This window comes from Zalophus californianus, chromosome 1 (assembly GCF_009762305.2).
Source record: "Zalophus californianus isolate mZalCal1 chromosome 1, mZalCal1.pri.v2, whole genome shotgun sequence".
Classification (NCBI taxonomy): domain Eukaryota; kingdom Metazoa; phylum Chordata; class Mammalia; order Carnivora; family Otariidae; genus Zalophus; species Zalophus californianus.
The window spans coordinates 50,487,348-50,558,922 of record NC_045595.1 but is presented as its reverse complement, the minus strand read 5'-3'; the positions used below and the strand labels follow the sequence as shown (position 1 = coordinate 50,558,922).

Sequence of the window (71,575 nt, the reverse complement as noted above, 5' to 3'; positions counted from 1 at the left end):
TCATGCACAAAGGGAATGTGGTGATTTCCAAGGGAGATCAGATTATTCCTGAAACTTCCCAGACATTCCACTCAGAATGCTGCAAAAAGTTGTTCTCATCCTTCTTTAATTATGCATAAAACTGTTCTTTGTCAGGTAGCAATATTCATAAGAAGTTAAAAAACTAAGTCATTTTCAATATGATTGTGTTTCTTATGGATTTAGTTTCTACTTTGCAACCATGTTCTAACGCAATTATACGGCATTTTGACTACCCTTCAGTTTTTGTGGGCCAGCCTGGGCATCTAACAGCCATTTAGGGCATTATGTCCTGGGGAAAATGGGTTCTGCATTCAACCAGCCAATTTACAAATGATTCTTAAGAATATGGCTTATTTGCTGTTGTACTTTGAAACATAAAATTATCTCAGTTTCTTCTTTGATGTGGAAATTAAGGAATCAAATCTGGAATGTTTTAGCTTTTGCTCCAGTGCAGTGACAGACACTTTTTCCCCTTCTCTCTACGGACGCCAGCAGGGAGGCACCATCTGGGCCAGTTCTTGTGATCACCTCAGAGGACGCACTGAGAATCAGCTGGGGTTAGAAGGCGAGAATCAGCCCCCCTCGCTGTTCGACAGTTGAGACATGACTTACATTCAGGAAAGTGCATAAATACGAAGCATACAGCACTATGAGATGTTCCAGATTCATACACCTGTGTAACAGCATCTGTACTGAGATGCAGCATGATCCAGCACCTCAGCAAACTCCCCTGTCCGTCTGTGGCCAGTCAGCGCCCTCCCTCCAGAGGTCACCACTATTCTGATCTCTTTTAACCTAGTTTTCCACCCACTCACTTAGAAAGTCTTATGTCACAGTATATTTAACAAACAATAAATCATACAGATTTCAAGTGTTAATTTCAATGTGTTGTAACAATGTGCACCTGTGTAATTCTCACACAAAATAAAATACAGAAATCTCCATTGGCACGGGAAGCTCCTTGTACCCCTTCTGATAAACCGGCTCCCCAGTCCCAACAAACACTGTCTGATCTCTAACATTGCACCATAGTGTTGCTTGTTCTTGGAGTTCCTTTGCATGGAATCCTACAGTTCTTACTCTTCAGTGCCTGGCTTCTTTCACTTGACATAATGATTTTGAAATTCATCTAGATTGCTGTGTCTATCAGTAGTTAATTTTTTTTCCCATTACAAAAAGTTTTAATAGCTCCATTTCTTAAATACAGAAGCTAACACTGAAACCATAAAGATTTCGAATATGTGTAGTGCGATCCCAATTGTTTGAAGCCCTGACACACACATCACAGGTTTTCTGCTCATTGATTTTGTCTCATTTTTAAATTGTAAAGTACTCATAACAAAGAAATTTCCATTTAAACAATTTTTAAGTGCACAATTCAGTGTCATTAAGTACATTCACAGTGTTGTGCTACCATCAACACTATCCATCTCCAAACCTTTTTCATCATCCCAAAAGGAAACTCTGTCCCCATTAAACACTAATTCCCCATTGCCTACCTGTCCCCCTCTCCAGTCTCTGGTAACCTCTATTTGACTTTGTGTCTCAGTGAATTTGCCTATTCTAAGTACTTCATATAAGTGGAATCATGTATTTGTCCTTCTGTATCTAGCTTACTTCACTCAGCAATTGTTTTCAAGGTACATTCATGTAGCATGTGTCAGAATTTCATTCCTTTTTTAAAGCTGAGCTAATATGCCCCCATATGTGTAGACCCATTCATCTGTTGATGGTCACTTGGGTTGTTTCTTCCTTTTGGTTACAGTGAATAAGTAAATTCGCCTTAATTGGTTAATATTTCATTGTCTGAATGTACCACAATTTTGTCCATTCTCCTCTTGATGGACATAGGGGATGCTTCCAGTTTTTGACTTTTGTTAATAAGGTTGCTTTGAACATTCTTCTGTGAGTCTTTTGTGAACATTTGTTTTTACTTGTCTCGGGTAGATACATAGCAGAATTGCTGGATATAGGGTAGATGTATGTTTAACTTAATCAGAAGCTTCCAAACAATTCTTGAAAGTGGTTGTGCCATTTAGTTCCCCACCAGCACTGTGTAAGAATTCCACTGTTTCACATCTTTGCTAACATTTAATATTATCTTTTTGACTTTAGCATTCCACTAAACGTGGAGTGGTATCTCACTGTGGCTTTATTTCTTATTTCCTTGGTAATTCATGATGTTGAGGATCATTTTATATGCTTATTGTCTATTTCTTCATTGATGAAGTGATGGCACAGATGGCTTGCTCATTTTAAAAATTGGTTTGTTCATCTCTTCACTGTTGATTTCTTTCTCTATATGTTGTAGATACAAGCCTTTTGTCATCTATATGTGATGTGAATGCTTTTTTTCCCCTAATCTGTGACTTGTCAATTCATTTTCTTAATGGTATCTTTTAAAAATCAGGAAATTTTAAGTTTGATGGAGCCCAGTGTAACATTTTTTTCATGTTTATGGCCAGTGTTTTTTGTGTCAAATAAATCTTGGCTACCTCAAGGTTGTAAAGATACTCTATATTTCTTCTAGATATATGATGGTTATAGGTTTTCAAACTACTCTTTTTAATCTTAATTAAAAAAAATTTTTTTTAAAGATTTTGTTTGAGAGAGAGAGAAGGCGTGTTGTGTGCACGAGTTCGGGGAGGGGCAGAGGGAGAAGGAGAAGCAGACTCCCCGCTGAGCAGGGAGTCCCAGTCGGGGCTCGATCCCGGGACTGCAGGATCATGACCTGAGCCAAAGGCAGATGCTTAACTGACTGAGCCACCCAAGCACCCCTTTAATCTTAAATTTGATCTTATTTTTCAGAAAGTTTATTTAAAAATTTTTCAAACAAACTTGAAAGAATTTTCAATGAAGACTCCTATATTCCCCACCTAGGTTTTATCATTAACACTTTGCTACATTTATTTATTTATTTGAAGATTTTGTTTTAGAGAGTGCGAGAGAGTGTGCGAGTCGGGGGAGGGGCAGAAGGAGAGGAAGAGAGAGAATCTCAAGCAGACACCCTGCTGAACACAGAGCCCAATGTGAGGCTCAGTCCCAGGACCCTGAGATCATGACCTGAGCACCGATACCAAGAGTGGGACCCTTAACCGACTAAGCCATGCAGGCACCCCAACATTTTGCTACATTTAATTTAATTTTTATGTAAGACTAAGAGGTTAAGATTTTTTTTTTCCCATATGAATATCTAACTCTTTGTTTAAAAGACTGTTATTGGGGTGCCTGGGTGGCTCAGTCATTAAGCATCTGCCTTTGGCTCAGGTCATGATCCCAGGGTCCTGGGATCGAGCCCCACATTGGGCTCCCTGCTCAGCGGGAAGCCTGCTTCTCCCTCTCCCACTCCCCCTGCTTGTGTTCCCTCTCTCTCTGTCTCTCTGTCAAAATAAATAAATAAAATCTTAAAAAAAAAGACTACTATTTTTCCCCTTTAGATTTACTTGGCATCTTGTTAAAAAAAAATCAATTAATTGTGTATGTGTAGGGTCTATTTCTGGTATTGCTATTCTGTTCTATTGATTTGTATCTTCTTATACCAACATCCCACTATCTTGGTTACTGAAGTTTTATAGTTGAGTCTTGAAACCAAGTAGTCAAAAGTCTTCCAACTTTGTTTTTCATTTCCAGAATTGCTTTGGCTGTCTTACATCATTTATGTGTCCTTATATAAGTTTTCAAATCAACCTGTTTCTTCAAAAGAGGCTACTTATATTTGATATAGATTATGTTAAATCTATAGATTAATTTAGGGAGGGTAGATATCTTAAACAGTATGGAGTCTTCCAATTCATGAACATGGTATTCATGAACATCACTCCATTTACTTAGGACTACTTTATTATTTTCTTAAGATTTTATTTATTTATTTGAGAGAGAGAGCATGAGCAGGTGGAGGGGCAGAGGGAGAGGGATAAGTAGACTCCCCACTGAGCAGGGAGCCCCACTCAGGGCTCTATCCCAGGACCTCAAGATCATGACCTGAGCTGAAGGCAGATGTTTAACCGACTGAGCTACCCAGGCGCCCCTGCTTAGGACTACTTTAATTTTGCAAAGCAGTATTTTGTAATTTTCTGTTTATAGCTCTTAAATACTTTTCATTAGATTTATTCTTGGGTATATGATTTTGGCTAGTATTTTTATGCTATTATAAAATTTTTTTGGAAATAAAGATTTAATTAATTTATTTGAGGGAGCTCTCTCCACCTCTACATGAGGTAGGGGCAGAGGGAAAGGGAGAGAATCTCAAGTAGATTCCGGGCTGAGCGCCGAGCCCTACGTGGGGTTCAATCTCATGAACCCGAGATCATGACCTGAGCCAAAATCAAGAGTCAGATGCTTAACCAACTGAGCCATCCAGGTTTTGTCTCTATGAATTTGCCTATTCTGAACATCTTATGTAAATGGAATGATACAATATGTGGTCTTTTGTGACTGGCAGGTGTCTTTCACATAGTATATATATTTTTAAGGTTCATACATGTTGTGGCATGTTTCAGTCATTTTTATGGCTGAATAATATTCCATTGTATGGATACAACACACTATCCGTTCATCGGTTGATGGATTTGGGTTGTTTCCACTTTTTCCCTATTATGAATAATGCTGCTATGAACATTCGTGTTCAAGTTTTTATGTGGACATGTTTTCATATCCCTTGGATATATGCTTAAGATTAGAGCTGCTAATTCATATAGTAATGTTTTATCTTTTGAACAACTATCAGACTATTTTCCAAAGTGGCTGCACCGTTTTAAATTCTAGTTAACAAGGTATGAGGGTTCAGATTCGTCCACATTCTTGTTACTACCTGTCTTTTTGATTATAGCATGCTGGTGGGTATGAGGTGTATCTAATTTTGGTTTTAATTTGATGACTAATGATGTTGAGCATCTTTTCATGTGATTTTTGGTCATTTGGGTATCTTCTTTGTAGAAATGTCCATTCATGTATTTTGCCCATTTAAGAATTGTGATATTTGCCTTTTTATTATTGAGTTGTAAGATTATTTTTAAATATTCTGGATATAAGTCCTTTATCAGATATATGATTTGAAAACATACTCTGTGTTGTTTTTCCACTTTCTTGATGGTGCTCTTTGAAGCACAAAACTTTTTGATGAAGTCTGATTTGTCTATTTTTTGGTTTTGTTGTTTGTGCTTTTGGTATATCTAAGAACCATAGGGTTTTATAAGTATAGAATCTTGTTGTCTGCTTTTTCCCCCCAATATTTATGTCTTTTTTTTCTTTTTCTTGATCTTTTGCACTGGCTGGGACCTCTTGTACAATGCTGAATAAAATTGGTGAGAACATAAATCCTTGCTTTTTTACCCAACTTAGGGGAAAGAGGTTTGATATGTTATTATGTGTGATGTTAGATATAGGTCTTCTAGCACAACAAGGAAGTTTTCTTCTACTCTGGCTTGCTGAGAATTTTTTTAAAAATCAAGAATGGATGTTCAATTGTGTCAAAGGTTATTTTTGCATCTACTGAGATGCTTATTAATGTTTTGGGCTGGAGTACTCTTTAAAGTAAGAGAACTATCTGCATTTTTCACAGAACTAGAACAAGTAATCCTAAAATTTGTATGGAATCACAAAAGACCCTGAGTAGCTAAAGAAATACTGAAAAAGAAAAACAAATCTGGAGATATAAGAATTCCAGATTTCAGGTTATATTACAAAGCTATGGTAATCAAAACAGTATGGGACTGGTACAAAAAAAAAACCTATATAGATCAGTGGAACAGAATAGAAAGCCCAGAAATAAACCCATGATTATATGGTCAATTAATCTTTGACAAAGGAAGCAAGAATATGCAATGGGAAAAAGTTTCTTCAACAAATGGTGCTGGGAAAACTGGACAACTCCATGCAAAAGGATGAAACTGGACCACTTTCTTACACCATACACAAATATAAACTCAAAATAGATTAAGAATCTAAATGTGAGACCTGAAACCATAAAAATCCTAGAGGAGAGCACAAGCAGTGATTTTTTTCTGACATAGATCATAACGTTTTTTTAGATATATGTCTCCTGAGGCAAGGGAAATAAAAGCAAAAATAAACTATTGGGACTACATCAAAATGCAAAGCTTCTGCACAGTGAAGAAAACAACCAACAAAACTAAAAGGCAGCTTACCAAATGGGAGGAGATATTTGCAAATGACATATCCAATAAAGGGTTAGTAGCCAAAATATATAAAGAACTTACACAACTCAACACCAAGAAGCACAAATAATCCAATTTAAAAATGAGCAGAAGACATGAGCAGACATTTCTCCAAAGAAGATATCCGCACGACCAACAGACACATGAAAAAGATGCTCAGCATCACTCATCGTCAGGGAAATGCAAAACAAAACCACCGTAAGATATCACCTCACACCTGTCGGAATGGCTAAAGTCAACAATACAAGAAACAAGTGTTGATGAGGATGTGGAGAAAAAGAAACCCTTTGTGCACTGTTGGTGGGAATGCAAACTGATGCAGCCACTGAGGAATACAGTATGGAGGTTCCTCAAAAAATTAAAAACAGTAATTGCACTACTTGGTATTTACCCAAAGAATACAAAAATACTAATTTGAAGGGATATATGCACCCCCATGTTTATAGCAGCATTATTTACAGTAGCCAAATTATGGAAGGAGCCCAAGTGTCCATTGATAGATGAGTGGACAAAGAAGATATGAGATATACACACACACACACACACACACACACACACACACACACACACACACACACACACACCATACTCACACAATGGAATAGTATTCAGCCATAAAAAAGAATGAAATCCTTCTGCTTGCAAAAACATGGGTAGATCTAGAGAGTGTAATGCTAAGTGAAATAAGGCAGTCGGAGAAAAACAAATACCATATGATTTCACTTATATGTGGAACTTAAGAAACAAAACAAACAAAGGGATGGGGTGGAGAAAGAGATGAACCAAAAATTTAGACTCTTAAGTATAGAGAAAAAACAGATGGTTACCAGAAGAGAGGTGGGTGAGGGGATGGTCTTAATGAGCACCAAGTATTTTGTGGAATTGCTGAATCACTGTATTGTATACCTGAAACTAATATAACACTGTATGTTAACTACACTAGAATTAAAGTAAAATTAATAAATAAGGCAGCTAGATATTTACCCAAAGAATACAGAAACACTAATTCAAAAGGATGTATGTGCTCCTGTGTTTATTGTAGTATTATTTAAAATGGCCAAGATATGGAAGCAACCTAAGTGTTCATGGATAGATGAGTGGGTAAAGAAGATGTGGCGCATATATATATATATATATAATGGAATATATATATAATGGAATTGTATATATATATATACACAATTGAAGACTATATAATATATATATATATATATATATATATAATGGAATATTACTCAGCCATAAAAAAGAATGAGATTTTTGCCATTTGTGACAACATGGATGGACGAAGAGGGTATTATGCTAAGTGAAATACAAATTTCATATGAAAGAAAAATACCATATGATTTCACTTATATGTGGAATCTAAAAAAACAAAACAAATGAACAAACAAAAAGCAGAAGCACCCATAAATACAGAGAACAAACTGGTGGTTGCCAGAAAGAGGGAGGGTGGGCGGATGGGCAAAATAGGTGAAGGGGAATGGAAGGTACATTTGATTCTTTTTTGTTTCCTTGTCTCTACTTAAACTCCCCATTTATTCACACATATTGGCCCATCTTTTGGATTATAACTTTTAGCACCTTTATCATAGCTATTTCATTGCTCTTGTTTGATCTTTCCAACATCTGGGCCATCTTTAGGTCTGCTTCTAGTGGCCATTTTCTATGTGGACCATGGATCACATTTCTTGCCTTTTCATATGACTTGTTATCTTTGGTTGTACGCTAAACATTTTATATTAAAGAACGTAGAAATAAAAATAAATACCATTTCTGTCAAGCTGCTAGAGTGGGGCTGGCTTACTTGGACTGGACACTGAGCAGTATTTGACTTTGTTGTAGCCTTCCTTTGATTCACTTCACCACTGGCTTCAGATTATTTGAAGGCAGGATCAGTATTTTCCCTTCGTTGGGACTGAATCACTGGCTATGTGATTGAGCTCAATCCCCTCCCCAGAAGAAAGGCTGGTTCAAACCATCTCATCCTGTGGTTGGTCTTTTTGGCCACCAGCTCCCATCCTGAAACTCTCTAGGGGATCCATCATGCGTTACCTCATTAGCATAACAAGGAGTCCTATGGCTCTGTAAAGTCTGATTGGTTTTGAAGCTTTCTGCCAGGAACCAGGGACAAAGACCAGATATATTCTGCACTATACCATGGGGTTTCTCTCAGCTCTACTGCTCAGCCCTGACCTTCGGAGGGGATCTTGCAATAGGGGACAGGTCCCAGCACAATGTACCTCAGCATGGGTTTCTCTCTGCTCTCCTTCTCTGCGCCTAACCACTGCTTTGGGTGTATCCCATACTTGTTAAAGACTCATAGGGTAAGAGATGGTGAGACTCTCTCTGTGGGCAGGACTCTTCAGGATCCTAATTTGTCGTGGTAGCCTAAATAGCATTAAAAGTCTGCGGTAAGTTTAGCTCAGCTGGTTTCTCTTTACCCATCTCTGGGGAGGATTACTCTTTCTTTTGCAGTCCCACCAAGGCTGGAGCAGGTGTGGTTCCTTCTGTCCTGTGAAGAGCACACTACTCTCTGGAGTTTAGTTCATTTCTATTTCTTTGTGTTCAAGGTCTCTGGTGAGTTTTTAAAAACTATGATATTTTAGCTTATCTGTTTTTTTTTTTTAAGTCTCTGAATCTCCCATAAACACCATTCATTTTTATCTCAGCAATAGCAAAACATGCATTCTGGTATTCTGCTCTCTGCTCCCGTCTCCCAACACACCCACACAGAAATTGCTAATCAGTCTTCTAGCTTTCTTTCCTGTAGGGACGGTGATGATTTCTTCTAACCCTTCTCAACACAGTGTACCAGACAATCAATTAGATTTGGTGCACGGGATTGAATATATTTGCCCTCCTGGGTTTAACCTCAATGATGTTTTTTTTTCCCAACTGAGCATTTCGGACTTGTCCAAGAAAAGGTCTGTCACATGGGCATCCATCGGTTATAGGTTGTTGTGACAACCAGACAACATTCCAGAGAGGATCAGTGGACACAGAGTTCAAAACAAAATGAGAATGAATTGGAAGACACGGGGGTGAAATGATCTGAGAAGAGTTTGTGCCAGTATCATGAAATGCACACTGAGAGATGGAGGGTAAAAACCCAACCCCGACCTGCCCGGGTTTCAGTATATTCAGCGTCTAAGTTGGTTGGTGGGAATATGGGAGCAGCAAGATAGACTATGCTCTATAATGTCCGGGAAACTAGGATAGAATGATTTTATTCCATTCTTTTAATGCCTGTTTTTTCTACCACCATTCAAGCATCAGCAAGGGCTTCCATCTACACTTCCTGTGGAACAGAGAAAGTACAAATTCTTAGAAATCTTTAGTGGAGAAGATAGTCTTGAAAGCTATGATTTTCAGTGGTAAGAACCAAATTTTTGAGAGAGAAAGGGGAAGGGATTAATTTTTTTTTTTTTTTTTTTTGCATTCCAAGAGCTTGATTTTTAAGTATCAAGAACCAGAAGGGCTCAGAGGACAGTATTATGCTATAAATCTTCAAAATCTCCTAAGGGAAATGAGTTTGGCCTGTTGGCTAGAAGGAAAATGCCAGAGGGGAGGTGATCAGGATTTAGATACTTTTAAGTTCCCAGGACCCCTCTCATAAGCTAAGCCCCAGGATGGGGGCTGGGACAGAAAGCCTGGTAACTCACCCCCACCCAGATAGATGTGGGGCTATATCAGAGCAGAAAGACCCACTGCCTGGTTTCCCCAGGTACAACCAGAAGCCTACATGGCTTGTAGAGAGGCTTCATTGTCCGACACGTACCTGAATGATGGAGTGGTGGCATGACTGAGAGAGGAGACTCAGCTCATGGACCAGAGGCCATTTCATAGACTCCTCCTCTGCTGGAGGATTATTAGAGAAGGAATAAGCAGGAACGGAGGAGAACCCGGGGCTCAATCCCCTTCCTCTAGGGCTCCATCTTGGGAACTTGGCATAGCCCCCAAGGAGAAGGGGAAGGGGAAGGGGGATGATCCCAAATCAACTGAGCATTTTATCTGGAAGGGACAGAGTTTGAGATCAGAAATGATTTGGATACTCTGAGTTGGAAAGCTTCAGTTTTTCTGCATCCCTGGAAATGGGAGACTGAGACCTTTTGGTTTTTGAGAAATGTGTTTACATTTTTGCACACCTGAGTTCCTTGCGCTCTGGGGACTGAAACATGCATACTGGCAGAAGTGATGATGAGGTAGTTCACACTTGTGTATGGGCAGTGGTGGGCTCCTGCTGCTGAATCCCAAACAGCACTTTGACAATCAAGGCAAAAAGACAGACAGGTAGGGGCAGAAAGAATGAAATGGAGGCAAACGAAGCACTGACTCTCTTAACTAGCACTTCCATGCCTGTGAGATCCTGCATGATCTGCTGCTGCCCCCTCTGCATGCCTTATTCTGCGGCCCGCCCCACCCCTCTGTGTGCTGTCCACTTCTCTTACACTGGCCTTCTTGGCTCCACCACCCTGAGGCCCTTCCCCTCGCTGTATTATCTATCACTGCATCCCAGACCACGCAACACTGAGGGACTGAGCACAGCACCACCCATTTACTATCTCTCACGAGGCTCGGGGTTGGCCAGGCTCAGCTGGGTGGCTCATCCACTCCACATGGTGTTGGCTGCAGTCACCTGGAGGTGCCCCTGGGCTGGGACAGCTGCAGTGGCTCACTCATGTGGCTGGCAGTTGGGAGCGAGGCGGAAGCTGTCAGTTGTAGTGTGTATTAGAGTTTGCCAGAGAAACAACCATTAGAATGTGTGTGTGTGTGTGTACAGAAAGAGATTTATTACCAGGGTGTGGCTCCCAAGTTTATAGAAGGAGGCAAGTCCCAGGATCTGTAGGCTAAGTCAGCAAGCTGGAGACCCAGGAGAGCTGCTGGTATAGTTTCAGGATAAAGGCCAGCAGGCTTAAGACCCAGGAAGAACCAGTATTTTAGTTTGAGTCTAAAGGCAGGAGAAAAGGTTAAGTCCCATTTCAAAGGCAGTCAGACAGGAAAGAATCATTCTTACTCCAAGGAGCTCAATGTTTTAGTTCTGTTTAGGCCTTCAACTGATTAGATAAGGCCCACCCACACTGGGGAGGACAGTGTGCCATACTGAGTCTCTCAATTCAAATATTAATCTCAGCCAAAACCACCTTTACAGAAACATCCAGAATAATGTTTGAGCAACAATCTGGGTACCCCGTGACCCAATCAAGTTGATGCATACAATTAACCATTGCAGAGGGCCTCATTTCACCTGTGGATATCCCCACGGCTTGGGCTTCTCCAAACATGGTGGCTGGGCCCCAAGAGAGAGTGTTCCATGCTTCCTGCAGACCTCTGAAGAACCTGCCTTGGAATTCCCACGGCGTCACTTCTGTTATGTTTGTTGATCAAAGCAAGTGACAGAATCAGCCTACTTTCAAGGGGAGGAGAAACAGGCTCCACCTCTCTGGAGGGGTGGCAGAGGATCTTAATTGCCCTCAAATCTCAAGACCTTCCTGCATGCTGTCTTCCAAGAGGACTTTCCTCCCTTCTTACCTGGCCCTCAACACTGTGTTCTTTAGGTCTCATTGAGTGTCCTTCCCCCAGGAAGCCTTCCTTGCATGCCCCTCCCATCCCCACAGACCAGGTTAGACCTGCTTCTGTGCTCTCACAGACACGGTGCTGCCCTGCACCTGCCCACCACGGCTGTGATAATCATGTGGGTAGAGATGAGCTTGCCGGCTGGCTTTGGTCTCACCAGGAAGGGGGTGGTGTTGGCTGGCGTCAGGGGCACAGCAAGAGCATCGGATTTAAGGGCAGAATGCTTCGATGTCAGTTCTGGCTCTGCCACTTATTGGCTGTGTGACTTTGAGTAAGTCCCACACGTTCTCAGGCTTTCCCTGTCTTCATCTGTAGAACCGGAGTATTGATAAAGACCCTCTTCTTACACAGTTGCTGTGTTGGTTATAAGAGAGACCAGATGGAAAGCCTTGCAGATGCTGACGTTCTCTGTAGAAGGTAGGCCTTTCTTCCTTTCCACTCCTGCTCTTCTTCATCACTATGAGGAAGCCAACCATGTGCGCCTTTGAATTCCAGCACCCCAATGGGTGCCATTAGTCCCCAGGTGTGACTCCTTGGGGTGGAGAGCTAGCAGGGAGCAGGGAAGAAAGGGCCGCATATGGCTGCCGTGTAACCGGAACAGTTGCAGGCAAGTGGGTTCAGCTCAGGGGGTGCTTTGTGTGGGCAGCCCCCTCCCAAGCTCTGCGGGGGGGTTCCTGCTGGAAGAGAAGGAGCTGGCTGACAGGAATGTGGGAACCTGTGAAGAAAAACAGGTTTGCTTTGAATTTGCTTACCCATCATTGACCTATGGAATTTAAAATAAAGTGTGTGCCCTACAAAGCCAACCTTGATGAGTTACCCCGGGGAGGCAGCCAGTTAAACAGGAATGTCGTCACCCCAAGCTCCAGGGTCTAGTGCTAATCTAAAGTCCTAAAGACTTAAAAACAAAACTGCAAACCCACCCCAAACTAAATATGATCAAGTTTCTCTGAGCAAATGAATGCTGCTCATTCTAGAAAGCAAGGAAGCCAGCAAAGACCACTAGTAGGTTAACATCCAAAGGACTTGGGCCAGTTTGAAGAGGCTCCTGTTGGCCGAAGGTGACCATCAGTAAGAGCAATACCGCAGTGGACGAAAAGTTATCAAATACATTGAAATACAGAAATTCATAATGAAGCCAAAATGGTAATAATAATTGGTCACCATGACAGGATGCTAGGGAACCAACTTGTTATTTCCAAAACTAGTAAATAAAAGAGAAGAAACAAGCATTTTATTCTGGTTTTTTCCTAAGAACTTCAGCTAGCCAAAGAGCAGGGGAGGAAAGGTTGCTCTTGACAGAAGCATTCCAGCTAATAAGTGAGGAAACATGCTAAAATGAGACTATCACCCTTTGGCAGCCCCTAAGGATGTGATGGATGTGCGCTCTGAGCTGTGAGAGCCGCTGACGTGGCCCCAAAGGACGGCCGGTCATTATGTGCTCCCTGATGGAAGTCCACAAACACCACCACTCAGCCGCCAGCCCTGCGCCGCTATTCCAGTCTCTGCGGTCTGAATGGCTTTTGTAGTTTCAGAGACCAAGCCATGCCTGGTAATACGTGCACAGTGCTTTGTATTCGTTTCCTTGCGCGGTGCTTGCAGTTTTGCCCACTGGGGATCCCCAACTGCTGCAAGTCTCGCAGCTCATCAGTACTACGGCAAGGACTTGAACCCAGGATTCTGGTAACAAGTCACCGTCTCTTTTTCCATGTTGTGCACCATCCAGGGTATCCACAGGGGACACTTTCCAAAATCTCTGGGCAGTGGCAGCTGCCTTGGAGTAAGTGTGTAGCCTCTCAAAGTGGTTTAAAGGAGCGAGAAAAAAGAGACCACAAGGGAGAAGACCACTATTTAAACAAAAATAAAAAGGTCTGGCTGCTGTGGTTGTGTACTTCCCACACCCCCTCCTATACACACTGCGCATGTTCCCTGCCTACTACTTCCTTCCTTCAGAGATGCAAACCCACCGGAAATGGAAGCCGGAAACCGGAAACCACAGTCTTGACCCAGCTCCCGCTCGCTCACTTCCCTTCTTGCTTCCTCTGTCTTTGCTCTCGTCCTTTTTTCCACTCCTCTTCCTTCTCTTTTTCCCTTTCTTCACCTTTTTTGCCCTCCTCAATGATCCCTTTCTCTCTGAAGCGCTTCCAGATTCCTCTGCTTATATAATTTCTCCCTCCATTAATCCTATTAGTTAATAATTACTAATTGATCTGTTAATATTCTTTTGTTAGTGCTTCACTCATGGCCTTTTTCATATTCAGTCTTGACATCATCATTACTTGGGGACTTGTCTTAGGGCCTCCATGACACTGTTTCACGAGGACAGTTGCCAGGTTGGGCACCTCCCCACCCCCCAGCCTGGGCCCCTCACATGGTGCAAGACACAGGGCCAGAGGAAGAGATGGACCTAGGGCAGTGGGCTGGTCCAGACTGGTTACCTTACCAGCAGACATCGAGAGGAGACACCTGCCATGGAGGAGCCCAAAAAGGGATGACGAGCAGAGGCACATATTTTTGTCCAAAGAGGCTTTCTAGCCTGCTCCAGAGAGAAAGGAAGGGACTGGCTGGCCTGGAATCCCAGGAGGAGGCTGAGGCCACAAAGCTAAGCACATCCTACCAGGATAAATTGAACACGGGGTTATTGGTGGAAATTTGCTTGTAACAGTGTTACGAATCCAACCAAACTTGCTGAAAGTAGAATAAGAAGAGACACGGGCTTCTTACCTTTAGAATTCTTTGTTGTGCAAACATAGGGGCAACACTAAAATAAATTGAAAGGGGAAAAATATGTCCGGAATGCCACTCCCCCACAAATCAACTTGTCCAGTGTCCTTTGTGGTTGTTGTCCCCAGACACTAATGTACTGTGTAGTTGTGTTCAGTGCAGATCTCATTTTGAAGTTTAATTGCTTTCTCTTGACATAGCATAAACCTTTTTTTTTTTCCTATGGTGTTATTATATATGCTTCACAATAATTTTTATGGCTGCATAATATCACATCAACGTAGTGTACTCTGATTTATATAACTCTCTCTTTTTTAGATTTTCAGGGTTTTTTTTTTTTTAAAGATTTTATTTATTTATTTGACAGAGAGAGACAGAGAGAGGGGACACAAGCAGGGGGAGTGGGAGAGGGGGAAGCAGGCTTCCCGCGGAGCTGGGAGCCGGATGTGGGGCTCGATCCCAGGACCCTGGGATCATGACCTGAGCCGAAGGCAGACAGGTTGTTTCTAATTTTAAATATTATTGCAATAATTTCATCTTTTTCTCCTTTAAATTACTGCCTTACCATAAATACACAAAGACAGGATTGCTGAAGCAAAAGGCGCTTACGTCTCTTAGGCTATTTAAACCACGTGAAATTGCTTTTCAAGTGAATGACTCACATTACACCAGCCCCATTACAGACTCTCTGACTCGATATTTCTTCTTTTGCCTATATTCTCATAGTTTTAATTTTGCGTTTCTTTCCTTATTAGAGGTTGAATCATTTTCCCTACCTGGGTTTGCTTTTTAATTGCATCTTTTCTTTGTGAATTAAATGTCAGGGAATCTGCATTCGTTTTATTTAGACATTTTGCTCTCTTTTATAGTATATGATATGGTTTCTTAATTGGGGCTTTATGAATGCATTATCATCTTTATTTTGTGGCTGAAATGGCCTCCATACTCCAGCTGAGTATCAGAATGCCTATGAACCCTCATAGACATATGTCTGTGTGTGCATGTGTGCATGTACCTGTGTGCATGTACCTGTGTGCACACGTGTGTGTGTTTTCTCTGGGTGCCCACACCCTCACCTCAGAGCGTCTGATCCCTCAGGTCTGTGGTGGGGCTGGAGTATCTTTTATGCTTAACCAGCCCTCCAGGTGATTCTGAATCACTGACTAGCCACACATATCTTGATTTATTAATTGAGTGCCAATAGTGAATGTGGTCCTCCTTATATATTTATATGAAAATGTGGATACATTTCATCTTATTCTTCTGTGGGTTCTTAGAGCTCAGATATTAAGTCTCAAGTGCAAACCTCAATGCAGATTGGTTTTCTCTACAATCTGATGTCAATCCCAGGTACTGTTCAATGAATCTTTCCGGTGGGTCAGGCGCTCTGGGAAGGACTTTATATGCATTGCTTTATTTCATCCTCCCACAAATCTTATGAGTGACTCTTCTGACTACAGTTATCACTATTACTGTTTTAAAGATGAAGAGAGTGGAGATCAAAGAGGATAAATGACTTTCTCAGGATCACAAGCAAATGCAGACCTTGAATTGTAGTTTTTGCCTCTAAAACCAGCTGCCTTTAACCATGGTCCTAAAGTGCCAGCTCACTTGGTAGCCAGGGAGCCAAGGGAAGGACGGGTCAGAGGAGAAAGGCCCCAGCTGCCACATTAAGCCGCCTTGACAGGAAGGGATGTGTACAGGGGTGAAGATGGGGAGCTTGGCGGGGATGAGGCCCTGGGAACACAGACCTGGTGCTGAGCCCAGGAGATGAGGAAGGCTTTAGACTCAGCAGTGGCCTCCCGGCTCAGAGGAGGCAAGCACTGGCCGGCGGTTCCAGCCAGCTTCAGCTGACCCAGGTCCAGTGCTGCGTGTTTGTCTCCTGCAGCCTTTGTGGCCTGCAGCACATTGTCTGCCTCTTTGGGCTTGTAGGTTATCCCTGCTTTACCTTCCCTAGCATTGTTCAGAGGACTAAATGAAGGGTTGATATGACACAACTCAGTAATCCTACTTGTTGGAATGTATTATACTAAGGTAGAAGAAGGGGACAGCTATACGCCAGGAAATTTGCTGTTCCACTCACACAGAGCTACTTCACGTCGCTTCCTCTCTGTGGCTCTCGCCTCAGACCTCCAGAGCACATCCTCTCCACTTGGCTGCTGGCCATCAGGTGACCTCATGCGGGACTTTGCTGAGAAACAGAGCCAACCAGACAGCACCCTGTTTTCCCTGCAGACCCGCTTGCCCCCCTTCCCGTGTTCTCTGCCCCTCTGGAAGGCCATCCCTGCTGCTGTCAGAGGCCAGTCCTCACCCGAGGTCTGGTCCTGTCCCCTCCTCATGGCCTGCACACCTGCCATCACCCCTAGAGGCTGGAGCATCCCAGGAATAGTCCAGGGTGCTCTAGCACCTTCCATCTTGGGAGGGAGCCCAAACAAGATTCATCTCTCCCTCTGTCCTCTCAGAGAATGCTCCCCTCCCATACCATCCTGCTGTCACACTCTCCTCACTGGCTGTGTCTGTGCCTGCTAGCTCCCCATGCTCTAGATGTCATGTCTCTGTCTGGTTCCAGACCATCCCCCGTTGCCACACCACACTCCAGACTGGCCGCCAGAAATCATCACTTGGGGTTACGAGCCCTCTTACAATGGACGTGCCAAAACAGAACTGTGTCTTCCCACCCTCATGCCTGGAGTCACACCTGCCCTTCCTCGTCTCAGTAAGTGGCATGGGGCACCCCCACCCATGTCGTTGCTGAAGCCAGAAACTCGGAGGTAATCTCTGATTCTCCCCTCACCCTCCCGACACATTCAGTCCATCAGCAAGTTGTACTGGTCCAACTTCGAAGCTGTCTCCGGGGTCTGCTCCTGCCATGCGCTCCACCCGTCCGGTCCAGTTGCCACCGCACAGGGCACACTGCCGGCCTGCAGCTTCCTCGCTGGGTTCCCTGCTCCCAGCCTTGCCCTCTCTGCTGTCCTGTCTCCACTCAGCAACTCAAAGAGATCTGGTCAAAAGTAACTGGCTCTTGGAAGTTTGCTGCCACAGACAGCAGCTTGGGTGAGAGCCTGGATGATGGGAGGTGGTGTGGAGGGGCACTGAGGCCTCCTTACAGCTGCCACAGAAGCTCCAGAGGTGCGCGTGAGTCTCTCTTGGATCCTTAGCCCCGTCCAGCCTTCCTAGCAGATGTCCCATGGAGCAGAGATGAGCTGTCCCGCTGTGACCTGTTTGGATCCCCAACCCACAGAATCAGGAGCAACAAATGGTTGCTGTCTTAAGCTACTGGCACTCCCCTAATTATCCCTCACGAGTGATCTCTTGTTGTACTTAGAATAAAATCCAAATTCCTTGCCATGGTTTATAGGCCTTTCACATTCATTCCCTGCCTACCACTTTCCACTTGAGCACCATGCTGTGGCCGTACATCTCCTCTTTGTTCCTCAGACATGCCACAGGCATGCCTGCCTCAGGGCCTTTGCACTTGCTGTTCCTTCAGACTTTCTTGTGGCCATTGGCATGGCTGAATTCTTTCTATTCCTCGTAACCCACCTCAGATGCCGTCTCTTCAGAGAGGCTTTCTCTGACCACCCTCATCACTCTGAAACATTACCCTGTTTTCTTCTTTGCACTTACTACGGTCTAGATCTATCTTATTCATGGCATAGGTTTATTATCTGTCTCTCCTCAGAAGCACATAAGTTCTGTGAGAGCAGGATTTTGTCCCTCCCATTCACAGCTGCATCCTTGGGGCTTGACCCGCTGCCGTATCATAGACCTTTAGTAAATGTCTGATAGACAAATGTTCATTGGAAACAACTTCAATATTTGATCATAGGCAAATGATTACGTGTCTGGACCAGGGCTTCTTAAACCTCAGTGTGTGTACAGATCACCTGAAGGTCTTGTTAAATACAAAAAGTGGTTCCATAATTCCAGGGATTCTGGAGCGGGCCTTGCTAACAAGCTCCCAGATGATGCTGATGCTGCCGTTCCACAGGACGCCCTTCACATGGCACGGCCTGTAGACATTTTCACCTGCTGGAGCATGTTGTGCTCCTACAAACATGTTTGTTTGGCAGGAGGTGCCAATGAGTGCTCATAATCCTCCCCCTTTGTTCAACCTTCTTTCTAGGTATTTGCAGTCGATAACTATTATGCCCAGGGCTGTCTTTTGCTTCTCTTGTTTTTCAAGTGGGTTGCCTCCCTGTCTTTAACAGCTATGTATGCTTCTCAGAATTCAATTACCCACTGCTCTCTGCAGCCGCTGGCTTGCTGTGGCCCAGCAAAGGGCCCTCTGAAGCTGTCCCGAGCACCGTGTCAGCCTGGCGTGAGAGAGTCTAATCCCCGATCGCCTGTAATCACTTTAGCAATTGGCTAATGTCTCTGAGACTTTGAATCACCAGTCCTGGTGATTCAGGGTCCATCTGCGTCCATCGAGTTTCCTCAAGCGGCTTTGCTGTCTGTCCTCTGCCTCTTGGGCCAGCCTTTGCTTGTCTCTTTCCTGAGACAGAAGGAGTGATGTCAAGTGGATCTGGGGCCCTGTGCCTTCCTTTGCCTCCTGGGTTGGGCCCTATAGCTTTGGCTGCAGGCACTTGTATCCATGTGTCTGCCTCTGGCCTTTGAGTGCATTCATGCCCATTAGAGTTGCAGGAATGGCTAGCCCATAACACACGGCCTCAGCCACAGGGGCTCAGGAAAGGAGGCATGGAGAAAACAATAAGCCCACACCAGGAAACCCCACAGACCCGCAGCCTGTGCCCCCAGAACCTTCCTCACTACTCCTTTCTGTGGGGTAAGCTGTTTTGGTGGGTCCTGCCCACTTAAAATTGTACAGAGATATTAAATTGGTAACATCACACTGGGCGTGAGTTGGCCAGACCATTTCTGAGAGAGGAGGCCATGGTCACTGGCAAGTGGAAGGTGGAGAGGGAGGGATGTTGTTCCTGAGTTGTCTGTGGGGTAAGTCATGGTGGCAGGGGCGGTGAGAAGCAATATTCAGAGAAAGGAGCTAAAGGGCGACACCTGGGCAGGGGACCAACGCTTGCTCCAAACTCAATGAGGAGCTAATGAAAGCTAACACTTAACAGAGCTCTTACCATGTACCCAACACTGTGCTGAGCACTTAGATTTCATTTCCTTCCTTCCTTCCTTCCTTCCTTCCTTCCTTCCTTCCTTCCTTCCTTCCTTCCTTCCTTCCTTCCTTCCTTCCTCCCTTCCTCCCTCCCTCCCTCCCTCCCTCCCTCCCTCCCTCCCTCCCTCCCTCCCCTCCCTCCCTCCTTCCTTCCTTCCTTCCTTCCATCCATCCATCCATTTACTTAACACATTTAACATTAACACACATATTCACCAGTTCAGAAGATGCTGAAATGTATACAGCAGAAAGCTGTAGCACCCCCACCTAACACCAGCCTAGCTTTCAGAGGTAACTGAGCGCTCTTAACAATGTTATCTTTTTGGGGCGCCTGGATGGCTCAGTCGTTAAGCGTCTGCCTTTGGCTCAGGTCATGATCCCAGGGTTCTGGGATCGAGTCCCATATCGGGCTCCCTGCTCCGCGGGAAGCCTGCTTCTCCCTCTCCCACTCCCCCTGCTTGTGTTCCCTCTCTCTGTGTCAAATAAATAAATAAAATCTTAAAAAAAAAAAACCAAAAATGTTATCTTTTCTACGATCATATGATTGAATATAATTCAATAAATTTGTTTTTGCGAAAAAATGCCGTGCCATACTTGCCATACCATTCTTCAATCTGCTTTCTCCCCACCGCAGAGCATGGACAGTTTTCGTGATCATCTCTATGGATCTCTAGGGGCTAGGTAGACTCAGAAGGGGATGGGCAGAGATCGATTGTTTGAGGGTCCCAAGAAAAGGTTGAGAGAGTTTCAGGGAAGCAAGATTGGGAGCATCAAGACTGGTTTCTTTCCACCCAGGAGAATGCGGGGCGAGCCCTGAATTCGGCGGTGGTCCTGTCTGGTAGGTACCTGTGGAGCAGGTTGCCTTGGAGTCCTCTTCTTGGGTTGCAGTCCCAATTCCCTCCTTTGCAGAAGGCAGTGAAGCCAGGCAGCCAGAGCGCTCTGAGCCTCTCAGGGTGAGCCACTGAGCTAGTGCCAGGTGCTCTGAGTGTGAGATGCTGGAGTAGAGGGAGGCGTTGCCTAGCAATAGCATCTGTGGGGGCCGCAGGGTTTCAGTAGATGGTAAGCAGCCTGTGAGTCAACATACGGGAACTTCCAAGGAAGCCAATTTGTTATCAAGCCACATTAAAGGGAGTATGACGTTTAGGACGATGGAGAGGACTGTCTCACCAGCCTCTGGGCTGGGCAGACATCATCTAGAGAAATGATCTCATCTGTAATCTATGCTTTATGAGGGGCAGAGCAGAATGACATGGCGAGAAAAGGGTCTACAAGACTCTGTCCAGAGGGTGGATCCAAGACACTGAAGATAAGGAGCTTGAATGAGGGAGCTTTGTTGCAGAGTCTATAAAGGTATTATGGTAAAGTCCATGGGTACTGGGGCCGGGGAGAAAGTACTGCCACTAACAGTGTGACCTTGGGCAAGTTGCTCATCTTCTCTGAGCCACAATGTCCTCAGCTTTAAAAGAAAGGACTTAGAAATGTGATTTTGAAGACCAGCCCACATTTGAGCATTGTAGATCTAACTTTATGTCTGTCTTTATTATCTCCTAGTGACAGCTCTGGAAGCACCGTGAACATGGCCAGGCTGGATGCTCTGGGGAAGGGCAGGGAAATGCCCAGTGTGGGTCTTAGCAAGCTGCAGGACTTGGCTTTCTTCCTGATTACCTGTGGCCTTCAAATCTGAGAGGAGCAATCAGAGAGGAAATGTAGATTCTTGCTCTAAAAGTAGGAGCAGAGCATTGGTTTCCTGAAGACATGTAGATCCTGATTTTCCTAAGCAATAAAATTAAGTCTCAAACTGACTTCATGAAGCTGTGCCCAGCATTTCTGGGCAATAACATCCTAGGTTTTATTAAATAATGATAGCAATAATATGAAAAACTTAGTAGCACCATCTGTGTCAGTTTCTGCTCTAAGTGCATATTATGTATATTAACTCAATTAGTCCTCAAAGGAAGTATTATTAGTAATATCCCCACTTTACAGATAAAGGAACTCAAGTACAAAGAGGTTAAGAACTTGTCTGAGATCATCTAGCTAAATTATCATCTCTTCCTGCAGATGAATGCTGATGGGAAAATCAAACAAACGAAGTCCCCATGAAGCAGTATCTAAATTAATCTAGAAGCTCCCCCCAACCAGCTCCATCTAACCTCCTCTGTCCAAACCCAGCCAAATAGTAGCAGATCTCCGGGAAATGTGGTTAGCTGCATCAGAAATACCAGAATGCTTTCCATATAGAGCAAAATGAGTAAAATCCTTTTCTTTATGTGGTTTCAGCAGTTCAAGGACTAAGTCAAAGAGACAAGTCCTTTTTCTTTCTCCCTCAGCCTACTTTTAATAGTGTTAATATAGCTGTGTCTTTTACTGTAAATCTCCTCAAATCCCCTTAGAAAGCTGACAGATAGAAGTAATGAACAGCTGGAGTGTATTTTTTTTAATTTTTTTATTGTTATGTTAATCACCATATATTACATCATTAGTTTTTGGTGCACTGTTCCATGATTCATTGTTTGTTCATAACACCCAGTGCTCCATGCAGAACGTGCCCTCCTCAATACCCATCACCAGGCTAACCCATCCCCCTACCACCCTCCCCTCTAGAACCCTCAGTTTGTTTTTCAGAGTCCATCATCTCTCATGGTTCATCTCCCCCTCTGACATACTCCCCTTTTCTTCCTCTCCTGTTATCTTCTTCTTTTTCTTTTTTCTTAAAATATGTTGCGTTATTTGTTTCAGAAGTACAGATCTGTGATTCAACAGTCTTGCACAATTCACAGCGCTCACCGTAGCACATACCCTCCCCAGTGTCCATCACCCAGCCACCCCATCCCTCCCACCCCCCACCACTCCAGTAACACTCAGTTTGTTTCCTGAGATTAAGAATTCCTCATATCAGTGAGGTCATGTGATACATGTCTTTCTCTGATTGACTTATTTCACTCAGCATAACACCCTCCAGTTCCATCCACGTCGTTGCAAATGGCAAGATCTCATTCCTTTTGATGGCTGCATAATATTCCATTGTGTATATATACCACCTCTTCTTTATCCATTCATCTGTCGATGGGCATCTTGGCTCTTTCCACAGTTTGGCTATTGTGGACATTGCTGCTATAAACATTGGGGTACACGTACCCCTTCGGGTCCCTACATTTGTATCTTTGGGGTAAATACCCAGTAGTGCAATTGCTGGATCGAACGGTAGCTCTAATTTCAACTGTTTGAGGAACCTCCATACTGTTTTCCAGAGGGGTTGCACCAGCTTGCATTCCCACCAACAGTGTAGAAGGGTTCCCCTTTCTCCACATCCCCGCCAACATCTGTCGTTCCCTGACTTGTTAATTTTAGCCATTCTGACTGGTGTGAGGTGGTATCTCATTGAGGTTTTGATTTGGATTTCCCTGATGCCGAGCGATGTTGAGCACTTTTTCATGTGCCTGTTGGCCATTTGGATGTCTTCTTTGGAGAAATGTCTGTTCATGTCTTCTGCCCATTTCTTGATTGGATTATTTGTTCTTTGGGTGTTGAGTTGGATAAGTTCTTTATAGATTTTGGATACAAGCCCTTTATCTGATATGTCATTTGCAAATATTTTCTCCCATTCTGTCGGTTGTCTTTTGGTTTTGTGGACTGTTTCTTTTGCTGTGCAAAAGCTTTTTATCTTGATGAAACCCCAATAGTTCATTTTTGCCCGGGCTTCCCGTGCCTTTGGCGATGTTTCTAGGAAGAAGTTGCTGCAGCTAAGGTCGAAAAGGTTGCTACCTGTGTTCTCCTTTAGGATTTTGATGGACTCCTGTCTCACGTTTAGGTCTTTCAACCATTTGGAGTCTATTTTTGTGTGTGGTGTAAGGAAATGGTCCAGTTTCATTCTTCTGCATGTGGCTGTCCAATTTTCCCAACACCATTTGTTGAAGAGACTGTGTTTTTGCCATTGGACAGTCTTTCCTGCTTTGTCAAAAATAAGTTGACCATAGAGTTGAGGGTCCATTTCTGGGCTCTCGATTCTGTTCCATTGATCTATGTGTCTGTTTTTGTGCCAGTACCATACTGTCTTGATGATGACAGCTTTGTAATAGAGCTGGAAGTCCGGAATTGTGATGCCGCCAGCTTTGCTTTTCTTTTTCAATATTCCTCTGGCTATTCTGGGTCTCTTCTGGTTCCATAAAATTTTAGGATTATTTGTTCCATTTCTTTGAAAAAAGTGGATGGTATTTTGATGGGGATTGCATTGAATGTGTAGATTGCTCTAGGTAGCATTGACATCTTCACAATGTTGATTCTCCCAATCCATGAGCATGGAACGTTTTTCCATTTCTTTGTGTCTTCTTCAATTTCTTTCATGAGTATTTTATAGTTTTCTGAGTACAGATCCTTTGCCTCTTTGGTTAGATTTATTCCTAGGTATCTAATGGTTTTGGGTGCAATTGTAAATGGGATCGACTCCTTGATTTGTCTCTCTTCTGTCTTGTTGTTGGTGTATAGGAATGCCAGTGATTTCTGTGCATTGATTTTATAGCCTGCTACTTTACTGAATTCCTGTATGAGTTCTAGCAGTTTTGGGGTGGAGTCTTTTGGGTTTTCCACATACAGTATCATATCATCTGCAAAGAGTGAGAGTTTGACTTCCTCCTTGCCGATTTGGATGCCTTTGATTTCTTTTTGTTGTCTGATTGCTGTGGCTAGGACTTCTAATACTATGTTGAATAGCAGTGGTGAGAGTGGACATCCCTGCCGCGTTCCTGACCTTAGGGGAAAAGGTCTCAGCCTTTCCCCATTGAGAATGATATTCGCTGTAGGTTTTTCATAGATGGCTTTTATGATATTGAGGTATGTACCCTCTATCCCTATACTCTGAAGAGTTTTGATCAAGAAAGGATGTTGTACTTTGTCAAATGCTTTTTCTGCATCTATTGAGAGGATCATATGATTCTTGCTCTTTCTTTTGTTAATGTATTGTATCACGTTGATTGATTTGCGGATGTTGAACCAGCCTTGCAGCCCAGGAAAAAATCCCACTTGGTCATGGTGAATAATCCTTTTAATGTACTGTTGGATCCTATTGGCTAGTATTTTGGTGAGAATTTGTGCATCCATGTTCATCAAGGATATTGGTCTGTAATTCTCTTTTTTGATGGGGTCTTTGTCTGGTTTTGGGATCAAGGTAATGCTGGCCTCATAAAATGAGTTTGGAAGTTTCCCTTCCATTTCTATTTTTTGGAACACTTTCAGGAGAATAGGTATTAATTCTTCTTGAAATGTCTGATAGAATTCCCCTGGGAAGCCATCTGGCCCTGGGCTTTTGTTTCTTGGGAGATTTTTGATGACTGTTTCAATTTCCTTAGTGGTTATAGGTCTGTTCAGGTTTTCTATTTCTTCCTGGTTCAATTTTGGTAGTTGATACATCTCTAGGAATGCACCCATTTCTTCCAGGTTATCTAATTTGCTGGCATAGAGTTGCTCATAATATGTTCTTAGAATTGTTTGTATTTCTTTGGTGTTGGTTGTGATCTCTCCTCTTTCATTCATGATTTTGTTGATTTGGGTCATTTCTCTTTTCTTTTTGATAAGTCTGGCCAGGGGTTTATCAATCTTGTTAATTCTTTCAAAGAACCAGCTCCTAGTTTCTTTGATCTGTTCTACTGTTCTTTTGGTTTCTAGTTCATTGATTTCTGCTCTGATCTTGATGATTTCTCTTCTCCTGCTGGGTTTAGGCTTTATTTGCTGTTCTTTCTCCAGCTCCTTTAGGTGTAGGGTTAGGTTGTGTATTTGAGACCTTTCTTGTTTCTTGAGAAAGGCTTGTATTGCTATATACTTTCCTCTCAGGAGTGCCTTGGTCTATCCCAAAGATTTTGAACAGTTGTGTTTTCATTTTCATTGGTTTCCATGAATTTTTTTAATTCTTCTTTAATTTCTTGGTTGACCCATTCATTCTTTAGTAGTATGCTCTTTAGCCTCCATGTATTTGAGTTCTTTCCGACTTTCCTCTTGTGGTTGAGTTCTAGTTTCAAAGCATTGTGGTCTGAAAATATGCAGGGAATGATCCCAATCTTTTGGTACTGATTGAGACCTGATTTGTGACCTAGGATGTGATCAATTCTGGAGAATGTTCCATGGGCACTAGAGAAGAATGTGTATTCCGTTGCTTTGGGATGGAATGTTCTGAATATGTCTGTGAAGTCCATTTGGTCCAGTGTGTCATTTAAAGTCTTTATTTCCTTGTTGACCTTTTGCTTAGATGATCTGTCCATTTCAGTGAGGGGGGTGTTAAAGTCCCCCACTATTATTGTATTGTTGTCAATGTGTTTCTTTGCTTTTGTTATTAATTGCCTTATATAATTGGCTGCTCCCATTTTTGGGGCATAGATATTTACAATTGTTAGATCTTCTTGTTGGATAGACCCTTTAAGTAGGATATAGTGTCCTTCCTCATCTCTTATTACAGTCTTTGTTTTAAAATCTAGTTTGTCTGATATAAGGATTGCCACCCCAGCTTTCTTTTGGTGTCCATTAGCATGGTAAATGGTTTTCCACCCCCTCACGTTCAATCTGGGGGTGTCTTTGGGTCTAAAATGAGTCTCTTGCAGACAGCATATGGATGGGTCTTGTTTTTTAATCCAATCTGATAGCCTGTGTCTTTTGATTGGGGCATTTAGCCTACATTTACATTCAGGGTAACTATTGAAAGGTATAAATTTAGTGCCATTGTATTACCTGTAAGGTAACTGTTAACTGTCTGTTGTCTGTGTTCGTTTCTGCTCTTTGCTGCTTTTAGGTTCTCTCTTTGCTTAGAGGACCCCTCTCAATATTTCTTGGAGGGCTGGTTTCGTGTTTGCAAATTCCTTTAGTTTTTGTTTGTCCTGGAAGCTTTTTATCTCTCCTTCTATTTTCAATGATAGCCTAGCTGGATATAGTATTCTTGGCTGCATATTTTTCTCGTTTAGTGCTCTGAAGATATCTTGCCAGTCCTTTCTGGCCTGCCAGGTCTCTGTGGATAGGTCTGTTGCCACTCTAATGTTTCTACCATTGTAGGTTACATATCTCTTCTCCCGAGCTGCTTTCAGGATTTTCTCTTTGTCTCTGAGACTCGTAAGTTTTACTATTAGATGTCGGGGTGTTGACCTATTATTACTGATTTTGAGAGGGGTTCTCTGTGCCTCCTGGATTTTAATGCCTGTTTCCTTCCTCACATTAGGGAAGTTCTCTGCTATAATTTGCTCCAATATACCTTCTGCCCCTCTCTCTCTCTCTTCTTCTTCTGGGATCCCAATTATTCTAATGTTGTTTCGTCTTATCATATCACTTATCTCTCGAATTCTGCCCTCGTGATCCTGTAGTTGTTTCTCTCTCTTTTTCTCAGCCTCTTTATTTTCCATCATTTGGTCTTCTATATCGCTGATTCTCTCTTCTGCCTCATTTATCCTAGCATTTAGTGCCCCCATTTTTTTTTTTTTTTTTAGTGCCCCCATTTTTGATTGCACCTCATCAATAGCCTTTTTGATTTCGATTTGGTTAGATTTTAGTTCTTTTATTTCTCCAGAAAGGGTTTCTCTAATAACTTCCACGCTTTTTTCAAGCCCAGCTAGTATCTTTAAAGTCATGATTCTGAACTCTAGGTCCGACATCGTACTAATGTCCGTATTGAGTAGGTCCCTGGCTGACGGTACTACCTCTTGTTCTTTTTGCTGAGGTGATTTCTTTCGTCTTGTCATTTTGTCCAGAGGAGAATAGATGAATGAGAGAACAAAATGCTAACAGGTTTACAACGTCCCCAGCAAATATACTGTATACAAATCAGAAAAGACCTGAAACCAGGGGAAAAGAAAGGGAAAGAAAGAAAAAAGAAAAAGAAAAAGAAAAAAAGAAAAAAAGATAAAAACAAAAACAAAACAATACAAAATAAGCAGAATATGATCAAATATGATCAGGCTAGTGCATAGATCAGTGCCACACACTAGATTTTGGGCGTATTTTGGTCTGTTAGAAAAAGGTGCCTCCTAAAATTTTAAAGGAAGAAAGACATATATGTACAAAATAAGGGTTGATACAATGAAGGGATGGAAGATGACTGTAAAGATGAAAATTATAAAAGATTTTATAAAAGGACTTGGTAAGATAAGTTGTTTGAAAAAAGAAAGAAGATTTAAGAAAAAAAGAAAGGAAAAAGGGAGAGAATGTGATCAGGCAGGAGACTAGAACAAAGCCATACACTAGTGATTTAGGGTATATTTTGATCTGTTAGAAGAAACTGTACCCCAAAATTTTAAAGAGAGAACAACTTATATGCCAAAAATAAGGGTAACTACTATGAAGGGATAAAATATGACTCTAAAAATGAAAAATAAAAAAAATTTTTTTTTTTAAAAAGGGATTGATAAGATGTTGGTTGAAAAAGGGAAAAAGAAAAATAAAAAAAAAACAGTCAACAAAAATTAACTTTGATGAAATAATGGATCATGGTAAAAAAAAAAAAAAAAAAAAAGCCATGAATCTATGTGCAGTATTCCCCTAGCGCTGGAGTTCTCCCATTCTCCTTGATCGATCAACTTGGTCTTGACTTGCTGGCTGTTCGTGCTGATCTTCTGGGGGAGGGGCCTGTTGCTGTGGTTTCCAAATGTCTTTGCCGGAGGCAGAATTGCCCCACCCTTGTCGGTCTGGGCTAAGGAAGCTGCTCCGGTTTGCTCTCAGGAGCTTTTGTTCCCTGCAAGCTCTCGGTACAGCTTTGGAGGACCAGGGCAGAAATGGTGGCCTCCCAATCTCCACCCGGAGGAGCTGAGAACTTGGGGCCCCGCTCCTCAGTGTGTCCCCAGAGAAAAGCAGTCACTTCCGTGTCCCCGGTCTCCGGCCACACTCCGTGCTCACCCGGCCTGTGATCGAGCGCTGCTATCTCTGGCACCCGACCCCGCACGGAGTCTCCAAACCCAGCAGATCCCTGCGGTGCGTTCCCGCACCGCTCCTCCCCGGGAAGGAAGGGGAGTCTCCCCGGATCTGCTGCTTGTTGGGTCCCTGCTGGGGGAGCCGTGCCCCGACTGGGCCGCGGATCACAGTTTATGGCAACCCCGAGCTGAGAGCCCGCGACTCCGCTCCGTCTCTGCAGCCGGCTTCCCCGCTCTGATACCTGGGAGCTCTGGCGCACTCAGGCACCCCCGGTCTCTCCGTGACCCCAAGGATCCTGAGACCACATTGTCCCGGGAGGATTCCACCCCCCGCTTAGCCACTGCAGCGACGTCCCTCCGCCGAGCCAACTTCTAAAAGGTTCGATTTTGTGCTCCGCGGCTCTAGCACTTGCCAGAAGTGGCTGGCGGAGGCCCCTCCCCCGCCGTCTATCCTCCCGAATATCGCCTCGGATTCACTTCTCTGCACGTCCTACCTTCCAGTAAGTGGTCGCTTCTCTGTTCAGAGAGTTGTTGCTACTCTCCTGTTCGATCTCCTGTTGAGTTCGTAGGTGTTCAGAATGGTTTGATCCCTATTCAGCTGAATTCCTGAGACCAGACGAAATCTAGGTCTCCTACTCCTCCGCCATCTTGCTCCGCCCCCCCAGCTGGAGTGTATTTTATGTGCTGGCCTTTACTCCCAGTGCTTTGATCCTGACTAGAAGTCTGTGAGGGTCTTCAGTCATCCTCACTCCCATTAGAGATAATAGTAAGAGCCTTCATACAGCAAATGCCTATTGGGGGCAAAACTTTGTGTGCATTATCTCATTTAATTGTCATAATAACACCTTTTCACGGTGGAGGAGATGGAGGCGTGGAAGAACTGACTTGCCTAAGAGCGTACCCAGATCCATCTGCTTTTGACCTCTCTCTCTGCTGTTACCCTAGTGCAAGGCACCATCCCCTTTCACAGACTGCTTTCATAGCTCTCTGCTGACCCCTCCGCTCCCACTTTTGGCCCCTGTGTAGATTGCATCATTGACCTCATTACTCTTGTATTCTTCTGCTTTGTGTGGACTGTGCAGTTCTTCTGATCAAAGGGGTGGAATGTATTTTCTTGCCCCTTGACTTTGGGTTTGGTCATGTGACTTGCTTTGACTAATGCAATAAGGCAGATCCTTAAAAGATTTGTTTCACTTGACATCCTGAGCTTCTGTTGTCACCTAGAGAATGGTATGTCTGCAACAGCCTGCTGGTCCCAGGAGAATTATCCAACCAGGCTCAGCCTAGATCAGTTTACTCCCAGCAAACTCACACGTGCATAAGCTAACTAAATACTTATTATTGACGTGTTCTCAAAGGGTGGACTAAAGGGGATCTGTGAGATCAAAATTGTTTTTATAATAACGTGAAGACCTTATATATCTTTTATATAGTGTTGACATAGGCACTGATGTTCAATCCAGTGGACTGGATTAAAAAAAACAAGACCCAACTCTATGCTGTTTACAGGAGGCATGCTTTGGATTCACAGGTAAAATAGATTGAAAGTCAAATGATGTAGAAAATTTATCATGCAAACAGCAACCATAAGAAAGCTGTAGTGGTTGTACTAATATCAGGTAGATTTTGAAACAAAAAAAGTTACTAAGAACAAGAAGGGACATTCTATAATGAGGAAAGAATAAATCCATCAGGAAAATGTGACAATTATAAACATATATAAGCCTAATAGTGTCCTAAAATACATTAAGCAAAAACTGATGGAACTGAAGGTAGAAATAGACAATTCAACAATAATAGTTTATGACCTCAATATCTTAGCTTCAATAATAGAAAACTAGACAGAAGACCAACAAGGAAATAAAAGACTAGGAATAACATTATAAATGAACTAGACATAGCAGATATCTATAGAACATTCTGCACAACAGCAGCAGAATCCACGTGCACATGGAACATTCTCCAGGACAGACCAAACACATCGTAATAAATTCAAGAGGATGAGAATAATACAGAGTGTGTTCTCTGGCCACAAAGACTGAGATTAGAAATCAACAACAGATGAGCGCCTGGGTCGCTCAATTGGTTAAGTCTGTCTTCGGCTCGGGTCATGATCCCAGGGTCCTGGGTTGGAGCCCTGCATCAGGTGCCCTGCTCAGCAGGGAGCCTACTTCTCCCTCTCCCTCTGCTGCTCCCCTTGCTTGTGCTCTCTCTCTCTCACTCTCTCAAGTAAATAAATAAATAAAATCTTTTTTAAAAAAAGAAATCAACAACAGAAGGAAATTTGGAAGCCACGAATATCTGTAAATTACACAACACACTTTCAAATAACTAATGGTAGAAGAAGAAATCACAATGACAAAAAATTCTTTGAAATGAATGAAAATGAAGATACAACATACCAAAACTTATGGGATGCAGCTAAAACAGAGCTTAGAGAGAAATTTATAGTTGTAAATGCCTATATTAAAAAGAAGGAAGATCTCAAATCAACATGATCTTCTACCTTAAGATTCTGGAAAAAGAAAAGTAAACTAAACTCAAAGCAAGCAGGATGAAGATGATAAAGAAGATTAGAGTAGGGATTAATGATATAGAGGATAGAAAAACAACAGAGAAAATCAACAGGATGAAAAGTTACATGAAAAGATCAATAAAGTTGATAAGCTTTTCGCTAAATTGACCAAGTAAGAAAGAGAGAAGACTGAAATTGCTAAAATCAGGAATGATTTTAGGAATTAAAAGGATTATAAGAGAATACAATGAACAACTGTATGACAACAAATGAGATAACTCAGGAAATGAACAAATTCTTAGAAAGACAAAATTTATGGAAACTGAAGAAACGACAGAATATCTGAATAGACCCATATAGCAAGTAAAGAGATTGAATTAATGCTTAGAAATAAGCAAAACTACCCATAAAGAGACCAGAGATCCAGAAGGCTTCATTTATGAATTCTACCATATATTTAAAGAATAATTAATGTCAACTTTTTACAAACTTCCAAGAATAGAAGAGGAGAGCACATTTCCCAACTCATTCTATGGGGTCAGCATTACTCTGATACCAAGACCAGGTAAAGATGTCACGGGAGAAGAAAACTACAGACGAATATATCTTAGGAAAAGGGGCCAAAAAAAAAAAAAATCCTCAAGGAAGAAGAAAAAAAAACTAGGAAACTGAATCTACAAACATATTAAAAAACAAACCTTACACATCATGACCAAGTGGGATTTATCCCAGGAATTCAAGATTGGTTTAACATCAGAAAATCAAATAATGTAATATACCATATCAATAGAGTAAAGGGAAATAAAGGAAAAAACAGTCATCTCAATGGATGCAGAAGAAACATTTGATAGAATAACACCTCTTCTGATAAAAATATTCACAAACTAGGAAAAGAGGGAACTTCCCCCAAACACAAAAATCCCACAGCTAACCTCATATTTAATAGTGAAACATCGAATGCTTTCCTCCTAAGACCAGGAACAGGACAGGAGGTTTGCTCTCACCACTTCTATTCAACACCATACAGCAGGCTCTAGTCAGAACACCTCACTAAAAAACCATTAGAAAAAATAAAAGAGTTTATCAAGGTTGCAGAATACAAGATCCATATATAAAAATATTTGTATTTCTATACACTTGCAGTGAACAATCTGAATGTGAAATTAAGAAAGTGATTCCATTTACATTAGCATAAAAAATGGAAAGACATCCCATTTTCATGGATCAGAAAACTTACTAATGCTAAGAAGGCAATACTCTCCCAAGTTGATCTACAGATTCAGCGCAGTCTGTATCGAAATTCCAGCTGATTGATAAGCTGGTTCTAAAATTCATAGAGAAATGTAAAGGGCCCAGGATAGCCAAAAACCAAAAAGAACAAGGTTGGAGAACTCACCCTTCTCCATTTTAAAACTTACTACAAAGCTACAGTTATCAAGACAGTTTGGTACCAGTATAAGGATAGACATGTAAGTAAATGGATTATCGTTGAGGGTCCAGAAATAAGCCATCATCATTATGGTCAGTTGGTTTTCTACAAGGCTTCCAAGGCCATTCAATGGAGAAAGAATAGTCTTTTCAACAAATGGTTCTGAGAAAACTGGATATCCAGATGCTCGAGAATGAATTCAAACCCCTGTCTCATACCAGGTGCAAAAATTAACACACAGTGCATCAAAGACCTTACATGTAAGAGCTAACACCATAAAAATCTTAAAAGAAACCATACGCATAAATCTTTATGACCTTGGATTTAGCAGTAGTGTCTTAGGTATGACACCAAAATCACAAGTGACCAAAGAAAAAAATAGATAAATAGATAGCCCTTCATCAAAATTGAAAACTTTCATGCTTCAAAGAACACTATCAAGAAAGTGAAAAAGACAACTCACAGAATAGGACAAAATATTTACAAGTCATATTTCTGACAAGGGAGGTGTTTCTAGAATGTATAAAGAATGTTTATAATGCAATAACAAAAAGATAGCCCAATTTAAAAAAATGGGCAGAGGATGAATAGACAGTTAACCAGATAAGATAGGCAGATAGCCGGTAAACACACAAGAAGATGCTCAACATCACTAGCCATCAGGATAGTGCAGTTCAAAAGCACAATAAGGTATCACTTCACATCCAGCAAGATGGCTATAATCAAAAGAGAGATAATAACAAGTGTCGACAAGGGTATGGAGAAAACGGAACCCTCATGCCCTGTTAGTGGGAATGTAAAATGATGCAGCCACTTTGGAGAACAGTGGGGACATTCCTTAACATGTTAAACATAGAGTTATCAGGGGTGCCTGGGTGGCTCAGTCGTTTAGCGTCTGCCTTTGGCTCAGGTCATGATCTCAGGGTCCTGGGATCGAGCCCCACCTCGGGCTCCCTGCTCCGCGGGAAGCTTGCTTCTCCCTCTCCCACTCCCCCTGCTTGTGTTTCCTCTCTCACTGTGTCTCTGTCTGTCAAATAAATAAATAAAATCTTTAAAAAAACAAAACAAAACATAGAGTTATCATATGCCCCAGCATTTTCACTCCCAGATGTATGCCCAAGAAAACTGAAAATATGTGTTCATAGAAAAACTTGCACACAAATGTTTATGATGGTAATATTCATCACAGTAGTCCTTCCTTATCTGTGGTATGCTTTCCATGATGTCATGTTACTAATGGTCAACCGTAGTCCAGAAGCAAATGATCCTCCTTCTGACATATGGTCAGGTCAATAGTAGCCTGACGCTACATCGCTGTGCCTATGTCATTCCCCTCGCTTCATCTCATCACGTAGGCATTTTATCATCTCACACCATCACAAGAAGAAGGATGAGAACAGTACAATAAGATATTTTGGGAGAGAGACCACGTTCGCATAATAACTTTTATTGTAGTATATTGTTAGGATTATTCTATTCATTATTGTTGTTAATCTCTTACTGTGCCTAACTTATAAATTAAACTAGTATATTTAGGGTCGGTACGATCCATGATTTCAGTCATCCACTGGGGGTCTTGGAACTTATCCCCCACAGATAAGGGGGGGCTACTGTAGAGCCCAAAAGAGGAAACAACCCAAATATCCATCAACTGAATGGCAAAACGGCTACACAATTGAATGGTATTTAGCAATAAAAAGAAATGTAATACTGTGACACATGCTGCAGCAGTGGATGAACCATGAAACCATGACATGAGGTAAAAAAAAGTCAGATATAAAAGACCACATATCGCATGATTCCATGGTTCCTGGTTATGAAATGACCAGGCAATCCATAGATATGGAAAATACATGAGTGGTTGCCTAGAGCTGGACGTTTGCAGAGAAATGGGGAGTATGCTAATGAGTATGAAGTTTCATCATGAATTGAGGAAAATGTTCCAAATGACTTAAAATCCCATAAATGACATAAAATCCCATAAACCTTACAGTTCTGGAGGTCAGAAGTTGGGAATGGATCTCCCTGGGCTAACAGCTAGGTTTCATTCCTAGGGCTGCATTCCTTCTGGAGGCTCTCCAGGAGACTGTTCCCTTGTCTTTTCCAGCTTCTAGGCCACCTGCACTTTTTGGTTGGTGCCTCCTTCCTCCATCTTCAAAGATAGCAGTGTAGCATCCTACGGTCTCTCTCTGACACTGACACGGACTCTGCTCCCTACCCTCTTTCATCTATAAGGAACCTTGTGATTACATTGGGTCCACCCACATGACCCAGTAAAATATCCCGCATCTCAAGGTTGGCTGACCAGTGACTTTAATTTCACCTTGCCGTGCAACAGAAGAGATTCACAGGTCCTAAGGATTAGGTCATGGACATCTTGGTGGTGGGGCATTATTCTGCCTACCACAGGTGGGTAAAACTGCTGGTACTTGAATATGAATCGAGGCCCTGGTACCGCTTTCCAGTAGTAGTCATTTTATTCTTCAATGCCACATACTTAGAGTAAAAAATGCCAGTTCCACTTAAAAATGTTCTGGACGAAGCAGGAAAAAATACTGATTTTGTTAAATATCAACTTTTGAGCACACTGCTCTTTCATAGTCTGGGTGATGAGATAGGAAGTAGGCACAAAGCACTTCTGCATGTGATGTATGGGGGCTGTGACAAGGAGATGCACCGGTGCAGTTGGTTGCTTGAGTTGTCAGTTGGACTAGCTGCTTTTTTCATGGAACATAGTTTTTACTGGAAAGAACTAGTGAAAACAAACTATGAGTGTTCATATTTGGGTATCTCTCAGACCCTTTCTCAAAAATGAATGAAATGGACTTGTCACTTCAAAGAAAAGAGTTTACAGGATATGTTGACAAGGATTAAATTAGAGCTTTGAACGGAAAATTAGAACTTCTGAAAACTTGTACATAACTCGCTGAGTTTGATGGCCTCCTAATACCTAAAGACACTCCCGATGAGATCATTGGTGATATTAATGAATGTGAGTTTTAGAATGTTGTTTGAGGAAATTTATCAACATTTAGAAGATCTATATAAACTCAGCGAACTAATATTTTTCAACTGACTAATGCAGGTTGTTATGAAATCATGCATGGGTAAATACGCATTTAATGGTCAAGATCAATCAGTGGGTTTTGATGTATCAGTGTGTTAAAAGTTCATTTAGATTCAGTTCCCACATTGCTACTAGCCTTTTTGAAACAATGACGTGTTGAGTTTTAGTGTAGTACCAAAGAAGAAAGTCCACAATACTGAAAAAGCTGTTAAAATACTCTTCCTTTTTCTAACTACATGTGAGTAAGTCTCCTTTTTCATCCTGTTCCTCAACCAGAACTTCATATTGCACCTGATTGAATGTAGAAACAGATACCATAATTCAATTGCCTTCTTTTGAGCCAGATCGTGAAGAGATTTGCAAAAATGCAAATAATGCTATATATTTGTTTTGTTTTGGTGCAGTGGTTTTAATAAAATGCTGTGGTTTTAATTAAAAAGTTTTGATTACTGGGGCACCTGGGTGGCTCAGTTGGTTAAGTGTCCGAGTCTTGATTTCGGCTCAGGTCATGATCTCAGGGTGATGAGACTGAGCTATGGTGGAGCCTGCTTAAGATTCTCTTCTCTCTCTCCCTCTGCCCCTACCCACTCGCGTTCTCTCTCTCTCTCTAACTAAAACTAAAAATAAAGTTTTGATTACTAAAAAAAAATAAAATCTTAAAAAAGCTGCGGGGGGGGTGTTGGGGCAGGCACCTGGCTGGCTCACTCAATAAAGTGTGTGACTCTTGATCTTGGGGTTGTGAGTTGGAGCCCACTTTGGGTGTAGAAATTACTTAAAAAAATAAAATCTTAAAAAAAAAGTTTTGTATGTTAACATGTAATTGGTTTATTATTGTTATTTTAAAGGGAATTAATATTTAAAAATTTCTCACAGTTAAGATTTTTAATACACTTCAGTATCAATAAAAATAACATATAACAAAAGTTGTTTGGGGTGGGGTCCTTGGTAATTTTTAAGTATATAAAGGTGCCCTGAAACTAAAAACTTTGAGAACAACTGTCTTATCAAATGCCATTGAGCTTTTGTGGCTGTTTGCTATGCAGCAGTACCAAACCAGTATACTCTCTGGTGGTCATGTGTCTACTTAGCATAGTGATCTTTGAAAATATTCATCATTCTGGGCGCCTGGGTGGCTCAGTCGGTTGAGTGTCTGTCCGACTCTTGATTTTGGTTTAGGTTGTGATCTCAGGGTCATGAGATTGAGCCCCGTATCAGGCTCTGTGCTGGGTGTGGAGCCTGCTTAAGATTCTCCCTCTCCCTCTGCCCCCGTCCCCCTTTCTAAAAAAAAAAATATATATATATATATATATATATATAATATACATATAATAGAAAATATTCATCATTCCATCGACAGATAAACAGAGAAAATGTGGAGATACACATGTATATATATGTGTATGTATATATACACATATATATATAAAATACTCTTCACTCATAAAAAAGAAGAAAATCCTTCCATTTGCAACAACATGGATGGATGGACCTTGATGCATTATGCTAAGAAAAGTAAGTCAGGCAGAGAAAGGCAAATATTGTATGATCTCACTTATATGTGGAATCTAAAAAAACAAAACCACACTCATAGAAAAAGATCAGATTTGTGGTTACCAAGAGAAGGTGGGGGGATTGGATGGAGGTGCTCAAATGTACAAAACTCCAGTTATAAGACAAGTACTGGGGATCTAACAGTTGACACTACTGTATGGTATATCTGAAAGTTGCTAAGAGAGTAAATCATAAAATTACTCATGATGAGGGGAAAAATATTTTCCTTCTTCTTTGTTACCTGTATATGATGGAGGCTAACTAAATGTTTTGTGGTAATTATCCCACAATAAATATTAAGTCATTATGCTGTACACCTTAAACTCATACAGTGCTGTATGTCAATTATATCTCAATAAAAGTGGGAAAAAAGAAACCTGCTGACACCTTAATCATGAATGTATAGTGTCCAGAAGTGTGAGAAAATAAATTTGCATTATTCAAGCAAAAAAAAAAAAAAATCTGTAGGATTATATCATTACCCCGCTCGAAACTTCCAATTTCTCTTACATTTAGAATGAAGTCCAAATTCTTCTGTGGGCTCACGAGGCCCTCCATGATCTGGCCCTTGACCTCCATGACCTCATTTCTTACTACCGTACCCTCAGTTCACTCTACTCTGGCCACACTGCCCTTCATGCTACATCACATTGTTGCTGCCTCAGGGCCTTTGCACTTGCAGTTTTCGCTGCCTAAAATGCTCATCTCCCATAGCCAACTCCCTGTTTATCGAGTCTTTGCCCAGTGTTACCTCCTCAAATCGGCCTTCCCTGATCGCTTCACCTAAAATAGCAGCCAAGTCTCCCTCCATCCCCTTACCTTGATTTTTTTCTTCTTCAGAGTTCTTACTCCCTCCTACTGTTCTATGTGTATATTTGCTTATGGTCTCTCCCACTGGAACGTAAGCTCCACGAGGGCAGGGACCTTGTCTGTCTTACTCATAGCCCAATCTCAAGGGCCCGAAACAGTGCCTGGGACTTCACACACCTGGGAGTTCCTAGCGGTAAATCCCTCAGAGCTAAGGTTGTGTTTTAGTAAACATCTCTGTGTGGTTAGTTTTTTGGAATGGGAACTTATGATGGGGGCGGCAGCGTTTTCCAGGAAAGGTGGGTTGGACATCATGCTTTGGGCCCTACTTCCTTGAGAGCTGTGGGTTCACAGACTTGTGTGTCAGTGTGGGGTCTGAGAGAGGCGTTAGGACAAGGCTTGGCGGCAGGTGTGGCCTCTTTGACAGGCGGGGCCCAGGCATGACTGGAGTCTTGCTGCTCTGGACGTGGAGTGGGAACCTCCCAGAGGGGCCATTTCCGGGAAATGGCTGGCAGGCTAGCCTCGTGCCCGGCCTTTGCAGTCACGCAAACCTGGGTTCAAACCCAGGCTGTTTGTTTGTTTGTTTGTTTTTTCCTAGCTGTGTCACCTGGAACAAGTTACGTAGCTTTCCCTAGCTCCCAGGTGTTACCTGTAGGCTGAGGCTGGCAATGGGCTACACTCCCCCGAGTTTAACTGAGGTAGTCCCGCAGAGCTCTCAGGAAGCATACAGCAAGCACTCAGTATGACTGCCCTGCTGCCACGGAAGAGAATCATTCCCTAGTCTCAATTTCCTCTTCTGAGGAATGGGATTCCTGCTGAAGGACCTCAAGGAATTGTTTTTTAAGCTTTCACAGCTGAATAGACCGAATGTGCTCTGAGGAAGAACAAAAGCAGGACAGATGGGAGGTGGTTCTGATTAGGCCTCTTTATAAAGGCTCTTCGGCTCCCTGCAGAGTCTCCGTTGTGCAGGCCAGAGGAGCCCGGCTTCTGCAGGGGCTCAGTTCCCTCTGCCTGCAGCCTCCTTTGGATGCAAGCGGCAGCCATTCCCTCTCCAGACACCCTGGACAGCTGTTGGTGGGGGCCACACAATGCCCAGCTGTTGCCAGGCCGGACAGGACCTCCGGGTGCTGCAGACCCTGCCTGGGAGGGCAAAGCCAAGGTAAGGCTGCAGGAGAGGCTCAGCGGCAGCCCTCTTGCTGCTCCTTTCCCCGGCGGGTGGCCTGGCAGGGAGGGGCAGCTCGCCTTCTGTCAAAGTTGACCAGGCCACTCGATAATCTTTTCTTTGAGTCTGAACTTCAGGAAGCTCTGCAGGAGCAAGAAAGCTGGATGCAGCCTGGGCATCTCTGTGCCTACGGGTAGGGTTAGGTGTCCACCCTGCTTCTCTTGATACCACAAGTTAGGTAAGTGAGATTCGAATTAGGGTTTAGGCTAAACCTCACTGAGGCTAAAATTAATTCAGTTGGGTCAAACATTTCCCCCAAAAGGCAACCTGACGTAGAATGGGATCTGGGTTTGGAACTAGTTCCAGCTGGATTTGAACGTTCCCTCCCCGACCCACATACTCTGCCTGGCTGAGGGGACTTTTGCAACCCAAGTTCATTTACCAGAAGTCCCTCTTTATTTCTTTTTTTTTTTTTTTAAGATTTTGTTTGTTTATTTGACAGAGACACAGTGAGAGAGGGAACACAAGCAGGGGGAGCGGGAGAGGGAGAAGCAGACTCCCTGTTGATCAGGGAGCCCGATGCGGGGCTCCATCCCAGGACCCTGGGGCCATGACCTGAGCTGAAGGCAGATGCTTAACGACTGAGCCACCCAGGTGCCCCAGAAATCCCTCTTTAAATGGATATTCCTCAAGAAGGGAAATGGCATTAGACCTCTGATCTGGCAGGAGAAATAAGTGACTCCAAGAGCTTTTTCCTAGAATCCCAGATACTTGGGGGCAGGGACACAAGAGAGATGTGCCCCTTGCCCCAGGCCTGTGTGTGTTCCCCCACAAACACTTAATAGACACTTACTGAATTGCTCTCTTGTACCAGCTGCTTTTCATACCCATTCTCACCCTTGCACCATTCGATAAAGGAAGGTATTCTTGTCTTCTTGTTACAGTTGGGAAGACATCCTGGTGCCTGTATGAACGCACGCCACACTGTCAGCCCTGGCATTTCCATGTATGTGGCACTGGGTTATTAGTCAAGTCATTTATCACGGGACTTGTGCACACACACCTTGTTAGGCACGGGGGGTGGTGGGGGGGTAGTGGTAAATGCCGCCAGACCTGGCTTCTGCCTCTGGGGACAGGCATTATTCACCCCCCACACACACACAGGTGAAATCACACCAGTGCAAAGTGCTAAGGAGAGGTCTGTAGTACCACACGGGGTCCTGACGGGCTTAGGAGGACGTGGTGGGTTTGTTGGGATATGACACACGAGCAAGAGGGAACTTGGCAGTGGCAGAAGCTCAGAGAATTGCAAAGAGGGTGGCACAAGCCAAGGTTGCCTGGTGGCAGGGGCTGGGTCCCTCGGGTGCCATGGGCTGTGTTAAAGCATTTGGTCTTTATGCCCCAGGGAAAGACACGGAACTGTTACCAACAGAGGATGATGTCATCACATGTGGCATTTTCAAAGGTGACTTTCGGGGCACCTGGGTGGCACGGTCAGTTAAGCCCCTGACTCTGGGCTTTGGCTCTGGTGGTGATCTCAGGGCGGTGACACTGGGCTTGCGTCGGGCTCCCTGCTCAGCATGGACTGGCTTGAGACTCTCTCTCCCTTTTCCTCTGTCCCTCTCCCCCATGCTGTCTTTTTCTCTGTCTCTCAAATAAATAAATCTTAAAAAAAAAAACAAATCAAAAGCAACTCTGGCTGCTGTCTGGAGAGCAGGTGGGAGGGGCAGCCTGGGGAGTGTGTGTGAGGGGCAGCTTGAAGTGGAGCGTGGCATGGAGGTCGGAGGGAGGACATGGAGCGTGGCATGGAGGTCATGGAGGGAGGACAGCTCCAAGAGGTGCTTCGGAGGGATGGGGTGGATGGTTCGCAGGAAGCTTCTGGAAGGCTGGCTTCACGGGCATGCAGTCTATGCCTCAGCGTCGGCCCCATCCTCAGAGGGCCCCACACTTGCTTTAACACTCTTCTCTCACTGTCTTGAAATTCGTAATAGTGTTTGACCAAGGGGCTCTGCATTTTCACTTTCCTTTCACTGGAAAGGGGAATTTTCTGCCCCTCACTTGGCACTGGGTCCTACAGGTTAGGAAACTGGGCCTACCCCCTGGGGCTGGACCCAAGGATCTCAGGACTGCCTCTCCCCCAGTTGCAGGCAGTCTTTGAACCAGCTCATCTGAGTGGATGCCCAGGCCTGGCCCCGTAGGGCTCATGGCCCGGGGCCACCCACCTGGGCATGAATCACAGCTTCAGCCCAGGGGCCCTGGCCCTGCAAGGAGTCAGCAGAGGAGGGCCATTTTTTTTTTTTTTCTCCCATTCTGGACCTCATTTTGATTCTCTCAGAAACAAAGGGGATGTGTAGGATGATTTCTCGAGTTCTCTCCGGCCCCGACATGTTGTGTTTGATCTGGTTCCTGGCGGCCTGTTCGTGTTGTGCGAGGCGCTCAGGGCTGCTGGGATGTGTGTGTGGGGGGTGGGGGGTGGGCGGCTAGGCAGGGCCCTTGCTTGTGTTCTCTGTCACTTGCCTGATTTTCCACCATTAGAAATGCACTGTGAGGTCACAACCAAAGCCCTCTGAGAGCAGTGATATTTGGGGTATTTTCAGCTGAAATTTGAGTGGTGTGGTCTTCATCGGCAGGGGCAGGGGAAGACTTGTTAAGAGAGGGTGGACCCTTCCCCCCCATCACAATTTGGCCTTGGACAAGGCTTCCCAGGCCCCCTGGGTGGGCCAGGAGTAACAGTGTGCCAGGGACCGTTTCTGCTGGCCTAGAAGACCTCTGCTTTCTGGAAGTGGCCCTACAGTTGGCAGAGGTTTCTGTCTCCTTTCCAGGTGGCTTGCCTCGGTACTCTGGGTCTTGTGTAGGACTGTGTGGTTTCTTGAGGACCAATACCCTTGGCTCCTAATCTGCGACCTTCAGCAATAATTTTGGGATGGGATGTGTGTGGGGGGTGGAGGCACATGGGGAGAACTCTCACTAACAGGGTTTTCTGGGGCTCTTATCATAAGCAGGCTCTGCTTCACTCAAATGAGGGTGCTGCCGTGAGCCTTGAGCTTTTGGGCTTGGGGTAGAGAGGACAGATTCCACCTTCATCTTCAGGGCAGGGCCATCGGTTTCCAAGTTGTAGCGTCCAGACTCCTGCACATTCTTGTAGGCAGCGACCACCGTGGTACCCACCACGGGCCACGGGCCACTCTAGGTCTTGTTCCATTGAGTCTTCCTGAACCCCTCAGTGACCTGGTGTGATTGTGTACTTTCCAAAGATGGCACAGAAATACTTTTGGTCTCATTTGCCTCTAGCACCTCCCCCTGAAAGAGGCAGAGCATAGTTCTCCTCCTCCTGACTGTGAGTGGGACTTTGATACCACCTTGTTGAAAGGAATGTGGTAGAGGGAGAGGATGTGACTTCTGGTGATACGGCTTCTTTCCAGATCTTTATCCTGTCTGTCTCTCTCTCTCTCTCTCTGTGTCTCTCTCACATAGGAAGCTGGCCTTTGGAACCCAACTGCCATGCATGAGGCAGCGTGGGAGCCCATTTGCAGGGGCTCTAACTACAGCCCCAGCTCTGGTCCCCACCAGAACCCACCGCTGTCTGCGGGAGACCAAGCCTTCACGAGCCATAGAGGATTCCAACCCTAGCCTTTGAGTCGTTCCAACTGATGTTGAATGAAGCAGAGACGGGCTATCCTGGCCAAGCCATCATTTTGTGAGTGGCATAAATGTTGTTTTAAAGCCTACATCTTGGGCCCATTAGTTCTGTAGCCATAGTAACCGGAGCACATGGGTATTATCACCGTCATCGCTTGTTAATTGAGTTAACTGAGGCACAGAGAGGCTGAGGCTGTCTCTCAGGGTAACACCGTGAGCAGGTGGCAGCAGGCCTGCCTCACCCCTCCATGCAACGCTGGATCCAGGAGCTCTGTGTCTATGCAAGGCGAGCCTGCATGAGCCAGTTCACTGAATCCTCCTCCGCCAGCCTTGAACTCTGAGGGTCCCCTGAAGGCAGAAATAAGGAGACCTCGGGAGAGCTGAGGCTTTAGGGTCATCCATTTTGGAGGGAGCAAAGGGAGTGTCCACTCTCTGGCACCCAGGTCCAGAGTTCCAGAACTCAGTTCTCAGAAAAGGGGCAACTGATGAGGAGGGGTCAGAGATCTGGTCTGATACCGGTGATTGGGGCAATCTTAGGCAGTCACTTCCTGTTGCGAGCCTCAGTTTCTCCATCTGTAAAGGGGGCAAGGTGTGGAATTTGACAAAGGGATGAGCAGGAAGGGCACTCCCAGTAGGGGGCAGGCTACTCGAGGGGAGGGAGTGTCAGGAGTCCTGCCCATGGAGCCTGGCTTGCTGCAGGGAGCAGAGTTTTGTGGGCGCAGAGGAGGTAGACGGGCAGGCCAGGGGCCTGCAAGGGGCTGTGGGGTGGAATTAAGAGTCTGCTGGGGACTGGGAGTGTGGTGTCTGTGCCATGTTGGAGGAGCGGTTTGGTCAGTGGGGAGCTTAACCAGCACCCTGAGCCTGGTGTACAGATGGGAGCTCAGCCTCTGTTTCACTGGGTGACATCAGAGGCCCTTCCTCCTTTCCAGCCCTCACATCCGCCCTACGGGAAATGAACTGAGATGTGTATCTGTGTTCTTCCTCGTCCTAGCGCTCCAGAATCCTGGGTTCTTGCCCTCAGCTCGGCTGTCCTGGCTCAGCTCTGGGATGTGGCTTTTAGGGAAAAGCTCCTGCACATGGGCTGCCTCCAGGAATACAGGCTGAGGGACCTTGGCTGTCCCGGCCTGGTCTGGTGCATCTTTCTTGTGAGGACATGTTGCTGGAGCATGGCCCTTTAGGACATGGTTGATGAAGTGTCACAGCATCTTACAAGTGGAGAGAAAGTGCTGCGTGCTTGACAGCTTCGGGAAGAGCTGGGCGAGGGGATGGAAGAAAGCAGCTGTTCCGTTCCAGTGGGGTTCCTGCTGCGGGACCAGGACCCCAGCCGGCTGCCAGCCCCACCCAAGGCCTAGGATGCTTGAGAACACTTGCAGGGAATGCCCCGACTTCTCCAGTAGGTGAGGGAGAGCACTGTGGAGGCAAAGCAGAGGGCTGGAGTCTGGAGTTACTCCCGTCAGTCTGTGATAAGGCTTTTGGAAAACAGAATTCACTCTTTTCAGATTGCAAAAATAATCCATATGTACTATGAATATTAGAAGGTACAGACCATCAAAGTATCATGTCCATCCATGACCCTACCCACCAGAGATAACTGCTGTTAATTTATTTGTAACATCCTTTATCGATAATTCTTGTCCTCCTTTCTCCCCTCCATCTCCTCCTCCCCCTCCTCCTCCTCCTTCATCATCTTCTTCTTCCTCTCTCTCAGATGCACGCACGACACACACACCCCCATTGCACGTCAGTGAACACAGATCCACCCTGTCATTTGTCCCTTCTAGGCGGTCTTTCCCTGGAGGTACATAACAGCGGTCTTGTCCCATTCACCGCTTTTGACCGTTATCAACAATGCTCGATGAACATCTGTATACACATCTCTTTGCCTTCTTGTCCAGTTGTGTCCTGGAGTTCTGTCACCAGAAGGATTCATTTGCTGCATCAAATAGTATCCAGGTTTTCAAGGCCTTTGATACACACTGTCCTATTTCCTTCTAAGGAGACTGTCCCCAAATGCATTCCCATCTGCATTGTTTGAGAGACCCAGGTGCCCCCCCCCCCCGAGGTATTTCTCTTGTTCAGTCTCACAGTCTGAGAGGTGAAAAATGCTGTTTTCAGTTGTTGAAGACTTCCTCTCCTGGCCGGAGTTTCCACACTCTTCCTACCTGGGTTTCCTGAGGACCTACTACGTGCCCTAGCCACCCCTGCTACTGAGGAGGTTTCCCCATGCAGCCCGTTCTGTGCCCGCTGCTTTGCTCCGTGTGTTTGGCCGCCCAGACTTAGAAAATGACAGACAGGGCTGGAGGGGACCTTAGAGATTGTCCAGTGCCCTCATTTTAAGGAGAGGAAACCGAGGCCAAGGAGGGGTGGGGGCTTGCTGTCAGTGCGATTGGAACTCTGAATTCAGGCAGGAATTCCAGTCCTTATGCTCCTCCTGATTTTCTCACCCATCCTCAGGAGCACTGGTTGGTCTGGTTTAAGTCCTGGGTTCCATTCAGGGTCACCTACAGCAGGTGCTAAGAAAATATTTACCGAATGAATGTGCATAACAGAGCACAGGAAATAGTACATTTTGTGAAAATGTGCTCAACATTCCAAGAAGAAAGGATGTTTTGTTGGATGCCCCTCTGGGAAGAAATGCCTTTTTTTTTTTTAATAAAAAAGAAAGTGAGTAGGCTGTTGGAATTGGTGTAGGAGGAGAGATGGGGCTGCCTGGGGCTTAGGGCAGTGTTTGTGTTTGGAGCTGTCGGGTCACTGGAATTTCCCTCAGGTTCCTCCGTGCTCCCAGAGATGGACTGACAGACACGGGGTAGGGGTGGCAAGAGCTTAGTTTCCTTTGGTGGCTGGTGTGAATCTACACAGACTTCCTAAATGGTCCCCGGGGACTGTCTCAAGTCCTCTCCCTTATCCCCTTTCCTCAGACCACACCCCCTTGCCCTCGCCTTCACCAGAAGGTCCTTCTGGCTTTTATCTCCAGCACTTTTTCAGTGCTGCTCTGGCCCTTCAGGACACAGGAAGTGGCTTGGTCTACAAGAGACTGAAGTTTTGGTCCGCCTTCATTTCTGATGGCAACGGGACCTTGGGCAAGTCACCCGTCCTTGCCATGTCAACCCGGCCATCTTCCTGTTCAGGCCAGACTGGCTCTCAAGGGGGCTCTTATCCCGTCTGCCTCCTGCCCCTTGTCTCCTTCCCATCCTTCCTCCTGCTGATGCACATATGTTATCGCTCATCACAGGTAACCTTCAGATAACCCCCTCTCCCCGCCCCCCGGTTTCCAGCACTCTGAGGGAGAGAGTACAAAGCCCCTTCCTAAGGCTGCCAGCCTAAGGCTGTGGTCTGGTTCAGGTGGACCTCTCTAGGCTTGCCTCATCCTTCATGCCAGCCACACTGACCTTTAACCAGCTGGGTGCCTTGGGCCAGCCCCTCACCCTCTCTGAACCTCTGAACCCCATCTGTAAGAGAGACAACATGAGAATCCCAATTGCTCTGCTTGTTTGGAGGATAACAACCACTTTGAAATGACTCTCAGCTCCTTGGGGCCCTACTTCTCCAAAAGAAGTCACAGATTCCAAAGATCCCGGTTCTCAATAAACCTTTTCTTCTGCAAAAGAACAGACTGCTTTTATTCCAAGCTCAGTTATTCCCAAAGAATGCTTTTTGTCTCAGTTATGTCTTGTTGTGTCTTCACCTAGGCCAACAGTGTCTACAGATCGAGAATACATTTATTTATGCCACTTCCTTAATAGGGGTTGTGTTGTCACATCCGTTGTCAAGCTTTATCTCCGTCATTGCTTTCTTTCGGGAAGAATAATCCCACATGTATGAATACCATGCTTCCTCACACACAGCCCTCCTGTAGCCAGATTGTCACAAAAATATTATTCTGGGAAGCAAGGGTCTGACCCTAGTGATTAATTTACTGGGGGATGTTCTTGGGGAATCCATTAATCATTTTCTCAACACATTTTATTGATAGGTATGTACAATAGGTAAGGTGATGGGTAAATATAATCTATCCCATCGGGGGTGCTTAAGGAAAACCCCTCCCTCATCCCACCATGGAGTGGGGCAGGTGTGTTTTACCTCCTAGAATTAGGTTCTCAGATGGCATAGATCATCAAATTCTGGAAAACTAGAAGGATGAGATCTCAGAGTAGATGATCTTGACCAGCCCTCTCATTTTACATATGGGGAAACTGAGGCCCAGGGAGAAAGTCAAAATCACTTAATCCTCACCTGAGTAGTTTATAACTTTAATCTGTAATTTGTGTGAGAGACTATCAATTAATGTGTTAAAAACAAGACAAAAGACCCAAAATGAAGTTGCTTATGCTAAGCCCCACATCACCAAACTGAGATTCAGTTTCAGCTCACCCAGGGATGGAATTTCAAACCAGTCAGTCTGGTACTACCTGATCAGCACTAGTGAGTATCTGCCTGATAGACCCCTGCCATTCCCTATAGTGAAAGTAACCTGGCAGTAACATTTTGTTGCCAAGAATAACTTCGTGTTCTGGGGCTCCCTTCTGCCTATAAATACCTTTCCCCATTTTGTAAAGCTCCTCGGAGGTTCTTTTTATCTAGTAGATGGGATACTGTCTGATTCATGAATTGCTGAATAAAGCCAGTAAGATCTTTAAATTTTATTCATTTGAATTTTGCTTTTTAATGATATTATGATACAACTTCCAAGGGCAAGAAAAAGACAACTTTCACCTCCTCCCAATGCTGCTGGAATTCCCAGGCCCATCTTGGAACGCTTACTCACCTAGAACCCTGGTACCAGGATGGAGTAATGGTCTGTCCCTAGGATGTCCTGGCACAGGGCTGTAATTGTGGATTCAGGAAACCCAGTCATTGACTAACTCAATTCCACGTAATTAAAAGAGGGAGAAGGGAAATGTCAGGAGGAAGTATGCATTTCAATTTTAAAGAGCCTTGTTCATTTTTGAATCCTCACCTTTTTTTTCTGCCTTAATTCTTGGCCTCTGTAAATTACTTTAACACCCACCCCCCCCCCCCCGCCCCCCGGATTTTAGAATAGAAAAGGAGTTAGGAGTCAGAAGAAGCTGTCTTTAACATTTCATCTTCCTTTGGCATCATGTAGGATTTTAATTTCGAAGCATGGGCAAAGAGGCAGAAAAGGCTTCAGGCCACAGACGAAAAGAATCAATTTAAAATGAAGATAGATTTTTTTCTTTTCTTGAGATCTTTCCCCTAAAACTCCCTAAAGAATGAAGCCCTCTGCCAGTGCTGATGAGAACAGAAGGCATTTCTCGTTCCTTAGAAATGGGTATAGGAACAAAAGTATTCCAAAGCAAGGACTTACTTGAATTCACTGCTAAATCCAGTATATCAGGCTCTCGGGAGGGAAAAATAAGCGCTGACATTAACCTGATGTTTGGGAAATGTCCGTTAAATGCCTTTGCAACTTCATCACCATCTACTCAGGGGAAAATACCGCTATTCCAGCGCTATTCAAGCTTCCCGTTTGCCTGAGAGTCAGGAGCTTCCAAACCAAGAAAGGAAGAAACCAAGCGGGTTATTTATGAGCTCCTTCCCTCTTGCAGTTTTAAGCCACTGTGAAAGAAGCCTGTTTGTTGCCGCTCTGGGGCGAACCCGGGGCGAGTTAACCCGGCTTGGCAGGGGTTGGCGGGGCCGGCCCTCCGCGCCTCCCAGCGGCCTCGTGTGGTGGTGCAGCCCCGGCTCAGGCTGCAGAAAAGCGGGCCGCCGGCAGACACCGCCACATCCTGACGCTGTCAGCGCGCACAGCTTGGGCTGCGCTTCTCGCTCGCCTTCTGTCCCTGTCCAGTGACCAGTTAGGTGCGGGCGAGGGGAATTCCAGCTGAGGCTTCCGAGTCTGAGACCTCACGATAGTATCAGACTGGGTGCCGCCCGCAGCCATCCCAACCTGGTCTGGGAGCGCACGCGTCCTCGGAGCTCTCCGCGGCGGTGCAGTTTCCCCAGGGAGGCAACTTTAGGCCAGCTGGAGGACTGGGTGCAGGTAGCTGGGTCTTGCGCACGGGTAAGACGGGTTGGCTGGGGCTGGGGGAGCCATTGGAACCCGAGTGGAGGTGGTGGGGTGCCTCGCGCCCCTGGCACCTGGAGGCACTCCCCGTGCTCCCACAGACTGCAAAGAGACCGCTCAGGATCAAGATGCAGAACCCTTAACTGTCGAGGGCCAAGACCACATCGGCTTCCTGAGGCCGCTGGGCTGGGGAGGATCCTCATGGGAGGGCTTCCCGGAACAGCAGTTGGGCGTCCTGGGGGTAGGTATTGAGACAGAAGTTCTTCTAGGAGGGACCGCTGGAATGGGGGTCCCATCGAAGCAGTCGTTGTGGAAGTTCCGGGGGTGAGAGCGGATGGCTAAACCTCTTAGAAATAGGAGGTTGGAGGGGGATGGTTCTGAGCTGGGGTTTCCCAAGCAAGTGGCTGTTTGGGGGGAATCTCTGGAGGAAGTAACTGGAGTAAGGAGAGATGGCTGTTTGGGGCGGCTTGCGGGAAGATGCATGTGCTGAGGGTCGGGGGGTGAGGCGGGGCGGGCAGCTGCTTTGGGGCCCTCTGGGAGAGGTGGCTGTTGAGGAGGCCCAGTCCCGGAGGAGAGTGATTAGGACCCTCCCCTCTCCCCCAGTACAAGTGACTTAAAATCTTAAGGAACTGGCCGTCTGGTAGATTCCCGCTCATTTCCAGTAGCTCAGAGGAGGTACCTCAAACGGGGATTTCTGGGGTGGCGGCTGAACCACCCCCGGGCTGGCGGTTGTACCCCTAGTCCCAAATAAGGTGGGAAGGGGACCGCTGAGCCGCACGTGCATCGGGAGATAAGTGCTTGGTCTTCACAGGGGCCTCTGGATTGTTTCAGGCTCCCAGCAAATCGGCCCTCCGGAGTTTCAGGGAGTGGAACCCGAGGAGCGCCCCCCACCCCCGCCACCCCCAGGCGCGTCGGGCCCCACCCCGCCGCACTGCTCCTTAAAGGGCTTGAAGACCAGGGGCGCACGGCAGCAGCCACGGTCATGGAGGGCGCGCTGGTGGCCAACTGGAGCGCGGAGGCGGTCAACGGCAGCGAGGCGCCTCCGGAAGCCGAGGGCAACCGCACCGCCGGGCCCCCGCAGCGCAACGAGGCCCTGGCGCGCGTGGAGGTGGCCGTGCTGTGCCTCATCCTCTTCCTGGCGCTGAGCGGCAACGCGTGCGTGCTCCTGGCGCTGCGCACCACGCGCCACAAGCACTCGCGCCTCTTCTTCTTCATGAAGCACCTGAGCATAGCCGACCTGGTGGTGGCAGTGTTCCAGGTGCTGCCGCAACTTCTGTGGGACATCACCTTTCGCTTCTACGGGCCCGACTTGCTGTGCCGCCTGGTCAAGTACCTGCAGGTGGTGGGCATGTTCGCCTCCACCTACCTGCTGCTGCTCATGTCTCTCGACCGCTGCCTGGCCATCTGCCAGCCCCTGCGGGCGCTGCGTCGCCGCGCGGACCGCCTGGCCGTGCTCGCCACGTGGCTGGGCTGCCTGGTGGCCAGCGCGCCGCAAGTGCACATCTTCTCGCTGCGCGAGGTGGCCGACGGCGTCTTCGACTGCTGGGCCGTCTTCATCCAGCCGTGGGGGCCCAAGGCCTACATCACGTGGATCACACTCGCGGTCTACATCGTGCCTGTCATCGTGCTCGCCGCCTGCTACGGCCTCATCAGCTTCAAGATCTGGCAGAACTTGCGACTCAAGACGGCGGCGGCGGCGGCGGCGGCTGCAGAGGGGCCGGAGGGCGCGGCTCTGGCACGGGTCAGCAGCGTCAAGCTCATCTCCAAGGCCAAGATCCGCACGGTTAAGATGACCTTCATTATCGTGCTGGCCTTCATCGTGTGCTGGACGCCATTCTTCTTCGTGCAGATGTGGAGCGTCTGGGACGCCAATGCGCCCAAGGAAGGTAGCGCTGGCGGGGAAACCCGGAGGAGGGAGCGCGGCGGGGCGGTGTCCTTGTCCTGCCTCCTCCGCACCGACAGGGCTCTGGGGATCTCGTGCGGGGGATGCGGGCTTTGGAATCCTGCAGAGCTGGGTTTGAGTCATGGCTCCATTATCCACTGGTCAAGGGATTTGGGGCTTAACTTCCCTGAGCCTTGACTTCTTCTTCTGTAAAATGGCCATAATGGTGAAAGTACGGGCTCTCATCCGGGGGATGAAATGAGAAAATGCACGCAAAGTCCTTAGCACAGTCCTTGGGCTACATAAGGGGCATATGGTTCCTTATTATGGATGGGAAAACTGAGGTTCAAGTGACTTTCCCACCTGGTTAGCAGTGGTGGAAGTAACTTCCAAACGGCGGTCCAAGCTCAGGCTCTCACCACTTTAAATTTACTTTATGTTGAACTTCCCCTTTAAGTTCAAATCAACCTGAGCACCCGGGGTCTGGTTTGGATGAGGGCAGCAGGAGGTGGGCTATTTGATTCGTCCAGCTTGGCGCTGAGTACCTGAGTAGGTCCGGGGCAGGGTGTTGTGGGGATGTGCCGTCGAGTGGCTGAACCCCCGGCCCGTTGGAGGCGGTGAGTCTCGAAAGGCAGAGAGGTGAGTGCCGGGGGTGTGTGTGTGTGGGGGGGGAGTGGGGGGCGGTCTGCCCGCGAGCGGGGCCTGGGGGTGCCCAGGGCCAGATTCGGTTGCTTGTGCTGTGGGATGGGGAGGGGTGGGAAAAGGGTGGGAGCCCCAATCCAAAGATGCAAACTTCCCAATTTGATCTGGGAGGCTGGGTGATTTCTGTAGGGAGGGAAGGCGCTCTCCAAATGGGAGGACTGCTGAGTGCTGGGCTGAGGGCGGTGTGGGGAAGACCTGGAGGAGAAGGCAGAAGGGGCTGGTCTGTGGGGAGGGAGCTTGGGGGAGCAGAGAGCGCCTTGGGTCCTGGGGCTTGTGGCCAGCGCAGGGCTGCTGGGAGCTCCAGGCAGCTTCGCCTTCATTGCACACAATTCCAGTAGCTTATCTGCAAAGATCAGGAGGGATGATCAGTGATGGTGAATGACTTACACATTTTGTTTGAGGGTAAGCCCATAGCACTGCACTGGGATGCAGGTGACCCTAATGATTCTAAGAGTAGATCAAGGGGTTTGCTTTTACCCTTTTTGCAGAAATGTCCCATTTCTAAAAATAATCACTCCTGCTCCCAGAAGTCTAAAATACACCCATCCCGTGGAAGCTGAAATCTCCCTTCATTCAGCTGGATAACTTTGCTTTGTTCTCTTCCAGAAACCACAGACTCCTGGCTTTACCCAGCCCTGCCTATTAACCTAGCATTTTTCTTAGTGGCCTAGGCAATTGTCATTCAGCACATATGGAGCACCTGTGGTACAGCAGGCTCTGGCAGTGTGTGTGTGTGTGTGTGTGTGTGTGTGTGTGTGTGTGTGTGTGTGTGTGTGTGTGTGTGTGTGTGTGTGTGTGTGTGTGTGTGTGTGTGTGTGTGTGTGTGTGTGTGTGTGTGTGTGTGTGTGTGTGTGTGTGTGTGTGTGTGTGTGTGTGTGTGTGTGTGTGTGTGTGTGTGTGTGTGTGTGTGTTGGGGGGGGGATTGCTGTGCAGACGCAGCAGAGCCAGCCCTGCTCCACGTTGCAGAAAGGGTTCAGGGGTCCAGAGGGGGAAGGTGCTTGCTCCAGGTCACACAGCCAATCGGAGGCAGACTAGAGCTGGGGGTTCCTGCTCCCACCCCAGCTCTTTCCTCCTGTGCCAGCCTTCTGATGAAGGACACAGAACTAGGGAGTTGGGCTGGGCAAAAGCCAGCAGTGGGTGTTTCTAATTAAGGCATCAGGCTACACTTATTTCCTGGGCGCGAGCCAAAGAGATGCCAGACCCGGGTCTTGAGGAGCTCTAACGCCAGTCCTTGAAGAAGTGAGACCGACACTGAGCAGATACTGGGGAGCCCTCCCTCTAGCCCTTACTAGTGTGGGACTTTGGGTGAGGGGTCCCCTTCTCTCCCTTGACCCTTAGTGTCTTGCTTTTAGAATGAGGACATTTCAACATTCAGTTCATTCCTCTCTCTTTCCCTCCCCTGGCCTCTGCCACTCATTTTTCTCCCTGGTGAATTTTTCTCCCTCCTTCTTTCCCCCACCCCCTCTTCATATGACTTCTTGTTGTCCACCCCCTCACCTGCTCTCTTCCTATTTTCCTCCCTAAAGAATGAGAGTATATGGTCAACACATATCCTAATCACTGAGTGAGGTTTTGATCTTTCCTACGCTTTAAAAGGACATCAGATAATCCATGTCTTTGTCTTAAAACACAGGAAGAGAGAGACTGAGAGAACACCCAACTAAAGTGGGGGCCAGAGGTGTTTTGGGTACATGTGGTCCCCTGAGGATTTCCCTTCAGTAGAGCCAGGCTCCTGCTCTCAGACTCCAGGAGCAGGGAGAGAAATAGACTCTAGGAACCTCAGATCTTCCCTCTGTTCCTTTGCTTCTTTCCCAGTTCAGAGGAAAGGGTGGGTGCCACATGGAAAGCCCAGGTCCCCCTCATCCTCCTCGGCACCCTGTCTTGGGTGCTCCAAGAAGAGAACAAATGCAGACAACAGGGCAGGGGATTCATGATGCCGCTCCTGCGAGGAGCGGGCACCCAGTCCCCGTGTGACGGGCCTATCAAGCACCGAGGACTTGGGCTCTGGTTGCCAGCCTGGCCAAGTCGTGCCGCGGCCTCAGGGCTTTCAGTGGGGATCTGAGTGGACCGCAAGCTCCGTGCCCACTTGGCATTAGTTGGGATAATTGCAAGTAGCAGCCTGGGCCATCAGAAATAATGGTGTTTACAGTCCCTTTGGAGACGTGACTCTGTCTGGAGGCTATTGGCAAGTGTTAAGGAACAAAACAAAGATACAGCTGAGCTACTCAAGAGATTCTGATCAGCACTGGGGAAGGAATGCACAGCCCTCACTTTCCAAGAGGAAGGGAATTGAGAAGAGATGCAAAATATCTAGATCTGGGCCCCTTGCTCTGCTCATCTCCTGGGGGGTGGAGGCTGGAAGTTCAGGAAGCCCAGGAGAGCAGCCAGACATTCTCCTGGGAGGCTGGGGTGCAGGCGGGTACAGAGAGAGGTGGAGGGAGCGGGATGCATGTGGCATCGGTTCCTGCCAACAGCTTCGTCGTGAGAGCCTCTGAGGGAAGGAGAAGCTCTGGAACCACAGGCTACAGATCATGGGCTGACAGAGGGGCTGGAGAAGGCACGACTGCCTTGGCAGCTGGCCGCGTGGCCCTTGGCCGGCCTCACAGCCCCTGCCTCCGCGAGGGTTTGTGCGCCCTGGCTTTCTCTCCAAACCCAGGCGTTCCTTTCACACATCTCTCCTTTGATGGACTTCTTTCCCTGCTATGCCTTCGTTCACACCAAGCGCTGCCTTTATGGGTTTAGAGCTCACCTTGCTCCAAACGTAATGAGAGGTTGGCCACAAAGATTCGGGTATTGTGGCCAGACAAAGTAGATACAAGGAGACCTGGATGAAGGGGAGAAAAAGATAGGGAGATTATAATATAATCATAGTAATAATAATAACAAAGGCTCTGTGTGTGGAGGTGAGCTGCACACGGCGCTTCCTTTTTCTAAGAGCCAGAGCAAAGAAGGACCCTCTCAATTTCCATATTTCCATTGTTCAGAAGGAAAACAGAGAAAAGGGAGAGGAGCATCGTGGTAATTAATGAGCTCCTCCCCACCCAGAGCAGCCCCCTGCTGCTGGAGCCCTGCTTTGGTGAGGCTGGTGAGACCAGATACCCAGGGCATGTGTGGACCAGCCGCATATGTATCTTCACAAGCAAATTCCACTGTCAAAGATTTGGTGCCAACCTTTCCCCTTGAACTCAGTGAGATTTGCTTTGCTGCTGGTCCCAAGGACTTGGACCTGGGGTAGTTGGGAGGGAGGAGGTAGAGAGGGGGCGTGTCTGTATTTCCAGGGGCTCATTGATGCTGCTTGTTTGTGGTGGGGCTGATTTTGAGTCTTCACCTCTACTTTTTTTTTGAAATTCCTGGTCCAGTAGGCAGAGATGAGAGAGGAGGGGGGACAGGTTGGCAGATGGGGCAGGGGTTGCCACCCGTCCACACAGAACGCTATTCGTGGCTCCTGTCTCTTCACCAGAAGGTGCCTGGAAACTAGGGGAGAAGGTCTTGAATTAAAAAAAAAAAAAACAACTCACACTTCATAGATGAGCCATATGCAGAATAGTCCCCTTTTCTCTCAAACTAGCTGATTTCCATGGGAGGAAGAAAATGCCCATAGAACAGGGTGGGGACGTCCAGTGCACAGAGAATGCAGAAGGACCAAGGGACCTGTCTGGTGGGCCAGTACAGCCGGCAGGCACTGTGGAACCCTGCATGGTTTGTGCAGGGAAAGAAGCATGTGGCTGGCCTGTGTTTGGAGCTTGCCCTGCCCTTTTCTCCTGTGTCCTTGAGCAAGCTGTTAGACCTCTCTGGGCCTCAGCTTCCTCCTGTGTGTAATCAAGGAAGCAAAGCCTACCTGTAGGGTTGTTAGGAGAATGACCTAATGGTGTGTCTCGTGGCACCTGGGGGCCATGTGATCAATGTCACTCTTCTCCTCTTCCCCCATTCTACTTGTTATGAGTTTTGCTTGCATTCTTGGGATTGACTCTGAGAATCTTGGCAGGTATTCCTGAGGGAGGAGATGGGCATTTTTCTCCTGAGAGCCCAGGCGGAGGGGGTGGGAGGGAAGCAGAGCCTGTAGAAAATAGGCAGTGCGTCCAGAGAAGTTGGTATGTGGAGGAGAAACTTGTTAAGGCTGGACTGTGAGCCTGGTCACAACAGTGACACCTCTGTCCTGCTAACTGGTGTGTGTCCAATGCCGAGCACAGGGCTGGGCACCCATTAGGAGCTCAGCCAATGCTGGCTGAACAAATATGAGGGATATGGGAGGAGAAAGGTGCTCAAGATGGGCTGGGATGTGTGTGTGGATTTGGACTCCGGAGAAATCAGGATCTTCTAAGCAGCCCTCCAACACTGGAACTGGCTGCCTGGTGAAGAAGCGAGCGCCCAGTCACTTGGGGACAACCAAACATCTGTCAGGAGTGTTGTACCAGGAGGAAGGTGGAAATGCACAGGAGGCCTGGTGTTAAGTGTTTCCCTGATCTGAGAATGAGCTTCCCAGCTCCTTCTCCCTTTTTCTGTGGAACCGTGGCCCCTCCGGTGTGGCCTACCCACCTCACCTTTTCAAGGACATTGTGCCCAAGGTTTGGGTGGGCCAGGCACCTCGGAGAGTCTCCCCTTCAGGTGAGCCATTCATAGGCAGAGCAATGGGGGAGGGAGGGCAGGAGGAGATTGGACAGATCATTCTCTGTCCTGAAGAGCTCTTGAACTTGGCCCTTCTGGGGATAAATTGCAATTAGATGGACAGTTAACAACCACACTCTCGTCATTAAGCAGTTGTGAGTTATGTTCTTGGCTAATGCGAATGCTTTCCCTTTGGGTTTCTGTTCCCGGTGACTTCACATCCCCCCTCCCCCCAGAGGTTTGATTAATAACAGAAAAAACAAAATCTGTTGGGTGAGGCTTTGCTGCACCCTTCTTCCATTTGATGGATGTTTGGAGGGGGGTGGGGAGGCTGTGAGGGGCTGTGGATCAGGAGGTGAGCGGCAGAGCAGGCCTCTCCCGGCTCTAGGTCCTCTCTAGGGAGGCTGGGCTGGCCGGTCAGATGCCTGAGGGCTTGGCCCGCCTGACGACCCCACCGCCTTGCACTGACAAGTGATGGAAGTGAAGGGAACCCCACGGGGCTCACCCCCAGGGGCAGGGGCTGGCTGGGGGCTGAACTGTGCTCTCCCGGCCCCCACTTCATCAGTCCCGGGAGACAGCACTGGGCAGTGGTGAGAGCCCCCTTCAGAGACCTGGTCTTGTTGCCATCTCTGTGATTTGGGGCACGTCTCTGGGTGATCTCTGGGCCTCTGTCACTCCCAGATGAACAGTGGGGATAGAACAGGACACCCTCTGTGGGCATCGGCTTCAGCGACGTGAGGAGTTAGAGTAGTTGCTAACAGGAACCCCCACTTGTTGAGTACCCAGCCCCACGTCTCATCCTCACCCGAACACGGCAAGGTAAGGGGGCTTTGTCCACATTTTACAGAGGAGGAAACCGAGGCCTAGAGAGGCAAGACCTGCTGGAGGACACTGTTGAGTAAGGGGTGGAGCTGGGGTTTGAACCCTCATCCTGCCACAGCAAAGGCCGCCTTGTCACACTGCCCCTCCTCGCCAAGCCAGCATTTTCAAGGTGGTCCTCCACGCTTGGCCTTGGGATCTCCTGGGTGCTTTTAGAAAGCTGGTTCCTGGCTTGGCCACAGAGCCCTGCACCCTCTTTGTGACCCCAACATCTTTACACTCCTGGGCTCTCTTTGCTGAAACACCCAATACGCCCCCCCCCCCCCCCGCCCCCGCTGCCTATGCCCTCAGGGCACCACACTCTGGGCACTCTGGGTTCAAAGCCTGCGCTTCTCAGCCCCCTGCTGCCTGCTAACCCCTCCATCCTAACTGTACCACACCTCTCATCGTGGCACTTTCCTTTCCATCAGCAGCTTTTTGGTTGAGAGCAGAGTGTCTCAACTTCGTCACTGCTGACATCCTGGGCCCAGGAACCCCTGTTGGGAGTGCGTCTGTCCAGGGCGCTGTGGGACGTTTAGCAGCATCCCTGGCCTCTGCCCACTGGTTCCCACTGGCACCTTTCCCTCAGTCGCGACCCCCAACAGTGTCTCCGGACATTGCTGAATGTCCCCTCGGGCAAAATCACCCCTGGTTGAGAAGCGCTGGTTTACACCCACTATGGAGGCATGGCCTGAATAGTTAAGGAATGAGGGCACCCTTGTCACCTCTGCCCTGGGCTCTGGCCAGTCTGCCTTGTGTACCCCTGACGGCTTGCCAGGTCCCACAGGGTCCTTTTGCTTAGCACTCGTGCTGATTCTGTTCTCACCGTAGGAATGCCCACTCCAGTCTCTTCTGTGGAGACCCGTCCTTCAAAGGCCAAGTCCAAGTGTGGACTGTTTTGTGGCACAGTTCCAAGGGGGCGCCCTTTACCTCATGGTCTGTGAGAAGATGCTCGCAGGAGCTGTGCGGGCCACAACTTGGCAGCCTCCTCCGGGGTCTCCTCCCTCCTCTGCAGGCCGGTGCACCCATTCTACAAACAGTCATTACTGTGTCCCAGGGGTCCTGTCCACACAACCTCTGCTTTGATACCTCAGTCGTCCAGTGAGGAGAGTTTGCAGGGAGCCGTCCCAGTTCCTCACCTGCCCTCCTGAGGCCGACAGCTGGCATTTGCATAAACATGGGACAGTCAGGCCAAGGTGGGCTACAGAGCTCTGGGAGCAACACCCCGTTTTCTGCCTGGCTGGTGTCAGGCCCTCAGGTCCCGAGGTGTAGCCCAAAGGAGTGGCAGCAGTGACCTTGGGCAGTTGACTACCCCTGCCCGGAGCCCAGTTTTCTGGAGTTAAGAATAGAGTTTAGGTTGTGGGCGGGCGGGGGGTGGGGTGCTGTGGCTGCCAGTGGCACAGTGCCTGGCATATAGTAAGTGCTCAATCAATGGCTGCTTTTTCTTTTTTAAAAGGTTTTCTTTATCTGAGAGAGAATGAGACAGCGCGGGTGAGATAGAGTGCCCGAGCCTGCACGCCAGAGCACAAGCAGGGGGAGGGGCAGAGGGAGAAGCAGGCTCCCCGCTGAGCAGGCAGCCCGATGCGCCCGACTGCGCCCGACTGCGGGGCTCCATTCCAGGACTCCGGGATCATGACCTGAGCCAAAGGCAAACGTTTAACCAACTGAGCCACCCAGGCGCCCCCAACGTCTGCTTTTAAAAAGCAGAGAAATTCCAAGACTGTCAGGTCCTGGGCTGGGTCAGTGCCGTTGGAGGTGGGAGTTGTCGTGAGCTCAGGAGCACTGTTTTAGCAGAGGGGCTGCAGTTTCCAGTGAGGACGGGTAGCAAGCCCATGGGTGCTCCAAACCAGCATTAAGAGGTAAAGAGAAACTAAAGCCTTACCTGGAGGAGGCCGTAGGAGGGGAGGAGGGAAGGTTCTAGATCTGGGTTTTAGAAGTCACAGGCGACTCTTGCCTAAGGGGTGAGCCGGAAGCGGGTATAACCAGGCAGTCAGGTCCTAGCCCCTGATTCCTGTGATCCTGATTCCCAGCCACCCACGGAGGGGCAGCCATGGCCAGAGTCTCCTGTCCTGCTCTGCAGGGAGCTGACACTCACCCGCCCCCACCCCCGTCAGATGCTACAGTACCACAGCCTTCTGCCCTGCATGGCCCACACCTCACGCCGGGAAGGTCACTCTTGCTCATTCTGTTTCTCTCTCTTTCTCTCCACCAGACCTGGGTATCTGAGTATGAACCTGACTTTCCTAGAGGGAACTGCACTAGAATCCACTGATGGTGTTAGAACCCCCTCCTATTGTCAGGCAGGGAGATTGCCCTTATGCCTTTTCAGCAGTTCTCTCAGGACTTCCTGTCTGCTAATTTCATGCTTCACTTCAGTTCAGTCCCTTATAGAACTCTTAACTGTTTTCCACAAATGACACCCAGCACCCAGCCACAAGTCTGGAAACGTAAGTAATGACAATGTGGAGGGAGGGATGCCGCAGTAAGAGAGATCTTTACTATCAGTGTTTATTTATCACCCCCAGGTGAGTGCCCCAGGAGGCATCAGTTGATTCTGTCTCCCTGGAGGAAAAAACATCGGGAGGGCTTCAGAGAGGAAGCAACATTTGAAAAGGGGTTCCAAGGATGAGTAGGAGCTGGCTCTGCAAAGAAGCATATTCCATGTTGACATCATCGGGCGGTTACCTTATTATTATCTTTCTCCCTGTTGGAGGGATACTTCTAAAACTTCATGAGCGCACAGATCATGTGGCAGGGGGGATCTTGTTAAAATGCAGATTCTGATTAGGGAGGTCTGGGAGGGAGCCCAAGAGTCTGCATTTTTACCAAGCAGCCAGGTGATGCCTATGGAGCCGGCCCATAGACTACGTATTGAATAAAGAAGTCTTTAATGTCTTACCTCTTTTATCAAATGTGCAGTTTGCCTTCGTACCTACGGCTGAAATCGACTGCACGGCCTGTCGTTCCCTGCAGGGTAGAGAAGGGCTGGTTGTTTACCAAAAGGCCCCAGCTCCTCTGCTTCCAGAATGTGGTCATTCCTTAGGTCCAGCCCAGTGCACTCAACATGTCCCCCAGATTTGGGCAGTGACATATAGAAGCTCACTTAAAGCTCTGTAACCCACAAACGTGGCTCTTAATTTGGCTTTATGATGCATGGGGTGATCACACACCTCTGAATTTTAAAACCATTCCAATGTTGTAAAATTGTGGTCTTTTCAAAAAAGGCACTCTATAATCCATACTTATTCCATAATTCAATCTTGATGTGAGTGTACATTTAAAAATCATAAAAAAAAAAAGACTTCTGTAGACTACAGCTCTCAAATTCTTACACAGCCCCTCTAGGAATAACCTTATTCCCTTAAACCCAAATTCCCAATCCCCTGGTGGGGGGGTCCTTGAACCAAGTAAGTGGTGTCTGGAGTGAGGGCCTCTTATAAAAGTGGATGGGCCTGATTTGACTCGGAGGAGAGATGTTAGCTAAGCCGGACGTCTTTGAAGCGTATGTGAGATGCCTTAGTTGCCTCAGGCACAACATAGCCCAGAGAGGCCGTGGCCACCTGCCCATCAGCTGTCCGGGGCTAATTTGAGCCTTCGGGGCCAGGGTGGAGGGGGTGCCGGGAAATCCGAACATGGGAGTTCTTGGAGCTTGAGTAACGCCAGGCTCGTAGGTGGGTGGAACGCTTTGGGGCATACCGTCCCCGTCCTCAAGTGGCCGTCTGCCGCCCACCCCTCCATGAATCACAGTGCTGAGTGGAAATACAGAGTTGTGTCTGTCTCCTGGGGGTAAAGCCCAGCAGGGGATCTGGCTTTTGGCGGGTGGCCATTTCTGCTCACATCTCTTGCTTGGCGCCTAGGAGCCCCCACTTGAAGATCACCCCTAGTCTCCAGGCTTGGGCCCACCAGCCTGCCCTCCCAGCGCTGCACCTCCCTGTTTAATAGAGTGCTGTCTTCTACGTCTGTCTTTCCCTTGAGAGCAGGTGCCCAGGGCTGGGGCTGTGGCAGTGGGCACAGGGCATGAAAGGATGCTAGAACATTTGACTTCCTCCTCCTCTTCCTCCGAGAAAAGCCCTAAGCTGGTGGCCAGGCTGGTGTGAGGACCAGTCCCTGGACCAGTGCCTCCCGCTTTTTGGCAAGGACCAGAGAGAGCAGTTTGCATCACTCAGGGCTCTGTCCTGGGGAGGGATGTTATTTTTATGGGGAGCAAGCAGAAGAGGTGGGGTCCCACTGGAGACCCTGAAGTCCTGCCCTCCCCAGGGTTGCAGCCACCTTCCCTTTTGGGTTTCTTATATCACTGGCCGGGTAAGCTTTTCCAGATGGACGATCAGGAGTTTCTTTGGTGTCATGTCCTCCAACCCCAGGGCTCTGGGTTTTAATTTTTTTTTTTTTTAATTTTTGAAGTCATGGAAAAACAGTCAAAGGACACTTTCTTTAATTGACCTGGGATAAGGAGCCTCCAAACTTTGGGCTTTAAAAAATGATGCGGTTGGTCATATCTCCTATCTGTTAATAATGATACTCATCACCTGAATAAACACTGCCATTCACAAAGCCCTTTTACACTTTTCCCTCTAGTTTTCTCAAAGTCCTTACAAGTGTCACCTCCAATTTACAGATAAGGATGTTAAGGCTCATATGGTAGATGTAGCTTGGAGAAGGATTAGGTGGAGGATTCGGACCCCAGGGGTTTGCGTCTGAATCCTGTGTCCCTGGCTCCTCCCTTGTCAGTGCTCCACCACGGCCCCTCCTGAGCGCTGCCCCACCCTCCTGGCCCCAGAGGAGGTGCCGATGGCGGCAGACCACACCTTTGGAGGAGTCAGTGGATTCTGACTTTCAGTTCCTCCTTTTCTGCGTCAGCTTCATCATTGCTCTGCTTTGTCCAACACGTGGCCGGGGGCCAGGGTTGGAACTTCCTGCAGGGACGGCCCTTCAGAGAAGCCTGAGTTAAGGCAAAGGGGTGGACCTTTGTATATTTGCATGGACTGGTCTAGGCTGCTCCTGGGACAGGGTGTTCTGCTCTGGCCAAAGGCAGTGCCCCAAGAGGAACTCAGCCGAGAGCCTCACTGGCCGGCTCCCTGGCAGCTGGGGAATGAGCCCCTGGGTCCTAAGATGAGACCTGGGCTCGGGGCACCACGGCATCCACTGCAGACCTGCTAGACCCACCTTGAGGTGGCACCACTCTGAGTCACCTTTTCAATGGTGCCTCACCCTCAGCTACCTGTGGGTAGCTGTGTTTTGAAAGAAGACAGTCCTGGGGCGCCTGGGTGGGTCAGTTGGTTGAGTGGCTGACTCTTGATTTTGACTCAGGTCATGATCTCAGGGTCGTGGGATCAAGCCCTGAGTCTGGCTCTGCGCTAGGCATGGAGCCTGCTTGAGTTTCTCTCTCTCTCCCTCTGCCCCTCTCCATGCTCACACTCTGTCTTGAATGAATGAATGAAAGAAAAGAAAGAAACGAAGAGAAAGAAAGAAGACCATCCCCATGGTAAGGATTTCACTACAGAAGAACACCCAGAGGGCGGCGTGCCCCAGAACCTGGAGCTGGAATGCCGCGAGCAGAAAGGCGAGAGGGCAGTTTGCAGTGTCGAGACAGCAGCGTCCCCCAGCTGCAATGTCTAGGCTTGCACATGAGGTAATACGGATCTTAGCACTGAAATCTACAGGGCAAGATCAGACATTCCCAGGACCCCAAGTAAGATGGAATAAGGCAAGAACATTCTCCTCTATCACTAGTTCCTTGTTTCAGCACAACTTTGACTTTGTGGAGCCCCGGCACCCCCTTGCTCTCCCCGAAGATGGCCCATTGTTTCAGTCTGTTTGAACCCGTCTGGAAGTCACAAGTTAGCTGAGAAGGGTAGATAAGCTTGTTGGTTACAATGGTGGTGCGGGCCTCTAGGGCCAGGAAATGAATCTACGTATAAGCTGACCTTCTTGGCCATGCGGTCCGGCCCAAGAGCCACACTGGATGGACACTGCCATATGGCAGTACACCTTCCAGAAGCTAAGCCAGTGGGTCCTGTGCCCTCTGCCCCCCCCCCCCCCCCCCCCCGCCACCCTCCGGGCTGTCTCAGATTCCAAGACACAGCCCAGCCCAGGGAGCAGCCTCTCCCCATTGTTTCACATGGGTTGGCGTTAACTCTGTTATCGTTAAGAAAAGTAGCATTTACTGGGCATGTACACATCATGGTAGTGATAAGGGCAATACCTAAGTTCATTAAGTTTTTACTTTTATTGAGTGCCAGGAATCATGATGAGTACTTGGCATACTGTCTAATGAAACTTGGCAATGATTCTGTAAAGAAGTTCTTTTTATTACTCCCATTTCACAGATGGAGAAACGGAGGTGAAGAGAGGTTAGGGGACTTGCCGTAGAACACACGAGGTACAAAGTGGCAAAGCCAGGATTTGTGCCATGTCTGGGTAACTGGAAAGCAAAGCCATCACCCGAGTCTTCTCATGGTAGTGTGGGGAGAAGTGGGCAGGGCTTGCTCTGTGGGCTTCTCCCTGCCCTTCGTAGCCCTTCCCGCCACTTTTTAACATCTGCCCCTCCTCCAGGCATCAAGGATTGGCTAGGTTTCTGTAAAGGGCCAGGCAGTAACTCTTTTAGGCTTGTGGGTATAAGGTCTCTGGAACAGGTACTCTGCTTTGTCCTTGTAGTGCAGAAGCTGCCATAGACAATATATGAATGAATGGGTGTGGCTGTGTTCCAATAAAACTTTATTTAGAAAAACAAGCATCAGGTGGGGTTTGGCCCCCATAGACCAAACTATATAGCTTGCTGGTCCCTGGCCTAGGCCATGAGACATTTCTGCTAGGAACGAGGATGGTCTGATAGGAGGTAATGTGTTTACCATCCCAGATATACTTAGATTATAAAAGACCATCACTGGGAACAGGCAATACCTAGCCTCCAGGGGCGTTTCTATCTGTGTGGGCAAAGGGTAGTTGCTCTCTGACTCTGTCCCTCAAATCACACTCTAAGAGTGATTGCCTGGCAAGCCTGTGTCTTTGCTTTCGGACAGAGAGGATTCACTAACTGGTACGAATCTGACGTGTGCATGCTGGCCTAGTTTGAAAAGGAAAGACTTCATTAGTTTCAGGTAGAAACACAGGGTGACGTGTTGTGTGTCCCTGGGGAAGTCAGTTCCCTTCTGGGCTTCCCTTTCCTCACATATAAGATGGGGATGAGTCTGCTTTGAAAACCACAGGGTCCTATGTGAGCTTGAGCAGTCATTCCCATGGTCAGCATTGCTACCTTGCCACGTGCTCTCTTGGAAACAACATCGTGAATCATGAGGACAATATTTTCCATGCTTTGTTCTGTTCCTGTTGGTCTGCAACCCTGTGAAGCAGAACGGGCAGCAGTGTGGTCTAAACAAGGTACAGTAAGGGCAGAGAGCCGGTGAGGTGCAATACAATCAGTCACCTGCTCACAAACCATCAAGGGCTCCCCATTGTCTAGGCTATGTCTGTAGACTAAAACTCAGATGGCCTGCATTCAGGATTCTCCTCATCCTGGCTCTTTCCCATTTCTTTCCCCGTGAAATTCCTTTTCTCCAACTCCGGCAGTCCCTGAATGTTCTTGGACGTTCTCACTTATGTGCCTTCATTCCTATTGCTTCCTTCCTCTGAAATGTCCTCCACAGCCTGTTTCTGATTCCCAGAGAGCTCTCCTCCCTGCTGATGGCTTGCATTTCCACCACTGTGGACTCCTGTCTCTCGATGGTTAGGATATTGCCAAATTTTTAAAAGTCTAATTGTGCCCTTAGCCTTTGGCAACCTGACGGGAGCAGGTTCAGCTTAGAGAGGGTCATCCATCCCCCAGGGAGCGAAGCCAGGCCCATCGTTCATATCTCTGGCCACCAGGTGGGGGCAGAGGCGCTGGCCCTGGTCCCAATTCCTCCCACCCGGGCTGGCCACGGGGAGGTAGGAAATCTCCACGTGGTGACTTGGGAATTCATTAACTGTTTACTTTTTTGTTGTTGATGTTTCTGTATGCTTTCTTTTTTAATAGGATAAATAAGTTAAATGATGCAAATGTAAAGCCAGGCAAACAGCTTAAGAGAAAAGATACAGTTGTAACTATATCCAGTTAAGTAAAAGGTGGTGCCTCCCTGTGCATGTGTCAGCTTCATTCCTGCTATGTCCTTCTACCTTGTTTCCTATCCTTACACGCCTACATTCTTGCCTCTGTGTCTGGTAGCTTACTTCTCAATGCCCTTTTTATTTATTTTTTAAATTTTTTATTGTTATGTTAATCACCATACATGACATCATTAGTTCTTGATGTAGTGTTCCATGATTCATTGTTTGTGCATAACACCCAGTGCTCCACGCAGAACGTACCCTCTTTAATACACATCACCAGGCTAACCCATCCCCCCACCCCCCTCCCCCCTCCCCTCTAGAACCCTCAGTTTGTTTTTCAGAGTCCATCATCTCTCATGGTTCGTCTTCCCCTCCGACTTACTCCCCTTCATTCTTCCCCTCCTGCTATCTTCTTCTTCTTTTCTTTTCTTAACATATATTGCATTATTTGTTTAAGAGGTACAGATCTGTGATTCAACAGTTTTGCACAATGCACAGCGCTCACCATAGTACATACCCTCCCCAATGTCTATCACCCAGCCACCCTGTCCCCCCAGCCCCCACCACTCCAGCAACCCTCAGTTTGTTTCCTGAGATTAAGAATTCCTCATATCAGTGAGGTCATATGGTACATGTCTTTCTCTGATTGACTTATTTAGCTCAGCATAATACCCTCCAGTTCCATCCACGTCGTTGCAAATGGCAAGATCTCATTCCTTTTGATTCAATGCCCTTTTTAAATTCTAACTTTTGATGTGTTGATTTTGCCTCCTTTATTTTATACATTTAATTATGATTTTGAGGACATTCTGTTTTTAGTCTTGGTGATTTCCCACCAGAATTGCTAAACTTAAATTCATCTTCTTAGCCACCCAAATCAAATATATATTTTTTTCATTCTCTTTTATAGAAAATGAGCAGTACTGGCTCCCCTCCCCCTCCATTTTTCCACTTTCCTGTTCTTTACTATTTCAGTCTAAGGATTAGATGCTACTCCTTTGCTTCCCTAAAGATTCTCTTGTGCGGGCGCCTGGGGCGCTCAGTCGGTTCAGCGACTGCCTTCGGCTCAGGTCATGATCCTGGAGTCCTGGGATCGAGTCCCGCATCGGGCTCCCTGCTCGGCGGGGAGTCTGCTTCTCCCTCTGACCCTCTTCCCTCTTGTGCTCTCTCTCTCTCATTCTCTCTCAAATAAAATATTAAAAAAAAAGGATTCTCTTGTGCAAGACTTTCTGGTTTTATCTGCTGTAGTTTGCTCTTGTGCCAACAAGTGCACCAAGGAATTAGACCAGTGGTTCTCCAGCTCGTGTGTGTGTGTGTGTGTGTCAGAACCTCACCTGCAGGAGTCTGGTCCAATAGGTCTAGGGTAGGGCCTGAGAATTTACACTTCTAACAAGTTCCCTGGTGATCCAGGGATCCCACTTTGAGAACCTAACCTTCATCTTGCAGACCATCATCCTTCTCCCTTTGGTGCTTGGTGACTTTGCTGACAAATGTCTCCATGCTCTGCCTCTGTCATGGCATCTAGATCTTGTGACTTCACTGTCCCTGTGAGAAATCCTTTCTTGGATTTAGCTCTTGAATTCTGGATTATTTATTGTTTTTAAGTTTTTATTTACTTAGTCATTTAAGTCTTCTCTACACCCGGTGTGGGGCTCAAACTCACAACCCTGAGATCAAGAATCACATGGCGCTCCAACTGAGCCAGCCATGCACCCCAGAATTCTGGAGTTATTTTTTGAAAACTTCATGCAGAAAAGACCAAAGACCAGTAGATTTTCCAAGCCTTCTTGTAGCTGCCTTCGCTGCTAAGGATGTGGCTGTGAGCAGCATTCTTGGGTACATTGTTTTCCTTGCAGGTTTCTGGAGGGATTGATCATTCTCCTCCATTGGCGGGAGATATCTGCAGTTTGTCAGATTGAAGTCTATTGCAAGAAACTCAGATTTTTTTCCCCACCTCTACTTGGAAGTATATAGGATTAGGAATTTTTCTTTTCTTTCTTTTTTTTTAAATGTCGACACCCAGCGTGGGGCCTGAACTCACAACACCAAGATCAAGAGTCACATGCTCTGGGACGCCTGGGTGCCTCAGTCGGTTAAGGCGTCTGCCTTCAGCTCAGGTCATGATCCCACAGTTTTGGGATCGAGTCCCACATTGGGCTCCCTGCTCAGCGGGGAGCCTTCTTCTTCCTCAGCCTGCCACTCCCCCTGCTTGTGCTCTTTCTCTCTCTCTCTGAGAAATAAATAAATAAAATCTTAAAAAAAAAAAAAAGAGTCTCATGCTCTAGTGATTGAGCCAGCCAGGCGCCCCAGGATTAGGAATTTTTTTTTTCCTCTTGAAGCTTGAATTTGTGACAAGCAATGTCTTGAAGTTGATCCTTAATTTTGCCTGGAACACAGTCAATTCTCAGTGTAATGGCTTCTGCCCAGTGCCTTAAATAATTTCAGGGTAAATTTTTCTCCTGTGTAAGTCTGATTTGTCGCATGAAAGCAGCGCTCTGAGGGGTACAGAACTTTCAGTGTTCTCAACTGCAAAGATGGCAACGCTTTCTTGCCACCGTGCCTTTGTCTGGGCTGTTCGTTCTGCCTGGAGCTCCCTTCCTCCCTTCTCTGCCTGGAAAACTCATAAGCATCCTAAAGGTATCAGCTCAAATGGTGGTTTCTGTGGGGCTGGCCATGATTCGCTCAGAGTGGCACCCCTCCTTGGTCTGCCCAACCTGACCCGCATCATGCCCACCCCGTGGTGCTCCTCATTTTATTTTTGTGTCCCCAGTGCCTAGCCTGGTGTGTGGCACATGGTCACGATGGCAGCCACCATATATTGGACACTTACTGTGTACCAGGCATTTTTTTAAATCCTCACAGTATTCCCGTGAGGTTTGGATACTCTTGTTATCCGCATGGAAAGATTAGCAAACAGCAGTCTCCTGGGGAACTAAAGTAATTTGTTGCTGGTGGAACAAGACTACAAACTCGGTCTGGCAGCTTCCAGACTGTGCTCTTGGGCACTTGGAGTTGTAGGCACTGGATACTTGCTGGGTGAGTTATGAATGAACGGGTGGCTGTGACAATGCAGCTCCTACATACGGAAGCATTTGGCAGGTGCTCTTTTGATGAGAGAAAGGACAGGGAGCATTCTAGGGCTGGGCTGAGCCTGGGAAGGCTGGGTGTGTGTGTGGGGGGGGGGCGCAGGGCAGGCTAAGCGCATGCCCAGAGCCACAATATGGAAGGCAGACAGACTTTGTCTCTCTACTTCTTTGTCTTGTGACCCAGCACCTGGTACCTGGGAAAGGCTGTTCTCAAGTAATGATGAAAACCCTCCAGTAGTGATGGCCTGTTCTCCTCCCCCCCACCCCCATCCTCCTTTCAGCCTCGGCTTTCATCATAGCCATGCTCCTGGCCAGCCTCAACAGCTGCTGCAACCCTTGGATCTACATGCTCTTCACGGGCCACCTCTTTCACGAACTTGTACAACGCTTCCTCTGCTGCTCCTCTGGCTACCTGAAGGGCAACCGGCCAGGAGAGACCAGCGTCAGCAAAAAGAGCAACTCATCTACCTTTGTCCTGAGCTGCCACAGCTCCAGCCAGAGGAGCTGCTCGCAGCCATCCACAGTGTGACTGGGCTGGGCCAGGACTGCCTCCCGTGGCTCAGTTTGTGCCGACGTAGACAGTCCGCCCCTTGGTGGCCGTGTGCTTGTGTGTATAAGGTACCTTTCAGTTTGCACCCTTCCACACCTTGGGGTAGCTTGAGTGGGGTGGGAAATTCTGGCATGGGTTGGGAAGTAGTCTCCGTGGTGGAAGATGATGGGATGACTCAGCCATCAGACAGTTCCTGGGTCTCCCTTAACTTCGCACAGGTGTTTATATACCCTGCTCCCACTGCCACCTCTGGCTGGTGGATGGGTTGCTTTTTTTTCTCCTGGACCTGTCATTTCACTCAAGTATCTTTTTAGTCCTTTTTTCTGGGGTCTTGTGAAAGCTGGTGAGTATAGGATAGGTATGTGGAAGCTTACTGTTCTGAGCTCAGAATAAGGAACGGGAGTGGGAGCCCAGATGTGGAGGGTGGTGCTAATAGCCTCCTGACTTCAGAGTGCTTTTACTTTTGCATGGAACCATCCTAGCATCCTTGGGCACCAGCATGTCCGAAGGTGGCCCTAGGAACAGGGGATTCCCTTATGAAACCATTCGGTATAGGCAGTCTGATTAAAACTTTGGTTAAAAATATTTAAGAAGCTAATATTTACATGAAACAATTAGGAAAGAAAAAGAAACAGAAGGCATCCAGATTGGAAAAGAAGAAGTAAAACTCTTTGCAGATGGCATGATTTTGTAGGTAGACAGTTCTAAGGAGTTCATGCACATGTACAAACCCATTAGAACGAATAAACGAATTCATCAGGGTTTCAGGGTACAAGGTCAATATGCAAAGACCAGTTGTATTTCTTTATACTAGCAATTCACGATATGAAAATGAAATTAAGAAATAATCCCATTTATACTGGTATAAGAAAGAATAAAATAGGAATAAATTTAACAAAAGAAGTACAAGACTCATACCCTGACAACTACAAAATATCATTGAAAGAAACTGAAGAAGACATCCTATGTTCATGGGTCAGAGACTTAAATATTATTAAGATGACAGTACTGTCCAAAATGATCTACAGATTCAATGCATTCTCTTATCAAAATCCTAGTTGGCCTCTTTGCACAAATTGATAAGCTGATCCTAAAATTCATACAGAAATGCAAGGAACCCAGAATAGCCAAATGATCCTTTGAAAAGAAGAACAAAGTTGGTGGATTCACAATTCCTGGTTTCAAAATTTACTACAAATCTTCAGTAATCAAGAGAGTGTGGTACTGGCATAACGATAGACATGTAGATCAATGGAATAGATGAATAGATCAATGGAACAGAGTGGAGAGTGCAGTTATAAACCTTCATATTTATGGCCAATTGAATTTTGACAAGTGTGGCAAAAGAATTCAGTAGGGGAGACAGTCTGCTCAACAAGTGGTGCTGGGAAAACTGGATATCCACATGCAAAAGGATGAAGTTGGTGAAGGGAATTAAGAGGTACAAACTTCCAGTTATGAAACAAGTAAGTCACAGTGATGAAAAGTGCAGCACAGGGAATATAGTCAATGACATTGTAATAGTATTGTATGTGACTACACTTACTGTGGTGAGTACTGAGTAATGCATAGAATTGTTGGAATTCCATGTTGTACACCTGAAACTAATATAGCATTGTATGTCAACTATACTTCAATAAAAAAAAAAAGAATGAAGCTGGACTCCTACCTCACACTGTGTATAAAAATAAACTCAAAATGCTTCAAGCCCTAAACGTAAGAGCTAAAACTATAAAACTCTTAGAAGAAAACATAGGCATAAATCTTTGTGACCTTGGATTAGGCAATGATTTCTTAGATATGATACCCAAAAGCACAAGCAAAGGAAAAATAGATAACCTCATCAAAAATGGGGTATAGAATTTTTTTGCTTGAAAGGACACTGTCAAAAAAGTGAAAAGACACCTCAAAGAATGGAAGAAAATATTTGCAAATCATACTCCTATCCAGAATGTATCAAGCACTCTCACCACTTAACAATAAAAAGACAAATAAGCCAGTTTTTTTTAAAGGGGCAAAATATTTTAATAAACAGATAGACATATATTTATATCCTCTCCAAGGAAGACATAAAAATGGCCAACAAGCCCAAGAAAAGATGCTCAATATTATTATTCATTGGGAAAATGCATATTCAAGCCACAGCGAAATGCCACTTCACACCCACTAAGATGGCCGTCATCAAAAAGATGGGCGCTAACAGGTGCCGGCAAGGATAGAGAGTCACTGGAACTCTCCTCTGTCGCTTGTGGGAATAGAAAATGGTCCAGCCACTTGGAAAATACTTTGGCTGTGCCTCAAAAAGTTAAACATAGAATGACCATATGAGCCAGAAATGCCACTCCTGGGTATTTACTCAAGAGAAATGAAAGCATACACAAGTACAAGAACTTGTACATAAATGTTCATGGCACCATCAGTTGTAATAGCCCAAAGTGGAAATTACCCAGATGCCTATCAACAGATGAATGGGTAAATATGGTCTCTGTGTACTGTGGCGTAGTATCTGGCTATAAAAAGGAATGAAATCCTGGCACATGCTACAACATGGATGACCCTTGAAAACAATGCCAAATGGGAGAAGCCATTGCAGAAAGCCACATACTGTATGGTTCCGTTTTTGTGACATGTCCAGAATAGGCAAATCTATAGAGAAAGTTAGAGGACCGTGCTGGCCAGGGGCTGCAGGCTGAGCTGAATGGAGAGTGAATGCGAATAGATGCCAGGTTTTATTTGGGGCGGGGGTGATGACAATTTTCTAGAATTAGTGATGATGGTAGGTGAGTTTTTAGAATATGCTAAAACCACTGAATTGAACATGTGAAAGAAGTTAACAACAAAAAAATGTTAACCAACCAAAATCAGAGGTGGCCAGCTGGAAGGAGGAATTCCTTAGAATCTCCCTGAGCTTGTTTCTCTCTGTGACTCACCATTTAGGAGGAATAGTTAGTTTTTCTGGAAGAGTTGATGTTTCCAGTTTGGACGAAGGTGCCACTGGTGGTAATCCCCCCATCCTTCTGTAGGAAAGGCACAAGTGAAGTCTTGTGGCTGCACACTGTTGTGTTTTATTTACAAGAGCAATTCACCAAGGGTCTCAAAGGTTTTATTTACCTGGT

At 46.4% G+C, this 71,575-nt stretch overlaps 1 protein-coding gene across 1 annotated transcript; it reads left to right on the top strand.

The window, feature by feature from the left end:
- Positions 1 to 42,631: 42,631 nt before the first annotated feature.
- OXTR (oxytocin receptor) lies at positions 42,632 to 70,080 on the top strand. The gene is made up of 3 exons (XM_027585394.2): positions 42,632 to 42,724; positions 49,523 to 50,577; positions 68,191 to 70,080. The coding sequence occupies exons 1-3, from the start codon at positions 42,678 to 42,680 to the stop codon at positions 68,436 to 68,438; spliced, it is 1,350 nt and encodes a 449-aa protein (XP_027441195.1). The 5' UTR covers positions 42,632 to 42,677; the 3' UTR covers positions 68,439 to 70,080.
- The last annotated feature ends 1,495 nt before the right edge of the window (positions 70,081 to 71,575 follow it).

Coding starts and splice junctions, on each gene's coding strand:
- OXTR (XM_027585394.2), top strand. CDS start 42,678: ATGTTGAATGAAGCAGAGACGGGCTATCCTGGCCAAGCCATCATTTT. Junction 42,725..49,522: donor CCTGGCCAAGCCATCATTTT/GTGAGTGGCATA, acceptor GGATTGTTTCAG/GCTCCCAGCAAATCGGCCCT. Junction 50,578..68,190: donor CGCCAATGCGCCCAAGGAAG/GTAGCGCTGGCG, acceptor TCCTCCTTTCAG/CCTCGGCTTTCATCATAGCC.